The sequence below is a fragment of the Pelobates fuscus genome, chromosome 12 (genome assembly GCF_036172605.1).
Source record: "Pelobates fuscus isolate aPelFus1 chromosome 12, aPelFus1.pri, whole genome shotgun sequence".
Classification (NCBI taxonomy): domain Eukaryota; kingdom Metazoa; phylum Chordata; class Amphibia; order Anura; family Pelobatidae; genus Pelobates; species Pelobates fuscus.
The window spans coordinates 21338337-21410425 of NC_086328.1; the positions used below are offsets into that span (position 1 = coordinate 21338337).

General features: G+C 41.3%; 1 protein-coding gene across 1 annotated transcript; it reads right to left on the reverse strand.

Annotated features, from left to right (window-relative positions):
- Nucleotides 1–12411: 12411 nt before the first annotated feature.
- Nucleotides 12412–55625, reverse strand: SHCBP1 (SHC binding and spindle associated 1). Its single transcript, XM_063438513.1, has 13 exons — nucleotides 55399–55625; nucleotides 40135–40302; nucleotides 37583–37698; nucleotides 34980–35188; nucleotides 31712–31804; nucleotides 26878–27117; nucleotides 26183–26360; nucleotides 22841–22961; nucleotides 21001–21132; nucleotides 19719–19837; nucleotides 17577–17663; nucleotides 16408–16549; nucleotides 12412–13503 (listed from the first exon to the last, which is right to left on the reverse strand). The coding sequence occupies exons 1-13, from the start codon at nucleotides 55493–55495 to the stop codon at nucleotides 13073–13075; spliced, it is 2133 nt and encodes a 710-aa protein (XP_063294583.1). The 5' UTR covers nucleotides 55496–55625; the 3' UTR covers nucleotides 12412–13072.
- Between the last annotated feature and the right edge of the window lie 16464 nt (nucleotides 55626–72089).

Here is a 72089-nt window from a genome sequence, read left to right on the forward strand (position 1 = left end):
CAGGTGACAGAGACAGTCAGACCACCTGCTGACCAGGTGACAGAGACAGTCAGACCACCTGTGGGCCAGGTGACAGAGACAGTCAGACCACCTGTGGGCCAGGTGACAGTCAGACATCATAGGGGGTCACAAGAGATGTGGCGGTGAGAACAACATTTATGGCCCACTCAAGGAAATTATAGACTTTAAAGGCAGCTCGTTGACCATCTTTTGTGACCTCCCATTTGCGGTGCTGACCGAAAGGAGACAGTTGGCACCGGTTGCCAGGATGCTGCGGGATGGCTGAATCAAGTACCGCTGGGGAGCAGAGGGTCTCTAGTAGTTCCTCATAATGTCACAACATTCACCTTGTCCTTCTCCGGGCATCTGGGGACATTTCTGCAGAAAGTGAGGCTGCCAGCCATGCCGTCAGTGACGATTACGGTCCAGTGGGCCAAACTACCAGAGACACTAGGAGCTGAGAAGTCAAGTCAGCACCTACCATAGCTCCTGTTATAACCTGCATATGGAGGACTCCCATGTACTATGTAGCCGGCTCCAGTCATATATATATATATATATAGGCGTCTTACTTCATAGTACTGCGGCAGACTGGTGTCACATAAATGTATTCATTTTATTTCTTTTGTTTGTTACATTACGTTATATTTATTTAACTCTCATACAATAATAATGCTGTATACTCTGTGTACAAACTCCAATAAAACACAAAAAAATATATATCTATATATTTTATGTGAATGGCTTATTGAGCAACACTTTATTTAGTGTTCAAAAAATGCCGCCCCTTTAAAATATACAATCAGCTTGGCAATCTCTGCTTAGAATTTACGCCTTCGCCTGCACCAACTGGTTAACTAAAGCTCTTTTGTGTTGGACGTAATCGCCTGTCGGCAAGCTAACAGGCTAATTCCACTGCAAATCTCAACGCTAATCATGCTCACAGCCAGAGTTTACATGCACCATTATACATTTAAGCACTGGTAGCCATCACTGGCAGCGTTCCCACCATGCAAACTGAGAGGAAAAAAATGGCGCACAGAAGGGCATTGTCATGCGAAAATGACATGCTCCTTAATAATCCGTACGTGCACATTACCATTACAAGGCTCTGCTTCTAAAAGTAGCCCATTCCCGGTGCCTGAAATTAATCACACACTGAAACTCGCACAAAGAGCTTGATGCACACGCGTTTCCCACTGAACAGAAGTGTTAAAGCACTTGAAACGACGCTGTGTTTGGCTCTGGCGCTCTTCCCCAGACAAGACTTTCTGTTCAGAAAATATAACCTCCCCCCAGCTGCGCTTCTTTACTACAAATTCTGAACAAATAGGAAAATATTTTACTGGCAGATCCTCAAAAAAGCATTAATTTGTTTACACACAAAAATAAGCTTTGTGAATTTGTACAGCTCTCGTAAAAACAAATTTACTAGTCCGTATTAGTCATTATTCAACTCATCCCTTAATTCAGTGATCTGGAGAAACCCAGGGAGAGACCGCAGCCGTTTTATACTATGTGTGCAGATTAATTTTGGTCTTATAGTAGTAAGACATCCCTTGGATAATGAAACGAATATAGTTAATCAGTAGGGATGCTACAAATCACCTGCACTACGAAGATTCAGAATTAATAGACGAGTCGCAAGGAGTGAAATGAGAATTAGGGATTATAAAACATGCTTACTAAATGGCATGCAAGGGGAGGTGAGGCAGGAGGGTAAATCAGAAAGCCACGTGTGAAAATGAGTACACAGCCAAAACAAGGAGGGCAAAGCTTTTTGCAACATACAAAAAAATACTTCAGGTACGTGAGGTAAGGGTCTGAATATTTATGTCAATGTGAGATTACAGTTTCTTTATCTGTGCAATATATTTGTAATGGTGCCAAAAATCTTTTTTTGCTTTGCTTTATGGGGTTCTTAGTTTAGGTTAATGTGGAAAAAAATGAATGGGTCTGAACACGCTCTGTATTGTATAATGGTTTCCAGGACTGACCAAGTTAATTATTTGGGTGGCGTGCGAGGGAGAAGATGTCTGCAGGGGATATAAGGACAAAATGTAGCTATATGCCTGTAGAAAATATGCCTTTTCCAAGCCATTGCTGACCAGCTCGATCTCCGACTGGTATTGCCTACTGTGGTGGAGCTCCCTGTACCCCAGCTGGGTACCTCTGCCAAGGACCGCTTCCTAGCGGGAACAGGGGAAAATCTCAGTGCTTCTGCCCCAGTCGCTGTGGCTTGACTGGGGTACTCCTGAAGCCTCTCCGCCCTGGATCATGATAGGGGACTAGCTCTATTCCCTCCCATGGACTGGACGACACACAGTCCTGGGAGCTGGAGCAAGGTGCTAAGCAGTGATTAGCCCCTTCCCCTCCCAGTAACTAGACGACACATAGTTCTGAGAGTATAACTGAACTGATTTTAATGGGACATGGCACAGCCAAGTTATACACAGGCCACCAGCAGGGGGTCTCCATACAATTACACAAAACTTTCACCAATGGGAATACAGAACAGGTCACAGAGAAAGAACTACAAAGCAACAAAGTGATTCCTTACACTACTTACCACCTCCCACCTGTGCCAACACACCATGACAACAAAAGGTTATCTTGGTTGGACACACTGTCCCTTCAGAGCAATCTCTGGTTACATCATCACAGCCCTTTGCTGTAGTAGATAGATTTGCTGGCTCCCACAGCAGGTAGTCACTCACAGTGAAGCATTTAGCAGTCGCAAAAAAATGGCGCTGCAAGTTTGTGGCTTGGGCCAAACAAAACAGGCAATCTATTACATATATCCCCCCATAGATCCACGACGGGCATGCAATAAGTCTGTTGGACCCCCCTGAGTCCACAAACCAAGTCTTTGGGGGTCCAATGTGACTGGACAAGTGGGTGCAAGACAGTCCCTGGTTTCTTTGTGTGTGTGGGCAAAGCGGTAGCCATTCTCCCCTCCCAATTCCTCTCTGACAGGGCAGAATCATAGAAATATAGAATGTGACGGCAGATAAGAACCATTCGGCCCATCTAATCTGCCCAATTTTTTAAAATACTTTCATTAGTCCCTGGCCTTATCTTATAGTTTGGATAGCCTCTACCACTTCAGCTGGAAGGCTATTCCATGCATCCACTACCCTCTCAGTAAAGTAATACTTCCTGATATTATTTTTAAACCTTTGTCCCTCTAATTTAAGACTATGTCCTCTTGTTGTGGTAGTTTTTCTTCTTTTAAATATCATTCCAAGGGAAAACACAAGGAGACCCCACAAACAATACGTTGTTAAATAGCCCTGATCTGAGCGCCCAAGTTCTCCAAATAGCGCTCAGATCCTTGTAGTGTAGTTAGGTCCTCTATCCAGCTACATATATAATAACTTCCAAACGGTGTCCCAGACCTGGACCATAGTCGGTGGGCAGGAGGCCGGCTTCTACACTCTTCCAGGAGTCTGTGGCAAACATACGTGGGAAGGAGCGTTTGTCGCACATACTGACTGATTGCATTGTACTCTGTGCGTAGAGCTGACACCATGTTATTCTAAACTCCCATCATCTCTATTGTGCTCTAAATGTAAACAGCACATTACAGACACTATAAAACACATCATCTTCCTTTAGCGTGAGTTCTCCCTGTGAAAGTCCATTTTGTAGCGTATGTCATCAGCTGAAAGTTTATTTGATTCCAGTCTGCTGTGCGTCCGATAACTGATGTGTCACACTGGCTAAAAAAAACAACTCCTGCTGCATTAGATTGTCCAAACAGTTCCCCTTATTGAAAATGTGTCGCTGCGTGTAGAAGCCATCGTGTAGCTGCCTTTTTTTCTTTTTCTAACAGGCTACCCTCCCTGTACATGTACATGCTGAGACAGAAAACAATACAAACTATGGCAACACAACGACATATTAAAGAACCACACTGATGTAGACAAAAGCACTGTGCATGATGCGATCCAATACTGTAGAAACAAAATGTTATCATTAAATCGCCCGATAAGAGTCAGTTTCATTGTACTGTAAAATCTAAGATAATACATCCAGTCAGATGTGCGAGGATCAGGGAAAATCGCTTTGCCGGAACAATTGCTATTTATGAATATAAGTATAAGGTTTCAATACACTTGTGGAGAACAAAGAGAAGAGAATTGATCTCATTTGGGAATATTTACATGTCGCTTGTTCGAAGCGATGAGTAAATCCATATCACAAAGCATTGTATCAATTCTGGTGTTTTTTGTAAAATAAATAAATTATAAGAAACCATAAACATTCTCAGATCATATATACTCCCAGAATGCCATGCTTATTGTGTTAGGGGGCATAGTCAGAGAGTATGTTTGTTGAACAATTAAAATAATTATTTATTAAAGTGACACTATAGTCACCAAAACAACTTTAGCTTAATGAAGCAGTTTTGTTGTATAGATCATGCCCCTGCAGTCTCACTGCTCAATTCTGTGCCATTAAGAAGTAATACCACTTTGTTTATACAGCCCTAGGCACACCTCCCTGCATGTGACATGCACAGCCTTCCTAAAGACTTTCTGTAAAGAGTCATCTAATGTTTACACTTCCTTTATTGCAAATTATGTTTAATTTAAATTTGATTATCTCCTGCTCTGTTAGTAGCTTGCTACTCCCTCCAGGAGTCTCCTGTGTGTAATTAAAGTTTAATTTAAAGAGCAGGAGATAAATCCTTTAAAGTAAGTTACATTGCATTGAAAATGAAAATCTTTATTTTGTCATACAAGCTGTGAAATAAATACAAATGATTTAACTCCTAAATGGCAGTGAATTGAGCAGTGAGACTGTAGGGGAATTATCTATGCACCATAACTGCTTCATTAAGCTAAAGTTGTTTAGGTGACTATAGTGTCCCTTTAAATATTGATCTTGCACATCACTATATATCTTTATATTTATGTGCGGTCAGGAGTACACAGACATTTTGGGGCATCACCCCTTCAAAATAACAAGTAGGTCGAAATGCCTATGTTTGTAAACAGGTGCTAATATTTTCCCATCAAATGGCTAATAAATTCGATCTGGTATTTGTTTTTCTTCAGTTCAGAAATATGGAATAAGTGGAATTCTGATACTTTAAGTGTCCAGTTTTGCAAAGTACTCTCGTATAAATCTAGGGACTAGTTAGCTGTATGTGCTATTTTTCTTGAAGATGCTGGAATGAGCAGTGCACACCAAAGTCTGGTACGTAAGCAACAACACACTTCTACAGAGCCATAACGTATAGCTTGAGTGCTGGCTAATCTCAGCCATCAATCAACATAGCCGCAATCTAATTTATCATATTTAGAAACCCTTAGAATTAAACGTCCACATTTAAACATATAGAGACATTTTTTTTATGTGATAAGAAAGATTTAATATCAACGAAGCACTCATGCTTCATTCTGTATGGCAATCTGTGATTGATGGGTGCTTATGTCATAGATCTTCATAGTATTTTATTTAAATCATATCTGTTTTGTTGTATAAATGAATTGATTATCTAGCGCCCCTGCAGGGGAGGCCAGACTCTGGGGTGAAGGCTGATCACCTGCTGGATCTCTAGGGAGCAGTGCGATGTTAAAGAATGCACCAAATTTGGAACACACACGTTAGAAGTCCTAGCTTGTTCATGTCTACTGCTCTAGAACCGTGGAATCACTGTATTTAGTCTGAGAGAGCCTGATCAATGGAATTACCATTCCCTGTCTCCTCATTTTCCTCTTAGTTAAATTTTTGGCTGATTATTAATGTCTTTGTGGGTTATGCCCAGCGTTGATGAAGAATAGAACAGATCCTTTAATTTCTTTTATTTTAAAGTTTTATTATCAGTTCAGCTCATTTTCCAAGGTAACTATTTTATCCTAGATTTGGAATTGTCTTTGGTTGATTATTTAGTGAAGAAAGCCATGTAAGATTTATAAAACGATGTCCATTGCTAATGCATGAACGCCTTGAATCACAGTTTAATAAAAGGTGTAGTTTGCCCCTCCACCACTCCGAGGGCTAGAAAGGGTGTAAGTCATTAAAGACCAACACCAGCTAGCACAAATCTGTTGGACTGGAAGTAATGTTTTCTGACGCGTTGGCTCCCGCCTGCTCCTGGCTCCTCTCGTACTGTTTCATAATAGTTAATTATCACTTTTGACAAGATACATAGAGTGCATATTATTTAATTTCACTTAACAAGGACATATTTTTCTTCCTGTTGAGTTGGCAGAAGAAATGAAAATGTGTAGCCATAGATACAGTTATCGATGTGAATTATATTCAAGGCCAAAAAAAACACACACACACACACATATATATATATATATATATATACACAAAGATGGATTGTTCCCATGGTATCAAAATACTAATTAAACCAACACTGATTTCTTTAATATAAATGTATATATTTTTGGTCATGAATGCTCTAGAAGATGATGCAAACTTGCAGCAGATTACCAGATTTTACATTTAATTGTTTTGTTTTTTTTGTGCATTGAATAGAATCTAGTTTTTAGAGAATGCTACTTGCTTGCTTATTATACATACACACATTGTTTTAGGAAATTATGTTAAAGAATGTAAATATATATTAATATGTTAAAGAAATAAAATAGCCACATTTTAAGTATGATACATACACAGTTTTTAAAGCTTTACTAGAGTAGATTTAATTCTGTAATCATTTTTCTCTCCTCCCCATCAAAAGCTCCTTTTGAGGTACTTGGGCAGTACATTGGGTGCCTCCATTTTGGACAGACGGCTGTATTGCTCTGTGCAGTGGATGGCCTACCAGGTTTATTCTCAGACTTTCTGTATTGTATTTAGTCTCTTGGCCTACCATCGAGCTTTATGTTATCTGCAGTCCCATGCCTTGGAGGGAAAAATGTGTTTAAAGCAAGAATGACAAACTTGCGGCCTGCTGGCGGCACACAATGGATATATTTGCAGCCCATCTGCTCTGGGGCCACTGTGTGTTGTGGCTGTGACCAGCATATTTCCTGTCTGATTCTTTTCTTCATGGCCGATCGCGTGCTCCCGCTGGCCAGCCACTACTCTTCCCTCCTGCTTGGAGTGCCGGAGGAGCATCTGGCCTGCTTGAGCAGAGAAGAGCAGGGCTGGAACTGTAAGATGGGCGGCAAATCTTAAGGTAGGGGAAGAGGTGATTGGGGGTCCTTCCTGTGTAGTGTGCTAGATTGGGGATAGGGGCAGTGTATTCATTTGAGGGAGGAGGCACTGTATTAATTTGGGGGAGGGAGGCAGTGTATTAGAGTGGTGGAAGGGGGAGGCAGTGTATTAGAGTGGTGAGGGGGTGGGAATTGTGTTGAATTGGGGGAGGGCAATATATTAATTTGAGGGAGGAAGGGGGCAGTGCATTAGAATGGGGGGAGGGGCAGTGTATCATATTGGGTTTGCATGGAGACGCTGATTGGCCGCATAGCTTTTTGCCACACATGCACAATAGCCTCCCTATGCTTTCCTATGGGAAATCATTGGATTGGCTGAGATCATCAAGTTTTATGATCTCAGCCAAAGTGAAGAACACACTCATAGGACTTAAAAATCAACAAGATAACGTCACTTGGTTTTTACAGCTGTGCAACAGCATACATTCACCATTTCAGTCCCATTACCAAACATTTTTTAATATGTCAAGGTAGTTGGACTGAAACATGCACATCTTCCGAAAATAAATTTGCTCTTTTGTTTACTTTGAAGCCCTACGAGCGTGAGGTCGTCCAGTGTCGGGCAACATTTTTATACTGTACATTTCTAAATAAACCTATGTTTCTATGAAAACTGAAGTTTTGTTTTTTTGTGGCTTACATCAACTTAAACCTTGTTTATTTGGCCCATGTTAGTCTTTTAGTTTGACATGCTTGGTTTAACCCCTTAAGGACACATGACATGTGTGACATGTCATGATTCCCTTTTATTCTAGAAGTTTGGTCCTTAAGGGGTTAAAGGGACCCTGTAATTGCTTTAACATATCGAAGCAGTTATATTGACTGGAGTCCCCTCGCAAGATCCTACCATTTAGTTTTAAACAGTTCAAAAGCAGTTTCTTAATAACTGCAACAATTACAATTGCAGTGTTAAGGGGACAGGAGCACTACTCCCAGACCACTTTAATGAGATGAAGTGGTCTGGGTTCCTATAGTGTTCCATTAACAATAGTGTATCTCTTCACAGAATGGTTTTATATTTTGGCACTCCCACCAGATGAGTCCAGCCCCTGGCCCAATGGCAGCACCAGCAGAGCCCCAAGAAAGAAAAGTCCAAGACTTTCAGCCTTTGTGGCATTTGACACCACAGTGTCGGGAACTTGTGTGCAGACTCCTGTGTCTTACTTGACAAATAGCAGTGATACACAAGGTCCCAAATCTGCCACTGCCTTACTGATGCACATTTGTCTGCAATGGTTTGAAAAAATATTTTGGAGCCCAGCAGAGCTCTCTGATAAACTTGATTCTGGAGGTTAATGATTCCCGTTATTGTGTTACTAAGACATTCAGAATGTTATTATCCATTGTTTGTTTATGTGCCAACTCCAGTCTGTGGATGTTGCCCAGTAATGGTGTGATGCATTGTTGGCGATCCTGTTTTAGAGCAACAGTACGGGTTTCCTGAACTAATGGTGTATCAGAGAATAGGGCTTTTTTGAGCCTCCAATGAGATGAGGTGTGTGGACGGATACAAGGTGCTGTCAGTGTGGTGGTGAAGGAAGTGTGATCTCACCATGTCATCAGGCTCACATGAACCTGATGCATTTTGTGTACATGGTAATATTGTAGGAAAACGTAGTCAGGTTTAGTGTATGTTGCATGCTGGATAAAATAGTATGTGTAGTCTTGGTTCTCGGGGTGTGTTGCTCTGAAGCAGTCCACAAGTCTGTGTTTGTGTTAGTTTTTCTTAATCATCTGATGTATATGGGGGAGTAGAGATTTTGCCTGACAAGTGTATTTTTGGGTCCAAAGCCACATTAATGTTTCCATCCATTTAGTAAAATTATTGTCCTGCTGTTTGCTTGGGAGATAAATTTTTGTGTAGGAGTATTGCTACCCCTTTTAAATTGCCACTCTGATTATTACTGAGGAAGACCTGTGTGCATTTGTGGTTTGTGAGTCTGGGTGCCTGCCATTCTCTGGATATTGACAACCTGGGCACCTTGTCTTGAAAGTCCCACAACGCCCATGACTACTTTTCTGGAGTGTTGATCCCCATAGCATTTATGGATGTCAAGGACACAGGTTTAGTTGTGAACACCATAATTACCCTACCTTCCCAGTTGGGTGCTTTGGTGTTTATCGGTGAAGAATAGGGTGGGTAGTAGATGTGTATGAAACACCAGGGTAATAAAAAAATTAAAATTAGAAAGAAAACTAATTTGAACTATTTACAAGTCATCCTGCTGAAGACCAGACGTATAGTTAAGGAGGATACCAGCTGCCCACCTGATCCTATCTCCCTTAATGAAGGAGCCCTGGCATCACGTAGAGAGTGATTGTAAATGGTTTTGTGACGCAAGCAGAAATTAAGAATGAACCGTAATGTATCCCAATAACAAGGGGAAAACACACTAATCCAGTAAATCTATGTTGGTCCCTCCATATTATTCATGGCGTTCCAGTCAAGTCATGAGAGTAGCCCTGATGCAGGTGCCTTGGCTCCAGTGTATTGTAAGACTTGTGATGATTGGGTGGACGGGATGCCAAGTAAGCTTTCGAAGGGAAGTGCCTTCGCTCCACTTGTCGCCATTCCTTTTGGCTTTGTGTTGAGCATCTGTCAGTAGCCAGTCCTGGGCTGTTGTCAGATTGCCCTGTGGAGCCTTAGTTGAGTCAGATGCAAAAAGGTTTGGGTGCCCCTTTAGCATGCGTCACTGACAAAGAAGCAGGCTGGCCAGGATGCCAAGCTCAGCTCTCGTTATTTATTTAATGTTTGCAGTGTTTAACTAACTACATGCCACTGAACATACAAAATTCTTCAGCAAGGGGATTTGGAGTGTCCCATTAAGAGTAACCTATAGAACTTTCCATTCTCTACATGCACTGACAAAGAAATATGTAACATTCACAAACTCTGACAGTTACACCATCATAGGAGCGATCACGCGTGTGCAGTTTGTCCTCTTGTGCAAAATATAGATCAATGCAGCACTTAATTTTTTTTTATATGTTTGAAAAGGAAGACTTTTGAGCATTTTTTTTTTCTTTTTAACACAATGTTCATTTCAACACTGATTTCCTTTATTTTGAGTAAATGACCAACTAATACCTCATTATTAGCGGAGAGGTTACAATAATCACAGCTGCCTTGTTACTCAAATAAGATCTGTATAAAGCAATACGGTGCACACTTATCTCCAATAAGATGGTTTATTACAACAGCAATCCATCCAGATCTGAAACAATGGCCTCCCAAATTCATCATATTCCCTTCAGCCCAGAGAACAGATTGCAGCATCTATTTTCTAAGCACTTAATTAAAATTATAAATCAAAATTGGATGCTGCCCGGCTTTTCCTGGTGAGGCTGGAAAGTGCAAATGCAAGATAAGTGGTCATCAGATTGTGTCCCTGACACTTGCTAATCAGGAGTGTATTTTGCCTGTTTGAATTAGTAGCAATGAGAGGAACGCTGCAAAACGCGGCTGACTTGCCTCTTCTTAATAACAGTCAGTATTCCATTATTCTTTAGGACAATCGGCCATCATGTCTGATCGCCTTGAAGATTCAGATGTGACAAGGCCAGCACTCTAGATTTTATTAAGTACACATGACTTTTCACAGAATAATTTACTTGCACCTGTAATGCTTTATGTCCCTAATAAAATCAATGGTAGATTTCTAACTTTTAAAGAGTATAATTTATTGTGCGCTATAATTGAATTCGCTTTTTAAAATTTAGTGTAGAAATTTGGCAGTGCCCATTGCATGAAAAGGACAATACACAGTGAGTCATAAGACTTACAAATTTAATAAGGTGTCAAAGTAAATTATCCCCCCCCCTTTCTTTCATAGAGAAGAGGAAGATCTCTCTATAGCTTCAGCCAGACACATTACCGACTAGTGGTGTCCCCCGTGGGAACAATAACGTATTCTAACATAATTAAATGAGGGGGGGGGGAGACGAAATGTATCAGGTTCCATCATTACAATTTGAGTTTCAAGGCCAGGTGTAGCTCATTAAAAGAGAATATTACATGGTACATCTAAAATAGGTACTGAATAATATTGAAAAAAAACAAACAAAAAAAAAACAGGTCTTCATTTACCATTTATGAAAATTAGAGGGGTCTAAACAAAAGTGACATGACCTTGCTTTCACTCTATTGCTGGTTTAACTATGAAATTCAGATTTTATTCTATGGTATTGGGATTGTTTCTCTGGCAGAATGTAATACTGAATAGTGTAACAGGGAGGTCTTCTGAGAGTTTCACTGCCGTTTAAGTCTTTCTTTATTTATATTGTTACGAGAGGTTTAAGCTAGAAATATTTGCATATATTTGCCTGTCTCACTGTTAGTTGAATGTGCTGCTGGAGGTTAGTCCTTGTGGTGAATAAAGTATTATAGGTATTCTTGCACATTTAACCCCTTAAGGACACACAACATGTGTGACATGCCATGATTCCCTTTTATTCCAGAAGTTTGGTCCTTAAGAGGTTAAAAAATGTTATACTGTATTTTGGGGGATAGTGACTGGGTTTATGGACCTTAATCACTTAGACCTATGAGCCAAAAGCATCCGTGCAATTGCTTATTTCCAAGAAGAAGAAGCAGAGTTGATATCTGCCTGTTTAGTAGCTAGAGGACAAGACCGTTCCCTGAAGAATCATGGTGGGCCTCTGTTACTAGTGGAGATGGGATTTATAATTTAGTAGGACAGGTCTGGATCCCAAGATGGGGACCAGTCTAACTCAGTCCTTTTACAGATCACAACTAATCTAACCCCTGAAACATTTAGATATTCTATTCGATAGCCATCATTGTACTGAACAGACTAGTATTGAATAGAAAAACTCTGCACGGCTCATTCTACACCTAGAATCTGTTTAGAGGAAACATGATCAGAATCATTAATGCATACAGGTAGATCATGAACAGGCTGTATACAATAAGCAACTATTCCTGCAGCAATTCAAATGTTTCTACAAATCACTTACTCTACAGTCTTATGTCTAATAGTCCCTACAAAAATTATCTTTCCCATAGCCGGTAAGATGAGGGAAGATTGAAAAAACATTGCCATTAAGGCAGTCCATGCATAGGTATTTATTAAAATTACTTAACTGAAGAACAATCCCCATACACACACTGACTTAGTACAAAAAACAAAGGGCACAGGAGGAAAAAAAGAAATTACAAAGTGGATCAACATAGCAATCATAGAATCACTTTAATTTCAATATTGTGAGCATTTAAACCTGTTTAGAGAATGAAACATGTTTACTTATTATACATACACACATTGCTTTAAGACATTGTGTTAAAAAAATATGTGGAGCTTTGGAAGTGCAATATAAAGTGCATGTTGTACAAACCTGTTTTAACGGTTTGCAGAGAAATTATATAACTTTAAAGAACTGCATTCCGATCTAATTCTATCTAAAACGGACTCCAGCAAACTCGCACTGTGAATCCCAACCCACCATATGTTATAAATGTTATCCCACACCATTACATTCAGCACAAAACTTGTATTGACTGTTATGGAATCTTTAAGACTAGATTTCAAAAACACATAATTTGCAGATTTTGGTTATTTCTCTGTGAATAACAGCTCACTAAGTGTGCTACAGTAATGTACAAAAATGAAAAAAAAAAAGTTTCTCTTCAAATATGCATTTTAGCCCACTCAGAATCAGCCCCGACAGTCCCCTAAAGGAAAGTTACTCTGAGTAGTATACAAAGTTATTGCCCGTCAGCACCCAAACATAAAACAAATTCTCTAAACTTTTATCGTCCATGTCCTGCTTCATGTACACGTGCAATTTGTAGCATTAAAGTGAACACAGCAGACCTGAATGTTAAAAGCTGCATGTCCTTCAGCAATTTATAATTCAGGGGGGGGTTATCTTCAAAACAGGAAGGTTCCAAAGCTGCCCTTCCCATTGCGTTTAAAGTGGTTCCCCACTATGGACATAAACATCTCTTGTGATACGAGTATATCTTCAGCTGCTTCTGTGATCCCTAGAGTGCTCAACCGCTTCTTGTTTGCTTTTTTCCTTCTTGAATACGCAATCAGTTCATTTGCAATAGTGTCGTTGCCTTCGGTTTCCTCGTTAATTATGGTGGGATGAGGATTAAATGTGTCCCTTGATTTGCAGTCATTACCTACAGTTTCCTCATTTGTGACTACATCAGTGTCTTCAATTTCCCTGCTCTCTACGGTGGGATTATTTTCCAATTCCTCGCTCTTGATGGCATCACAAACTTTGAATTCTTCATTTACTGGGCACGTTGACTCTGGGATAATCGGGTCATCTTCTCTTATGTTCTCATCCAGACCTACAGCACAATAATAAAAAACACATTCAAAAACAGTCTTCACTGTAGACAATGAGGGAAATACCACAATATAAGCATTTGGGCTCGTTAGTCTAATGTCTAAAACTGTTTTTTCCCATTGTAATGTCAGGATATTTATATCGGCAGACATTTTGTGCTATGATAGAAATTAAAAAAGTGTATATTGCCTGAATCACTCTGAACAGAGCAGACTCCATTTTGTTATATTCAAGCTAACAAAAGACAAAGATTTCTATCCTTTCTGTAATGCCAACTACTGAGCTGGGAGCTTAGGAATTTTGTATATACAAACCAAGTGATAAGAAAGGAGAACGGGGGATGGATTCTCTGTCTAGATGCTAATGGAATAGAAATAATTCTAAACCCAGACACTTGTGACAGAGAAGATTAAATTTAATTTTACTTTCGGTCCCATTGTAAGTTTAAGGTGAAACTTCGTTTACGAACTGTCAGTTTTAGAAATTACAGCAGAAATTGCAGACACAAAGACTGAAGAAACTCTTTGAACTGACAAGTAACCTTAAAATTATGGCAGCCATATAGATAACAAAATAACGTCAGAATAGCCACCAGGAAAACTTAACTCTTTCCTGGATAGGAATGTTTAGTGGGACGAGACTGCCCTCTATAGACCAAATACTTAAATTACTATCTGGAAGGTAACCACACCTCCAGTTTTCTATTGGTCTATCACCTAGTGACGAACAGAGAATTTTTCCCTTTAAAAAGTTAAGACAAAGGGAAGAGAGGGGCGAAGTCAAAGAGTTGGAGTTTGGGTTTCAGATTCGGCCATGCAGAGAAATCCATGACAGATATCCACTCCAGGGCACTTCTTACACACCAATGACACATCCATTCAGTTCCTGAGACTACCTACTCATCTGATGAGAATGTCTACTCTACTGGTAATTATACTGGTTTCATTTAATTAATCTAAATGTATTAAAATATTTCTAATAGCATGATATATGACTGGATAAATCACGATCAGATTTCGATATTTAGAAATCCTAGTTACTAAAGAATATATAGTTATGGCATCCCATTCTGCAAGTGGGAAAAGAATAATTATTTATTAATGTGGTTACAATCACATGTTAGCATATTGTGTTATTTATCCAGGTGTATTGATTTGCTCTAAATTAAGACAAGATATATTTTTAGGCAAGTTAAAATTCAGCTTATAGAATTTGGTAGATTTCTCTTATTGGATGGTTCCAGGAAATGACTAATGAGCTGGTTTAAATGTTATGTTATTTAAAATTACATGATAATAGATCTTATATGTCCAGAAAGATCTAACCAGCATTGAAAGGGTTATTCAGTTAACTGCTAGCTAAAGTTTTATGGCCTTATGCTGCAAGCTGTGTGAAAGAAAGCTTTTCTGTGTGTGTAAGTTTCACTTTCGTTCTCTGTGAAGCCAGTCATAAATCTTGTCTTGACAGCTAATGTTGTAGATTCTATACTGTGTCAGTCATTGGAATGTATTGCCATTTGTATTGCATACTCATGTTATACTGAATATTCACTGATTATTATCACGCATGTTACATATTATTTAAATTGTCACAATAAATTGTATCTATTTTTATAACAAATTGATTTTATTTATATGGAATACATTTCACTTACACGATAACGATCTTTGGGATCTGAGAATTGAAATAGTGGGCAATTCTCAACTGTTTACTATTATTATCTCATAAATATCCCCACAGTAACAAGATGCATTTCATGGGAGATCATGCTCTAAAGTCTAGATAAAATGTAATATTTATCACTACAATAGTCTGACATATAGCTTATTTTACTATTTATTCATATACTTTCAAGCATTCTAGAAGCTGAAAAATCACCACGGGCAATAAGATTTTGGGAAAAAACAACCATGCAACATTAAATAGTATGACAAGATACGAATGCTTTACTAATAAATATTTTAACTGCATAGTCACCTTATACAATACAGCAGAAAACAAGTGTGCTTCATACAATTTAAAAAAAAAAAAAAAAAAAAAAAAATAGAAATAGTAATCCAATCTGAAAAGTAAAGGGAGTATTTTTTAGAACATTCCTTTACTGTACTTTAAAGCATCACTCCACATCCATAAAAAAAAACATATGAGCTTAGTGTACTCAAGTGGGATTGCCTGCCTACAAACCTCTTCTCAGACCTCAGATGGCTCCCTGACAGCCTCAGGGGGAAAAGAGGAGAGGGCTTTGCAATCACTTTTAAGCTATACCCTCAGATACATACATGAAGAAAAAAAAATTTATGTTTGTTGGTGGTATCTGTCGGTTTTGGTTTTTTTGGGTGGGTGGTTATTTGCAATGAGGGATTTGCACTCAAGATACAAAACTACCTGGTAGTATCTCCCCCAGGGAGCCGTACCCGTACTGCTAACTCACGCCTGCAGGACATTTTGCAGGCAGCTCCTACCCCTATTAGACTTAGTCTTTAATTGTTTAAGAAGTCCCTCAAAACACGTGTTCAGAAATGCTTATGGCCTCCCAGAGTATCTTATCTAGACTTACCCAAGTCTCTCCTAAAGAGCCATACTCCACTCTTACCTCCAGCTCTGCTACTTTTCCACCTTGTTTTGTGGCGGTCACCCTTGCTGCCCTGTTGTGTATTTTTACCCCACCTCATCTAGACTGCAAGCTCGTTTCAGCAGGGTCCTCATCTACCTATTGTTCCTGTGTTACTGTGTAATGATCCCATGTATTGTAAATTTCCCCCCCTTTCATAATATTGTAAAGCACTGCAGAATTAGTTGGCGCTATATAAATACCGATAATAGTTTTCCCCACACTATGACAATGAAGGAAAGACTGTGTGGGTTGAAGAGCAGAGTGTTAGTAAGGAGTACAAGTTCTGCTTACCTCCAACATTCTGTGATTCCAGGCTGTCTTTATCCAAGATAGGGCCTGGCTTAACTAAGACAACTGCATAGCCTTCATTATTGTGAATATTGTTATTCTCCATGATTATTTTAGGGATGTCATAAACAATGTCAATAAAGTCCTACAGAACAGGAAATAAAGATCACTTGTTAAACGGAGCATAAAAAATAAATAAATACACTTCACAGAAACATGCTTCCCTATTGCATGTGTCTACCCATACTGCACTCCCCAGAGACCAGAATAAGGGATTCTTGTTTCACTGAGCTACAGCCTGGATGTAAGCCAAACTTAAAGAAGATAATGTGAAGGGATTAAAGCTTTAAAAAGACACTATAGGCATCAAGACAACTTTAGCTTAATTAAGCAGGTTGTGTGTATAGATCATGTCACTGCTCAATTCTCTGCCATTTGGGAGGTAAATCACTTTTGTTCCTGTCCATGCAGCCTTAACCACAGCTCCCCTGGCTGTGACTGACACAGCCTGAATAAAAATATAAAGAAGAGCTTTATTTCCAATCAAATGTCAACTGGCTTTTTTTTTTTTTTTTAAATCTCTTGCTCTGTGTATTGAACTTAGACTGTGGAATAAAGAAAGTGTAAAGATTAGATCTCTCTTTACAGGAAGTGTTTAGGAAGGTTGTGCAAGTCACATTCAGGGAGGTGTAACTACTAGGGCTGGATAAACAAAGATTTAACTCCTAAATAACAGAGAATTAAGCAGTGAGACTGCAGGGGAATCATCTATACATGAAAACTGCTTCAATAAGCTAACGTTTTGTTGCCTGTAGTATCCCTTTAAAGAGTGTCTGCTTTGTTTTTTTGTGTTTATTTTAAGCATTTTTTATACAATGCACAAAGATAAAGAAAACAAAACCAAAAAACACAAAATGGTCATTACCTCCCTGTAGAGCCCGTTAAGGTAATAATGGTTATGTAAAGAAGCGTTTCTCAACATGGAGCAGTCATGATAGAAAGCAAGAACAGTTATATAAATTGTTTTACAATTAGAAATATTAACCCCTGAATTGTTCTTTGGCAAAACCATATTATGAAGCCAGTCCTTTAACGAGACAGACCATATATAATATAGGTACCTAGAGAAGGAGCAAGGCCCAAGGACACCAGCAGGAAATTCAAGTGCTTACCTTGATCAGTATCCCATCTCGGCAGTGATGGATCCCATTCCCAATCAAAGTGCAAACACTACCAGGGAAGATCTCCAATCCAGCTCCCTGAAAAAAAAAAAAAAAAAAAAAAGTGTGAACACATGCTTAGAAGGAAGAAAGGTAAGAATGATCGATTATTAACACCACTAGTACAGCAATATAGTGTGATATGCCAGCAAATATGTTTTGTTCTGTCTGCATGAATAAAAAAAGAATTGTAATATTACATGAAGCATGATAGAACATGTACAGCAACAACATTTCTTTGGAGTAGCTTATTCGACCGGTTAGATATTATGCGGAGTATTAAATTAAATAGCTCGCCGCTGATTGCTTTTCTCCATATGAACCAGCCAATTTTAGAATTGGCCAACAGATTCCTACCAATTCATTGTTTAATATCCGCAAAAATAGTAACCGATGGGAAAATGAAGTCCTAAGCAAGACATGCATGGAAAGCAGTAGAAAATCAACTGATTTTTCAAATTAAAATGCAGAAAGCCTCCTGAGGGATGTATTTGAATTCATACAAGAAAATATACAAATTTTGGGACGGTGTGTTAAACTGGAGGTGAGAACGGATTTTAGAAATCAAATTACGCATTAAATCTATTTGAAAACAATAAATGGTTCCTTCCATGAGATATTGACTTGGCCTCCCTGTGTCTTGATAGCACAGCTCCTCTCTCACATTTTTTCCGATCCCTCTTTGTTTTTTTATTATATATCAGTGAAATAAGGATCAGGTTTAGTTTTTTTCCTGAAAATAACTGAAGGGATATGCTTAACCTCTGTGTAATCGCTTTGCCATGCAGCACAGTGAATGAACTTGCTGCTGGTACAAACCATTACTATAACACATCAGGTATGTTAGAATAAAAGTGAAGTTCTTAAATCATGGATACTTATCTCTCTGGTCCCCTTGGATCCCATATATCAATTCTTCTCTCTGACTAGCTCACCCTGAGCAGGTGCCACACTATAACCTTTTATCATTTACTGTTACAGCCGTGTCTGCGATTGCTTAGATGATGTGTGTTATGTGCATGTCTACACTCAGTGTATGCATTTCAGTAACTGACTTATTTAGCTTATTGCTACAGATATAAACTCCCTATTTTATGTATAATTTATTGTATGTATAGTTTAATTTATGTAGGACTGTTTACATGTTATTGATCTTTTATTTATCTTGCTTCTTATGTAAATATGTGTTGCTAACATGTCATTCAGTGCCCGTTGAGCCCAATGGCACTCATTGATCACTAATGATGCCATCAGATGACCAGCTAGAATGCTCCTTTGTAAATCATCATCATCACTGTACTATGCTTAAAATAAAATAATACAATCCACAGACTCCAATCTATTCTGTTTTAAAGTATCTCTGTGTCACTCTATGCAGTGCAATACAAGTAAATGAAACCCCCGTGCACTGTCTCAATGGCTTTCACAGCTCAAATCACAAGAAAAAGCACCAGAGACTATGCTTAACATAGCTAGACATTATTTAAAAACAATAAGCTGGTGGCGCATACACCAGAAAGGGCAACATTAAAGCAAACGGGAGAGACAAAAACATAAGGCATGAATGACGGGAGAGGGGTGTTAATATTTTAAGCTGTGGGGAAATGTATGTATTTATTTATTTTTTTACACACACACACACACACTATATGGCAATGACAGCTAATAAATGTGAGATTGCCAGAGTATGAACCTCTTATTTAATATGGCAATGCAGAGAGAAGGACTGAGCACAGAGACAGGTAAGTGTCAAACCATTTGTAAACAGACAACTTCCTGTGGGACGCTCTAGTGGTTATGGTGTTTAGCGTGTGTTCCTTTCAGGATGATTAAGGGGGAGGGGTCGTCTCACACTGTCATGGCGGCTTACACAGACTATTTCCAGCAAATTTGTGAAACCACGAGGGTGTGATATACCTAGATTTGAATATCAACATTATTTTAGCAACTGAATAGAAAATGTTGATTTTTTTTTTTTGCAAAAATTGTGATAACATTAATACATGGTGATTTATATATAAAATAATATCCCCATTTCTCTCTGACATTCCTGAAGACACTAAATGCACCCTCTCCCGATTCTCGTGGCTTTACCTTCGCTCCAAACAAGTCGCAATATTTCATCAGCAACTCTGCAGACTTCTTCACGGTGACCCCGGCGGTCTCACACTGCAGCACGCAGTTATCAAGTTCCACCTTTCCGCTATGGACAGCTTAATTAACACGGGGAAAATCGAGAGTCAGTTTGGTATGAACCACACTAGTAGGAGTAACAATGTTATATAAATCACGCATGAAAATATATGTATCTATATCACAAATGGTTTCTTCTAGGTACAGGAAGGGATTGTCAAACACAGACTTTGCCATATTGTTGTCCAAACCTTTGCAAATCTCTCTCATCGGGGAGGCAAGCAGCATTACACAATACTTAACTATTAATCTCAATGAGATTGTGAGCTACAAAGAGGATTATTCCCCCCCACCCCATGTACATAAAAAAGCAAAGGGTTAAGCTATTGAGAGCAAAAAAACAAAAAGAAAAAAAACAAACCATTAAAGACATCTTGCATTAGAATATTAATTAACACCATAGCCAGAGCAATGAAATTGTGATGCTCTTTCCAACCTAGCTGTCTTCAGCTTCTGATCATCAGGACCTGTGTTAATTAGATGCGGGGCTTAGAACAATGACTAGTTTACACTCTTTATCTGCAGAAGAAATTATTATGATAGTGACAGACGCTGAAATGGAGTTTAAGAAAGATATTTAATGATTTGCAGCACAAAGTTAATTTTCATTTATACAATCGCGAGGGATCGATCCAGCATCATTAAAAGAAATACAAAAAACGCTGAAAAGAAATAAATGACTAAATTTTAACAATCTGTTCCCCTCTTCAAAAGCTGAACAAACAGGCAGCCGTGACAGTCTGTGTCTGCATAGTCCAAGAGTTATTTTAGCTATTCACATAATATTTATAAGAAAATAATGGATCCTGCACCAGAAAAGCTTTGGATAAAACATGTTATTAACTACACTATATTTACAAAGCATGTTTTAGGTTTCCTGTAAAAAGAAATAAATATTTTTTTAGGAATGGGGGTGACGTGTCAGTGTTCATTTAAAGGACACTCACGGCACCAATACTACTTGAATGTATTTGCTTGACGCTCTGTGTCCTCGTGAGGACGCCCAGTGTCGTTTCATGGAGTCAAATGTCGTAAAACTACAGGAAGCGCCGCTCGTATCTGATAGACAGCCACAAAGGGCAGTCTTACCCCTGCCTAAAACTGCAGAGTTTTACATTGCAGGGTTAAGGAAACAGGTACACTTCAATGAGATCATGCACAATACACACTAAAAACTACTCACTGATAATCCCTTCCACCCCCTCGTGCTGCACAAACTTCACGTTTGAGATTTTGACATGGGCTCCTGTGCAATCCACAAAACTGTCTCCTTTGCCCATTTTCTCGATAACGATATCATCAGGCAAACCGTACCCTGCAGAAAGATAAAAACATGGCTTTACGGCTCCGGTGACACCTTGTGCAGACCAGACACAAGATACATTTCCAAGCTGGCCTGTAATTACATCAAACACTGGGCAGTTGTGTAAATATTAACCTGTTTGAATGGTGTAGATTTGGAACATCATGAAGAGTATTCTGCCTGCTGTTCAGTTAGTGTGGAGGGGCTGCTGTGTGGATTTCTAACTATCCAAGGATACATGACAGATGGCTTATTTGTATAAAGTGGGATCCACACGATAGATGGTATAGAATGAATGTCTTAGACATTAAAGGGTTCCAAAAAATCAAACAAAAAACTATTGTTTTTGTTTGGGTAACCCTTGCTGTGCTGTCCACTAAATAAAATAAAATCAGGTTGAAACTTGGTTCTGTTCCCGGATGTCAGGGAGGACCATGAAGTGGTCATGTTGCTTTAAGACGATATGTTAAGTTACTGATAAATGGGTTGGGTATAAAAGGTTAATAGGTCCGGGGGTTCCCAACCAATTCCTCAAAACACACCAACAGAGCAGTCTTATTTAAATATCAAGGAATTCCGAGATACTAAAACCAGCACGGTTAGTGTGTCTTGACAACTGAGTTAAGAAACATGGTTATGAGGATAGATAAAGAGTAGATGTAGTGTACAACCAATCACACATAGTACATATTAAAATATTACATCTGATAATCAATAGAATAGAGCCGAATTTTATCAATTAGATCTGATAATCAATAATTCCATATTGTCAGATACCAATAAATAAGTTCGATACGACATTTCGCATTGCTGAGGCAGAGTGCATCTGTGAGCCGCCGCCAGTAGGAGAATTTGAAAAGTAAAGCCTTTGCCTTTCTTGTATGGCTGTTTCACACCTGCTGACTGAGCTGGAGAGAAGGAGGGAGGGGGGTCCATCTGAAGATGACAGCCTGTATTTGCTGGATAATATACAGCCAAGCAGTAGGAAACTTAAAATTCAGATTTCCACTCAGCAGGCCTATATAGTACCCAGAAATCTCACATGTGTAAGTGCATAATATAGCTTTAGCAGTTTTCAGAACAGCTGGCGGCTGCATCCAAAAAATGAAACTCTGAATAGTGAATAAGCTTGGGGGTTTTGCAAGCTGGAAAAAGTCTTCAAGACAGTCAGCACCGGGGAAACAATATGTTTGCTCTTATCATCCTTTGCATTTGTATTCTGGAAATAATGGATTTCTCTGCACGTTAAATTCAGAGTTTATAGTATGGACAAAAAGACATAACAAGCCCCCAATTCAAATCGAAGCAGTTTATAGTCGAAAAAACACCAAATTTCAGCAAACTAAATCCAAATGTCAAAATTAAGGCTAAAATACCCGAGTTGCGAACATAGAACAGAATGGAGAAGATTTCTGAATTAGCGATTTTAGCCTTAATTTCACCATGATGATTTAATTTGCTAAAGTTTAGTGAATAACGCTTAAACGGTTAAAGTAACACCTCAAGGAGCCAAGCTCACTGTAGTGATTATGGTTTGTGGAAAAGAAGCAGGGAAGATAAGGAGCAGCACCTGGTGGTCCCCAAACAAGTCAAACCATTCTAAAATCTGCTGCACTACTTACAAAGGGGTGCCTGGGGTACTCCCAGCACCATAATATTATAATGAATCGCCAAGTATAGCCTGTATCAGTGTATAAAGCAGGTGTCTGCAAACCCTTACCTTCCAGCTCGATAGAGTCGGCAATATTGATCAGACCATACACAACGTAACGCCCAGGACAGACAATGATAAGATCTCCTTCATAACAAGCGTTCACAGCTTCAACTGGATCACTATGAAACTGATGGGGGAAAAAAATAAATAAAAATAATTTAATAACATACATACCAGGCAGCACATGCCCAAGATAACCATCATTATAACTATTAGAATAAAGAAAGACATTACAAAAGGTGGTTGCAAAATTCAGAAAAGCAAAGAACGCTCCCATGCAAATGATACAACTTTAAGAGTTACCAGGTCATTTTATGTAAAGGGACACTCCACTGACCAAATCCACAGAAAAAAATACAATCACTATTTAGTAGAAATACTACAGTGAAAATATATCAGCTTTTAATTATGCATTTTTCATTGGGTGTACATCTAAAAACAGCTAGCAAGAGCTCGTTTGCAGCCTTTGCAAGTTCTCCCCTTCTTTCTCCAGCCCAAACTTACATTGACTGTCCCAATCAGAGACTTTGCAAAGCAGGTGCTCATGGAAAATACTGCCTATTGAGTTTAGCACCACTGACCTAAACAAGCCAGGAAGTAACAGGACCCGTTGTGCACTTGACAGCTGGAGGGATATTTAGTTAGAAAAGTGTAACTTTCTACAGTAATCTGCAGTTTTTGTAAAATTAAGAAAATAGGACACTCTTCAAAGTACATCAGCAAGCTAAAATGTGTTAGAGGTCTAGAATGTAGTTTTAAGGTTACCAAAAAGGTACATGGTATGCTTCAGGAGAGTCAAAATACAGCATTGAGGAACGTTTTACAGGCATCATATGATCAACTGCTGACTTGGCAACCCTAATCAGACACCAGAAGAACCGTATTTGACGTGTGGTGCTCCGATTAGCTGAAAAAGGCAAACCGTTTCTACATTGCATCCAATATATTTCATGTAGCAGGGGTAAGCCACAAGTTAACAGTGTTTACAGGAAACATTCATTCCCCTGTATGAAGCCAGTGGGGGTTTAGGAACAACTTTGTGAGGATTTGTGAGAATTTGAGAGAATTTACACGCAGTTTCAAAAGAAGAAAATAAACAATATCCTATAGGCATCAAAAAGAAATAAAAGGCTTAGACACTATTAGATGTAATGTTGCTGAGCCTCAGTAACAGATTCTTGGCTTCCGACAGGGGTTTGGAGAGCTTTGGACTTTTCATGCCCAGTCCTACCAGGTCAGGATAAGACTGAATTATAAGGACACAGGGATATTATCAAGCACTTCGATATTGGGATAAGAGGATTGGAAAGACGTAGAAATCAATGTTATTTAGAGATTTTAAAAATACATTTTAAAAAAAATCAGGGGTAAGGGACACAAACTTTCCCTTTAGTTTGTATATAAATAGATACTATAGTCACCCAGACCACTTCAATTCAGTGAAGTGGTCTATGTGCAGTGTCCATGTTATTTTAACTCTGCAATGTAAGACATAGCAGTTCTGTTCTGTGGGCTTTTAAAGAGCATCTGTCACATCTAATCTGACTTGGTGTCACTTTAATGAGGATTATATTGTACCTATACATATTCCTGTAGGAGTCCTGTGGGATTCCCGGCTATGCTGAAATTAGTGCAGCTTCAAATTCCGCATCTCCTATTATGTACCTGCCAAAGTTGTTATTTTGGAAGGAAAATGTGCCTGTTTAATGCAAAGTACTATACACGTGAAACAGCACTCCCTCTGAACCCATTTACTCACATAATGTTTGCTACCCACAAGCTGTGAAAGAATCATGGGACATTATTTATAAAATATTTTACCAGGATCTCTCTCGTTTTCAAGTATGTCCTGAGACATCATCTTCAACCATATCTGGGAGGCGGTTAGACAACATTACTCAAACAAAACAAGAGCCACGGATTGCACATTTATTCACAACCCAATCAATTAAAGTCTGTATTTTTTACTTTAAAAACTTTTTTTTGTGTACAATGTACAAAACAATATACAAAGAAACCAAGCTAAAAATGGCGCAGTAATTTCTAAGTGACTAAAAGATATTAAAACAAATAATAGCAGCACCTTATAAGTGTAAAAGCTCAAAAAACACTAAAATACAAATAGTTAAAACATAAAGTGCGCTGTGTCTTTAAATGGCTATGCCTTCACAAAATTGTGCAAAACAACAAATGTTGTGACTTGTATATATATTATTATTATACAACAATTTGTGGTAAAAAAAGTGTTAATTTTGTGAAATAATGTAGATTTACAAACCCAAATTGGTAGAAGTAAATGATGCTCTACATATAAAAAGGAGACAAAACATATAGTATAATACTGTAAAAACACATGAGAATATTTAAAAATGTGGTATAACACTCACAAACACAGAGCAGGTAAAGAGACTGCTCAGGCTGTAATAGCTTGTACACTGTTAAACAGTGTCTCCAGGGAGTAGACCTCTGGAATCCAATAGGTTAAAAACGATGGGGCGGTCGTCTCAGTGTAAAATAAATTTTATTGCATAAAAATAATCTGCAGCCTTCAATACACAACTTCTCTAGGCTGGATTATACTCGCTTTGACTCCACTCCGAACGGACATCCAGATACCGGTTCTCTGGATGTTGTAAGCAATGTCCCTCGGTCTTTCAAGCGTCCAGTCCTCCTTGCGTGCTGCGTGCTAGCGTGATGAGGAAGCCCGAGGAAGCCTTTACGGCGAAACGCGTCATCACGCTAGCACGCAAGGAGGACTGGACGCTTGAAAGACCGAGGGACATTGCTTACAACATCCAGAGAACCGGTATCTGGATGTCCATTTGCCCGTTCGGAGTGGAGTCAAAGCGAGTATAATCCAGCCTAGAGAAGTTGTGTATTGAAGGCTGCAGATTATTTTTATGCAATAAAATTTCTTTTACACTGAGACGACCGCCCCATCGTTTTTAACCTATTGGATTCCAGAGGTCTACTCCCTGGAGACACTGTTTAACAGTGTACAAGCGATTACAGTATTATACTAGTATTATACTATATGTTTTGTCTCCTTTTTATATGTAGAGCATCATTTACTTCTACCAATTTGGGTTTGTAAATCTACATTCTTTCACAAAATTAACACTTTTTTTACCACAAATTGTTGTTTAATAATAATATATATACACAAGTCACAACATTTGTTGTTTTGCACATTTTTGCACTTAAGCACTTTTGTGAGAGTGTTGTATTTTGCACAATTTTGTGAAGGCATAGCCATTTAAAGACACAGCGCACTTTATGTTTTAACTACAATGTACAAAAGCAACAAATAATGATGAACACAAAATCGATTTGTACACATTTTCTGACCTGGAGCTCGATATTTTGGCTGCCGGCCTCAGGTTGAAGTCTATCCTCTGTCAGACACTGTAACGTGCTCACGGACATAGTCGTTGATACCACGTGGATCACCCTTCCTCCACCTGGACGGGGGCCTTTGGATTGGACATTGTAAGAAGCTGAGTTTCGCTGGTAACAGAAGAGATATCTGAAAATACATTTAGTGTATCAGAGCATTACCGGTTTAATTCCATCCCAAGAATTATATGCAATACAGAATTAGGCAGCAAATGTGGAATCCGTGTAAGATCATCCAGCAGTCAATACCACCTCTGGGGGAATTCTAGCTAAATAGCAAGTTGTGATAAAGAGTATAGAATTGTAAATATGTTAGTCGAGAATAGACGTTATTAGTTTAATTTTTCAGTTGACGTATTTTAGGATATAGTTTTGGTTATAAAATATCCAGTGAATACTCCCATAAACTGGATATAGTAAATACAATAATGAAAGTGTAAATTTCAAAAATAACTTTTGTCAGTCTCATAGTGGGTGGAAGTACGGGTACAACCCCAATATTGAGTAGAGTATCAATATATCTGACAGCATGCTGCCTGTGATGGATTCCATGGCAAGAACACAAGGTAAGCATATGAAATCTAAAATGGAGATCAAGAGGTTTATACAGTATGTTCTACGATACGAATTACAGAGCAATATAATACCTCAGGAGAGGATTTTCAATGAGTTTTAGTTTCCTTTTTAGGTTTTCCATCTTTTCATCCATTTTCATTCCTTCCACCATGGAGACATTATCCAGCTCAGAGTCAGAATCGGAATCCTTGTTGGACAACGTGTTCCGGAGATTGTTAAACTGCATGTAAACCTCTTCGCATTCAGACAGGATCTTGCGATATTCGGAAACAAGACCCGATGGGATGCGATCTTCCAGAACATCATAATGACTGCAAACCAAGAAACACCAACGAAGATATTAGCCTCAGGCAATGTGGGGAAGAGCATCGCCTTTCAAGCATGTCATCAGATTAGGAGAAAAAAAATAAAAAAAATAAAAAAATCACACAAACACGTTTTTCATCCACAGTCTAATGCACATTTTCCCTACACGACTTTCTTAAAAAAAAAAAAAAGGTTCAGCAAATTGCTTTGTAAGTTTCCTACATTCAATTGTACCAAGGAACAGAACAGACAATACTGCGCAAGTGATAAATACGAAATGAGATAATGCAAGTGTTGTGTTCAAAAAGACTACTGGTTACGTCTCTTTAAAAGAAAGATCTCACATTGTAGGGTAGAACCATTCTGTCAGTACACTGACGAAACACCTGGTGAAAACACAGAGAGTTCTCTAAAGCATTTATTCACCTCCAACCATTAATCTTTCAGGCTATTAATTATAGAATAACGTTATCAAAAGAGTTATGGTAAATGTGTGGAAAAGATTCGGAAAATCAAAAGGATAGAAAATAGGTCTAAAGCTAAATAGATTCTGCAATATCGTAGCAAATAAAAATAAACAGTTGTATATCTACATCCATAAATCACTCTTCATTAGTATTATTTGCAATGTACCCGTGACTTGGCATAGGGGAAGATCAGTTTAATATCTGCTAGAATGGTTGAAAGCTACAGAAACCATGAAGAATTTTAATTTTGTTCTATTGTAAACACACACAAACACAAAAAACAAATACAAAAAAGACAACCAAAAAAAAAACAAAAAACACCACACTTGTCATGCAGTCTAGGGGGCTCTGAAAACATGTCACGCATAAGATTCTTTTCAGGCTTTACAAGAATGTTATGTTTTCCATCCTTTTGTCATAAAAATAAAAACGGTTTATGGATAAAATGTGTAAATTGAGACAAAGACGAAAAACAGAGTGTGATAAAACTAGTCTCTAAAAATGTAATAAATCAAAATGAGAAAGTGAAGAGATGGTACAGTAGTTTTTCAACCCCTGGTCGTTATGATGAAAGTTTGGTTCTCAAGCAAGTATGCTGATCAAGCCAATTCTATGGAACTATGCCTTCCATCAGAATTTACCAAGACTCTAGTATCAATTAAGCAAGCCAGTCCTCTATCTATACCTCATCTCATGTCACCCAGCTAGCACACAATTCCCCTCCTATTCTACAGTCGCAATAAAGGACATTATTTATAGAAATATTCATTCAATGCAGCTTGCATATCTGGCAAGCTGTTACATCAAGCGCGAGAGTGTTCATGTGTTTGAGCACATTCTTTAGCATGTCTTAGCTATATGTCAAGATTAGTCAACATTTACTTGTAAATTTGGGTCACTATAGCAGAGCACAGATCGAAAATATAATTCCCATTGGAAAGTCTGACCTGTTATCACTTGCCCCCAATGTGAGCAAGTATACTGAACTAGCCTTGTCCCACCACCCCTTCTCATCATAATACTCCCCTCCTCCTCCCAAATTGATACCCAACAATGAATTAGCCAATGTCACAGCTCCCGGGTGCTGTGCTGGCGTGGCTGCACAAAAACTAGGCAGTCATGCCGACAGAGATATTTCTGACTTACCTTGGTCGTGGCAGGCAGCTGCCCGGTTTCCCTCCATTCCGGTCCCCAGCAGGTGCGACGTTCTTAGGAACGCTGGCGGCTGCGGTTCGGATTTTTATAGTAAAAATACCTTTGCCCACATCAAAGATGGCGCCAACGTGCGTGCGACGTCACGGACATACAGGCACGTTTTGGGGTCAGAGGTCAGACAATTACAGCCTTAGGAGGGTTATTTAAACCCCAAATTACCTTTTTGTCAGTGCCCTGTCGTGGTTTCCCATAGCTGGTTTTCCGAGAGTGTGTTTCTGATTGCGTTTTTTCTGGTATTTGACTTTGGCTTCGTTTTGACTTCTCTGATTTCTGTAATCCTTGACTTCTGGCTTTCCTCATCTTTGTGTCTCATTCTGTGTTACCTACCTCGGCAAGTATTGGTACTATTCTCAGGTACGTTAAGTCCGGCCATTCTAAGGTCCGGTTAGACGTTATCCTTAGTCCTAGGTGTTATACTATTTTGCGTGCTGGATCAACTATATCCCTGACATCTATACAATTATTGCAAAATTCTGGGCTATTTTCTGCTATATTGATAATGGGGGCTGAAATAAAGCTAAACAATGTAAAAGCATCTTGATTTCAGTATAAAGGAAAAACCCATAAATAAAAAAAGGTCAATATATAAAAAAAAAAAAAAAAAAGAAAAAAAAAAAAAACACTTAACAAAAACCATTGTATTAATAAGTACAAATCCAGCATAATAGCATCATTGCTTCTGTGAAAGATACGAGCATCATGTTTGGGAGGAAAAGACAATCTGCCAATTCCTTTCATTTGTTTCTGCTCACAAACACTGACAATTTACCATCATCTATTAGGATTCACGAAAAATCATCTCCTCTAACGTGGGGGTGTGGAAGCAATTTAACTAAACATTGTGACAAGAAAAGTTAGCTTTGATGTAAACGATCCCTCCTTCCGTCCGCTGGGCCATCTGTCGGACCGTGCACGTGTCTACATGATAAATGCCTTTTGTCGTTTGTAAATATGAAATGTGCAGCCTGGAATCATTTCAGATGGGAGCTCAGAAGGAGTGGACTAGAACTGTCAAATCAGGTATAGGTGGAAATAAACCCCTCATTATCTAAACCTGTTTGTGGAGCAGAAAATCCATGCATGCTCCTGGCATTTGAGAGAGAAAAAGACGCAGAGGGAAAAGTTAAAACAAATGAAAAATCCATCTTACTCTCCTCGCTCCAGCCTTAGAGAGAACCTGGGCTGATGCCAACAACATGCAAGGTGGGTTAGGAGAATGTTGCATGGGTTATAGCTCTGCGATTTGGGAAGTGAATAAAAGGATTGCAGCTGTGGTATGACCTGGCAGCTAGACTACATATCCCATATGCTTCTGCTGGACAGATAGTTTATCGGATAAGAAAACAAAAATAAATAAGTTTATTTGTAGACCAGAATGAGAGGTTCCTGCTTGATGGACACTGATCCTGATCTCACAGGGTTCCACCTAGTAGGGATCCGTACAAGTACAGCAATGCAATTTACAAATGGAAGTTTTATATTTTTGTTTGCATATTTGTATGGTTGTATGGGGATTCTTCCAGCAAATTCTGTATGAATCTCCCCACTGCCCTCCACCCCCTCCAAGCGTTAGAAGGTTTGGTCTAGGGACAAATATAGACACTCCAAGAAATGTGACCCTCTGTCATATACAGACCTGAAAGCCATACAGAGTATAGGAGAAGTCTCGTTATAAGGCTGCCCTGGAGACTGTACCAAAATGTTCTATATAGCCTGGTGAGCCAGAGTATAGGAGATGGTCACGTTACAAGGCTGTCCTAGTGACCATACCAAATATGTTCTATACAGACAAGAGTCAGAGTATATGAAATGGTCTGTACCAATACATTCTATATAGACAGAGTACAGTTCAGAGGCAAGGGTATCCTAGTGGCCATAACAGGTCATATAGAGACCTGAGAACCACACAAAGTAACGCAGATGGGTTTTGGTTTCCTGTGCTTCCAGCGGACGCTGTAGTCTGGGCTCACTTTAAACAGGTAACAGTTTACAACACTGCGGAACAGATTACAGCTTTATAAAGAAAGAATAAAATGGCTCCCCTCCGTGCAGCAGCTGCCTTTGTTTTAGCAATGGTGCGTATCATTTATCAGTGAATCACGTAATCTCTAAGCTGCCAGTGCTATTCGGGGACACACCAGGAGGATTAATGAAACATCTAAACAGGAAAAAGCAGGATGTACTTTTTGGGTGGGGGGGTTTACATCATAAATGGTAGGCTACGTGAACTAAAATATCACAGATAATAAAAGGAGGAGGAAAAACACATTCTGCATTACACATATAATCGGCATTAATAAAAGTGCTCTATCCAAACATCTCGCACAGAGGTAGGAGTATGTTATACAGCTTCTGCAATACATGCACACAAGATCCTGTAGGTTAGCCAAATGTAGATGGGACCTATAACGGCAATCCACTGCAGAAAAAGACATTTACAGACAGGGACCATTGAAACAATGAGAATCAGAGTGTCAGATCACAAAACTGAAATATTAAACTGTATCCGTGTTAAAAAATAAATTTAAATGTCACGTCTAGGCAGAAAAAACAGGATATGGTGTAGTCATAATTGGGATTACAAGAGGCAGAAACATCTTTTAAAAGGGAAAGTGGAATATACTACAGCACACAATACCTGTAAAATGTAAAGACTAAAACATGCAATGAACTTTTAAAGCAAGGATATCCAGACAGGGATGGTTTAATTGGCCTGATCTTTTAAAGTAATAGAGCTTTAGTTTGCTCTTATGTTGTTAAGCAGCGCCACCTAGTGGATATGCATCACTATACAGCTGGCACATCTGTAGAAAAATCAGCACAATGCGTATAGTGTACACAATACACTGCATGCCATGGCCACATTTATTGTAAGCAGCAATGGAGGAATTAAAAGAAAATTTACTGATCAACTTACAAGCGTAAGCGAGGTTCACAACAGCGCACAAAATAATCCATGTGATCTTCTTCCTCCTCATCCCACGGCCGCCAAACGTGCTGGTAAAAGAATCTGCAGAATAAAAGGAACATGGAGTCATCCACTGATTTCCAAATGCACAAGGAATACAATATAAATATAAAAAAGCATCATCATTTAGAATACGAAAAAAAAACAAAACAAAAAAAAAACATAAAAACACATACAAATTTCAAAAATAAATTCTGTTGTGTGTTCCTTCGGGCCTCGAAACCCAGTTTCTCTGAAATCTCACAGCCCATCTTGATGAAGTCGCTACATGTGTTTTATCAAAGTAAGACCTCCTAATGGAGCAGAGCTATGACCGTGTGTATTATGGCGGCCCTAACAGCTTGTTACTGAGTTGCAGTGGGCTGGAATCAGAGCCGTTATGATCTACTTTGTAGTTTCAGGCCCCAGTACACGCATTATCACTCACCCACATCTCAGGGTTTTATGAACAATCTACTCCATGGGCACTAAAAGGTTTTAAACAATCCTTTTGTCAGGAGAGAATAAAACACCTTTGTAGCATGGACAATATCAGTGAAATGCCTGCACAGCCCTGTATGTTGACGCTTGTCAGCAGAGAGAAAAAGTGTAAAGGAGCAATTTCATCAGCTCTGCTTAACACTTCTTATTAAAAATATGTAATAGTCCAAATTAACAAATCGGAGCCCTAGCTTTTCTTACTAAAACAGCACTTCAGGAGTAGTTTTATTTTATTTTTTAAATAAATAAGTTAAAGATATTTTAATTTTTTTTCACATTTTTAAGAATCTTCTTTGCAGTAAGACCTAAACACCAAAGAAGATAAATTATGATTACAGGTTTTTTTTTTTTTTTTTTATAAACACTCTGAAGTTCTCTCCATTTCCTTCTAGAGAAGGGATACGTGTAATATCTCGCAATACATTGCTTGTGCAACCAACAAGGAATAACTGACACTGTAAAATTTAGGAGACCTCCAAAGGCAAAATCACTCACAGTTTTTTCAGTCTGGCACGGTAAAGCGGATTATTTTACGGTTTGACATTGAATATTGCGTGACAATTTGCAGCATTCCCCCAACTCACAGAATTTTATGAGATTGAGGACTTTCTACTCTAATATAGTAGACAAAAAAAAACAAAAAAAAACCTAAGTCCCTAGAGAGGACTACAGTCCCCAAAATAATAATAGTTATCAGCACTTAAAGGGACACTATAGTCACCAGAACAACTACAGCTTAATGTAGATGTTCTGGTAAGTATAATCAGTCGCTGCAGGCATTTTCATGTAAACACAGTCTTATCAGAAAAAAGGCAGGGTTTACATTGCCCCCTAGCAACACCTCCAACGGCCACTCGTCTGCTGGTAACTGTAAAAGCTTCCTGGGGCAGTCGTGAATAGTGTGCAGCACTGTTGTTCAGTGTCTCCACGCTATGCATGGAGACACTGAATTTTCATCAGAGATGAATTGTTAGACCCCGCAACCGTTCTGCCTCCGTGCAGATTTCAGCCAATCCAATGCTTTCCTTGTGGAAAAGCATTGGATTGGTTAAAAATCATAAATATGATTATGTCATCAAGGAGGCAGGGCCAGCATTGAGACCTGCGCGATGCTGGAAATAAGGTAAGTTTTATTACCTTTTAAGGGGGCCAACGGGGCAAGCCACCTAAATGGTGGCTTTAATACTATAAGGTCAGGAATACATGTTTGTATTCCTGACACTACAGTGTTCCTTTAAAGGTTAACATATAGTGGTTTGATCACGGTCAAACCCCCTTTTGCTTTGTAAAATAACATTAAATAAATAAAGTTTATTCACCACCATTCCAGTGTCAGGATTCCTCAACTGCAGCCTCCAGGTTCTCCTCCTGTGAGGTCAGCATTTAAGTAATCACCGGTAATCTCCATTGACTAAAGTCACCAAGGCCACTTGATCTCAATGAAGTGGCCCTGTAGTTTTAACCCTGCAATGTAAAACATTACAGTTTGTAAGAAACTGCAATGATCCTATAGCAGGGTTAAATCCTCCTCTAGTGGCGGTCATACTGGAGTAAAACGGTCATGTGAAGACCCCATAGGAAAGTATTGCCCCCTAGCAACACCTCCAACGGCCACTCCTCTGCTGGTAACTGTAAAAGCTTCCTGGGGCAGTCGTGAATAGTGTGCAGCACTGTTGTTCAGTGTCTCCACGCTATGCATGGAGACACTGAATTTTCATCAGAGATGCATTGTTAGACCCCGCAACCGTTCTGCCTCCGTGCAGATTTCAGCCAATCCAATGCTTTCCTTATGGAAAAGCATTGGATTGGTTAAAAATCATAAATATTATTATGTCATCAAGGAGGCAGGGCCAGCATTGAGACCTGCGCGATGCTGGAAATAAGGCAAGTTTTATTACCTTTTAAGGGGGCTAACGGGGCAAGCCACCTAAATGGTGGCTTTAATACGATAAGGTCAGGAATACATGTTTGTATTCCTGACACTACAGTGTTCCTTTAAAGGTTAACATATAGTGGTTTGATCACGGTCAAACCCCCTGTTGCTTTGTAAAATAACATTAAATAAAGTTTATTCACCACCATTCCAGTGTCAAGATTCCTCACCTGCAACCTACAGGTTCTCCTCCTGTGAGGTCAGCATTTAAGCAGACATCACCGGTAATCTAGATTGCAATGTTTTTCACGGCAAGGGTCACTAAAGTCACCCAGGCCACTTGATCTCAATGAAGTGGCCCTGTAGTTGTAACCCTGCAATGTAAAACATTACAGTTTGTAAGAAACTGCAATGATCCTATAGCAGGGTTAAATCCTCCTCTAGTGGCGGTCATACTGGAGTAAAACGGTCATGTGAAGACCCCATAGGAAAGTATTGATACAATGTTTGCAGTGCATGCATACAAGGTCCCCAACGCTCCTTATGAAGTTGTGGGAGGTGGCGAGATAAGTAACACCAAGGGAGCAGCTTTTCTGGAAAAAGGTAAGTAATTTATTTACATTTTCTTCCCCACAAACAGGGAGTGGGCTATAAAGACAGGAACATTATAGAATTTACCTTCTGGACTCGTTTGAAATGTAATGTATAGGAGATGGATTGAGTGCTTTATAGCACGCCACAAACCTACTAGGTTGACGATAGCACCATGGTATAAGGAAACTTATCAGATTCTGACATGATTGCTTTCTAAATGCAGGTCCTTGTTTGAGATGGTAAACCTCAGGGATGAACAAAACTGCTCACCGGACGTGCTCAACAACGAGTGCGGTCTGATCAAACTCCCCTGAATCATCAAACACCACGTGGAGTTCCTGCAGCGGGACCTTCTGCTCTTTCACCTCCAGAAGGTTCAGGATACCCTCGCGTGTCAGGTCACGGACACGTGATTCACACAGGAACGGCTCACATAGTACCACCGCGGCTTTAAGGTCCACATATTGGATGTCAGTCGCCTATAATCAATAAGGCAATTAGGGAACAGCAGATAGCGTCCAACCTACCAACTAAAACCTCTAGAAATGAAATGCACATTTAAAAAGGAAAAATGTAATAAATACATTTCAATCAACTCAATGGGATAGTGATCCAAATCTAACATGTTACGAGGATGTAATTCTAAGCCGACATTGATAAACCAGGATTGTAAAGTGAAAGTGCAAAAGCAAAGAGAGAATATTATTTTTAATAAAGACAAACCACAGAACTGGTGAACAGGCACAATGTGATTTGTTTTAAACTTGGCACAGTGACATCAGTCCTAACTAACCTGGGAGTTGATTATATAGAGAACACATGGCTCAGTAACAGATCATGCTCCTATGGCACATACAACCTTCCTGCAACTTTGCACTTAAACCCATCTCCTTCCCATCACGAGCCCTGCCTCAATTAGCTAAGAAAGCCTAGAAATTAGAAATGTGATTAACCATTGCACAAAGACAGGAGGGCCATCGCTTGGAATAAAACAGGCACTCCGAGCTTTCAGCAGAATGAAGTAGCAAATTCTCTGCTAAAAATGACACCGAAAATTCCAAAGACTAATCTTCCTGAAAAATAATAATAATAAAATAATAATAGTTTATATTTATAAGACTTGCAAACATTTCTGATTTTTAGTTAGTCTGTGTATTAGTTTTATAGCTTACGATGTGCTCCACAACACAGGGACAGCAGACTGGCTCAGCAATTTATCAGGACAGTGATTGCCCTAAAGGAGGTTTGTAGAAAGTCTTGCCAGTACTAGTTGTGCAATGCAGCTGTCAATAGCCTTAGGGAAATTCTAATAAAATACTAAAAAAAGAAGCACTGCTAGTAATTAAGATGTATTAAAGTGTAGTAGCTGTTAAAAGTATAGAATTTACAGCCGTAGCAGAGTATTGCTGTAAGAAGTTGATTAAATTCCCTACAGTCAAGTGGCTAAAGTCCGTCTAGTCCGTTTTAGATTGTGTTATCTGGACACAGAGACAGTCTCACTTTGTTTGATTGTTACTGTTAAAGGAGCACTATAGCGTCAGGAACACAAACATGTATTCCAGACCCTATAGAGTTAAAACAACCAAATAGCCCCCCCGGCTACCCCGCTAAATATAGTAAAATCTTACTTGTATTCAAGTCTGCTTTGCCTTGGTTTGCCTGTGAACTGCCACTGTCTGCTGACATCATCAGAAGTGGTGGTCTGAGCCAATCACAATGCTTCCCCATAGGATTGGCTGAGACTCTCTAGGAGGCAGATCAGGGGCAGAGCCAGCACAAGCCAAACACAGCCCTAGCCAATCAGCATCTCCTCATAGAGATTAATTGAATCAATGCACCTCTATGAGGAAAGTTCAGTGTCTGCATGCAGAGGGTAGAGACACTGAATGACAGTGGTGCTTACTCTGTAGCACTGCCCATGGAAGCACTTCAAGCAGCCATCTGAGGAGTGGCCATCAGAGTTCTCACTAGGTTGTAATGTAAACACTGCATTTTCTCTGAAAAGACAGTGTTTACAGCAAAAAGCCTGAAGGGAATGATTCTACTCACCAGAACAAATTCAATAAGCTGTAGTTGCTCTGGTGACTTTAGTGTCCCTTTAAATGTAAACTTTCACATGTCTAAGTTTGTGGTTTTCTAGGATAAATATATTATAAAACACCATGGCTATACATGTTTGTATCCAACAGCTAGAAGACTTTATAGCCGCTAAATGAACCAGGCAGAAGGTGCTGACTGTAGTGTTGCCAATTGTGCGTTTACCTTTTTACCAAATACAGATTAAGAAACATCTATCTACACACATATACATTTAAAAAAGTGTTTAAAGTTTTACAAGGTTACTTAAAGTCCGCTCTCTTAGCAAACAAATATTCAGTTCCACCATATGACCAATGTCCTACTGTAGCGGTGGGCTTTCACACAATATGGTCATAATGGTGGAACTTATAGTTGTTTTTTCTGTGCCATGTTGGCAAGCAGACTTGTGCAGTACTTTAGGAACTGGCTAACTGTATCCATCCCTTTTTGAAAGCCAAGTGTAATATTGTACTTACCCTACGATATTATACCCATGGGCCATTTCTTGTGACATGTTGCAAAACAAACTGTCACGATTGCTGGAAATACCTACAAAGTTACCCACTTAGCGAGCCGATTAATGCCCATCTGCTAGTCTTACGAGTAGCTCACCTGACATACTCCTGGACAGAGATCACCGCTTGCATTTCCAGTAGCCATATTGTAGGAGGCAAATGCAATTCTCCTGTAATTTTCCTATCCAATCTATATATTAAACTAGGAATATTTACACAGCCACCTGAAATCAACTAATGTCATGCACGTTATCTGGAGTCCGTCCCTTTAAAACATACCTGCACCAGAACATCAAAGATATCCGTGTGCCAAACGGCCTTCCAGCCCTCGGGCTCTATTGCTTTCTCCACATATTCTGCAATGAAATCCTTCACTTCTGAGGGCTTAGCGTCCCCTGCAAGGGAAGAACGTGTTTTTAACAGGCAAAACTTAATCTAAAAGCAGAATATTAAAAGAAAATGTGTATATATCCCCCAGGCTCTGTTTATAGAGGCATTTCACATGGCAAATGTAGAACATAATATTTGTATGAGCTCTCCAGATAAAAGATGGTTTAACTAAGGGCCACCCCTCAAAAACAGGGCATATCCTAGGGGAGTCGTATAACAAACCAGAACAAATAGAGAAAAGGGAGAGAACATAAAGAATGGCAGATAAAAGATAGAAGGATTATCAGAAGAGGAGTGGAAGATCTTATTCTGTGATGTGAAGATCCTTGGATACTATGACAATAAGTAGCCCAAAAGCAGATCATAGAAGCATAAGGGCACTATGTTATACCAAAGGTAAAAGAACCAATTATTGATTTTTTTAAAGGCTGTGCATTCTCCTACAAAAAGAAACAAATATTTATTGCACTCTTAAAGGGGCACTATAGTATCAGGAACACAAATTCCTGACACTAAAGTTCTAAAACCACTGTTTAGCTGGTCATCGCGTTAAAGTGATTTACTCACCTTTTCCTAGCACTGGCCCTGCACCCAATCCACCTCCTTGGCTTGGCTGGAAGGCTACTGCGCTTGCGCAGCAAAACACTACTTTGCGCCAAGCTGCATCTCCTTATAGACATACATTGATTCAATGCAGCTCTATGGGGACGTTTAGCGCCTCCTTGCAGAGCGTGGAGACGCTGAACGTCAGTGCCCCAGGAAGCACCTCTAGTGGCCATTTGAGGAGTGGTCAATAGGAGTTACTAGGCAGTAATGCAAACACTGCCTTTTCTCTGAAAAGTCAGAGTTTACATTAAAAAGTCTGTAGGGACAGGCTATAGATACCAAAACAACTACAATAAACTAATTGTTTTGGTGACTGTAGCAGGGCTTAACAAAATTTGCTGAATGGCGCTGAATGTTCTCTATGGGAAAAAAATGGATTGGCTGAGATCATCAAGATTGATGATTGTAGTCATGGAGGCTTGGCCAGCTGCAGCGAGACCACCACAGCGTGGGGGGGAAAAGGGGAGTAAAAACCCCTCACCCATAGGGACAGGTCACCTAAACACACACTGACACACCCTGACTGACTCACTCACTGACACACACTCACATTCACTGCAATAACAACAGACATTAAGGTGACCACCCAGAGTCCCTAATTGGAGATTGAGTGGTTCGGCTTTACCTGGGGTCCAGTGGGGCTTCAGTATGCTCCCTGCTCTGCTCCATAGTGCACTGTTTAGTGATGCCTGGGCCAGAATGACGTCACATTCCGGCTCCCGGCATCACTGGAGGACACGCGAGAGAGAGAGCAGTACAGGGAGGTTACAGCTCCCTCGCGCGCCTGCCCATCTGCCTCAATCCTCCGGGAGCCTCCCGTCCGTGCGCACAGCCCACACTCTCCCTAAGCAGGATGAAAGCCCACGCTCTCCATCAGCTGGCCAACAGGCTCTCCCTTTAGCTGCCCGACCGCACGCCCATGCTCTTCATGAGCCGGCCGCCTGCCTCTACTCATAGGCAGCCGACCACCACAGGGGCTGAATGAGCCAACAAATCCCATGAAAGTAACAAACCCGTTTTAGAAAATTCTGACCAGGTGCTGCTTCCCACCTCCACTACAGCCAACCAGCCAACTCTACAAGGCTTACAGAAGCTCACAGGCAGGAGCTTAGGGTCACGGTTGACTGTAATGGAGGGGAAAAAAAATAAAAAAAATCAGCACCTGGTGAACCCAGGTTAGAAGTTAAGCTATTCTAAAAATGGTTTGACTTCTTGAAAGAGGAGTTGGTGAGACACCAGGGTATCCCTGGTACCATAATATCATGCCAGGATCCTGAAAACAGTACACATTTTTACCCAGTGACAGGGACTATTCCATTTCCCTGGTCACTTGAAATAAAGGACTTGATGTTTATTATACAGATCAGTCTAAACTTCATATCATGAATCACTGCCATTTGTGGTATTACTCACGATCTACATTATGGAACATTTCAATGACCAAAAAAAAAAATTTCATCCTGTATGTTTTCCTCCCTAATTTGTATACAATATCTATGCTCTTGAAAGGAACAAGTAAAAGAGATAGATATATATATATGAAATAAATACATTTAAAAAAAAAAAAAAAGAAGAAGGGGGCTGCAGCTATTTGCACTCTGTATGTGATCGTTATCACCCCTAATAAAATGAGTAATAGGAGTGGTGTTGTGAATGCTTATTTAGGAATACATGAGTGACTTTTTTAGAAAAGGGACCATAACAACTTTATCTAAATGAAGTTATGGTGCAAGGTCGTTTCAGGCACCAGCTTACTTGAAAGGGTTAAGGCCAACGGCCAAACTGTTCCAGAACCATTATTAAAGATTGAATATTTACATTAACATCATGCATACCAAGCAAGTAATCCTTGTAAGCCTCAAACCGTTCATAGAACAGGAGATTGTTCGTCTGAAAGAGGTCTGGAAACAGCATGTTCCCTGTGGATACAAAGTGCGGTATGGTTTTCCCGAGTCTCTTGTAGCTCCCATAGTCACTGGCACTGTCCTCGTCTTGGAACAAAACTAGAGAAAAAGAGAGCAAAATGTTTCAGTTACATAAAGCGACTCTGGCCATCTCCCTGGGTGGTCTGATCGGACCTCGGTTATTCTACTTCCATCAATATTAGGACTTCACTAATTGAGCGTCATTTAAACCTTTCAGCAGAAACCTTACAGGATCTACAGCTCTCCACCAAGAACAAACATAGGAAACCCTGGAACAATAACGAGCCTCTTACTGAACACAATATGGGGAAAACAGTTACACTACGCCTACATTTACATCACCTCTCTGGTTGTTTTCCTTCATCACCTCGAGCAGATTACACTTCAAGTGGAAGAAAGGTTTCTAATTTAATATCAATGTGTGTGTTAATGCTATTGTATCCATCATTCAATCCACCTTATTATGCAGTGCTATTTCTTATCATACCTAAACAAACATTTTGAAATTCACTTTAGAAGCAGCGGGTGACCAACATGAATTGAAAGTCGCTGCTTTTGAGGTAATTCAACAACAGACCGAAAACAAACAATTTCATCCAATCTGTGTTTTATCATACAGGCCTTTAAAGCCTTCGGTAGTATTCCCTTCTCATCACCCCAACCTTCTGAGATTTGATTCCTTCCACCAAGAGGGGTAAACTAATCTAAACATTTCTATGACACACATTAATTGCTCATTTATCCCTAAACAAAACTCTGATTATTTAAACTGATTATTTAGCTTAAGAAATCACTGCATGTTCCCCTACATAGTGATTAAACTAATCTATACATTGTACTAACCAGATTTCCACCCTATGCATGGATTTCAAATAATTTCTATATATTTTGGTAAAGAGTATAAATAAAATGTCAGCTGTGTGCACAGAATTTTGGGATGCTGTTCATATAATGGGATACAGCTGGTCCTTAGATTTCCAAATGCTAACTTTGAAGAGAAGTGGCAGTCTGTAAACATATACAATCAAATGCATAGATTAAAGTACACTGCTCAAAAAAATAAAGGGAACACTTAAACAACACAATGTAACTCCAAGTCAATCACACTTCTGTGAAATCAAACTGTCCACTTAGGAAGCAACACTGAGTGAATCAATTTCACATGCTGTTGTGCAAATGGGATAGACAACAGGTGGAAATTATAGGCAATTAGCAAGACACCCACAATAAAGGAGTGGTTCTGCAGGTGGTGACCACAGACCACTTCTCAGTTCCTATGCTTCCTGTCTGATGTTTTGGTCACTTTTGAATGCTGGCGGTGCTTTCACTCTAGTGGTAGCATGAGACTGAGTCTACAACCCACACAAGTGGCTCAGGTAGTGCAGCTCATCCAGGATGGCACATCAATGCAAGCTGTGGCAAGAAGGTTTGCTGTGTCTGTCAGCGTAGTGTCCAGAGCATGGAGGTGCTATCAGGAGACAGGCCAGTACATCAGGAGATGTGGAGGAGGCCGTAGGAGGGCAACAACCCAGCAGCAGGACCGCTACCTCCGCCTTTGTGCAAGGAGGAACAGGAGGAGCACTGCCAAAGCCCTGCAAAATGATCTCCAGCAGGCCACAAATGTGCATGTGTCTGCTCAAACAGTCAGAAACAGACTCCATGAGGGTGGTATGAGCGCCCGACGTCCACAGGTGGGGGTTGTGCTTACAGCCCAACACCGTGCAGGACGTTTGGCATTTGCCAGAGAACACCAAGATTGGCAAATTCGCCACTGGGCCCTGTGCTCTTCACAGATGAAAGCAGGTTCACACTGAGCACATGTGACAGACGTGACAGTCTGGAGACGCCGTGGAGAACGTTCTGCTGCCTGCAACATCCTCCAGCATGACCGGTTTAGCAGTAGGTCAATAATGGTGTGGGGTGGCATTTCTTTGGGGGGCCGCACAGCCCTCCATGTGCTCGCCAGAGGTTGCCTACCTGGCATTAGGTACCGAGATGAGATCATCAGACCCCTTGAGAGACCATATGCTGGTGCGGTTGGCCCTGGGTTCATCCTAACGCAAGACAATCATGTGGCTGGAGTGTGTCAGCAGTTCCTTCAAGACGAAGGCATTGATGTTATGGACTGGCCTGCCCGTTCCCCAGACCTGAATCCAATTGAGCACATCATGTCTCGCTCCATCCACCAACGTCACGTTGCACCACAGACTGTCCAGGAGTTGGCAGATGCTTTAGTCCAGGTCTGGGAGGAGATCCCACAGGAGACCATCCGCCACCTCATCAGGAGCATGCACAGGCGTTGTAGGGAGGTCATACAGGCACATGGAGGCCACACACACTACTGAGCCTCATTTTGACTTGTTTTAAGGACATTACATCAAAAGTTGTATCAGCCTGTAGTGTGTTTTTCCACTTTAACCCCTTAACACCGCAGCCAAATGTACAAGTTGTGAACAGAACAAAACGTAAACAAAACCTGGCATTTGCGCTATATGTCTGTCCAACCGTAATTCACCTCTTTCATTTGAAATGCATCCCCCCTTATTATATATCATTTTATTCAGGGGAAACAGGGCTTTCATTTAACATCAAATATTTAGGTATTAAACATAATTTAATATAAAAAATATATAAAAAAAAATGGGAGAAAAACATATTTTTTTAATTTTTTTTCGTTTTATGTGACATTTTAACTGTGGATGTCAAAATACTGTTTGCTTTTACTGCAATACAATACACATATTTGTATTCAGCGATGTCTCACGTGTAAAACAGTACCCCCTATGTACAGGTTTTATGGTGTTTTGGGAAGTTACAGGGTCAAATATAGCGTGTTACATTTGAAATTGAAATTCGCCAGATTGGTTACGTTGCCTTTGAGACTGTATAGTAGCCCAGAAATTAAATTTACACCCATAATGGCATACCATTTGCAATAGTAGACAACCCAAGGTATTGCAAATGGGGTATGTCCAGTCTTTTTTAGTAGCCATTTGGTCACAAACACTGGCCAAAGTTAGCGTTTGTTTGTGTGTGAAAAATGCAAAAAACGCCAATTTTGGCCAGTGTTTGTGACTAAGTGGCTACTAAAAAAGTCTGGACAAACCCCATTTGCAATACCTTGGGTTGTCTACTATTGCAAATGGTATGCCATCATAGGGGTAATTTTCATTCTTGGGCTACCATAGGGTCACAAAGGCAACGTAAGCAATCTGGCGAATTTTAATGTGAAAAAAATGAAACACAAGCCTTATATTTGACGCTGTAACTTTTGAAAACACCATAAAACCTGTACATGTGGGGTACTGTTGTACTCGGGAGACTTCGCTCAACACAAATATTTTTATTTCAAAACAGTAAAAAGTATTGCAGCAATAATATCGTCCGTGTAAGTGCTGTTTGTGCGTGAAAAATGCAGAAAACGTCACTTTTACTGGCGATATCATCATTGTAATACATTTTACTGTTTTGAAACACTAATTTGTGTTCAGCAAAGTCTCCCGAGTAAACCAGTACCCCCCATGTACAGGTTTTATGGTGTCTTGGAAAGTTATAGGGTTAAATATAGTGCTAGCAAATTAAATTCCCTATACTTTTGGCATGGGTTGTCAGGCAGGTCCCGCTAATTGTAATTAATTAGGATACCTAATTATGTAAAATTATTACATAAATATATGTGTAGAATTAATATATGTATATATATATATATATATATATATATATATACATATGTATATATAATTTTTTAAATATTTTTATTTATATATGTAGTAAGGCCATTTGGCCTGTATTTGTGGGAGGGGCTTAAGTTAACTCAACCCCCTATATAAGCTACACCCCTTACCTGACTCCTTACCGATCAAGGTCAGCGTCTGAATGCACTTCCGGTTCATCCAGTCGCCATTTTGGATTCTTCTGTGTTCCCACGAGGTCTTCCACGCTGAAACTGTGTCCTGGAACCCAGCAACAGGTTTCCGTCCGACCAGCTTCTAAATCTCCTGTTCATCACCGCAGATTACATCCCAGGCACTCGCATACCGTAAGTTGACCTACCCGTTCCGCCAGGCTACAGTCCCACGGCGTCGGTAACGGGCCAGGTCCACACTTTACGGCGGGAAATGTTTTACAACCCCATCCCCGGTCCGGGCATACAACTGTTAAGAAATGCGTCCTTCAGACATAGACTACTGCAGCATACCTGCCCTCACACGTATCTGTTCCATTTCGGGCTCACAGCATACACTGGGGTATTAAGTACTGTTGCCACATATCGGTTAAAACTACATTTGTCACCACGGCACCACGGGCAGTCACATATACTAACCTCGTCCTGGCAAAATCCGTTGCCCGACCGGGCAGTATCAAAACGCCAGGTTACATTATATATACATACACATGTCCAACTGTTACTATTACCACACATGGCAGTCTGTTTTACAACAGACGGGGGCCGCCATTAGTAGCCTCACCGATAGAAGTAGCTTGTCACTGACCTATTTTAATACAGCTATGTTATACCAAAACTTAAGGCACATAGATTTTTCCCCCATACCTGGTTGGATAGCATACCAGGCCAGCACTCGGTCACACCGATATAAGTCACTCACACGCCGGAACTACATTCCCCACAAATGCTCCCACAAACCGCCAATCACAGGCCCCCTTGCATTTACATTAAAGTCGCACGCCGGAACACGCAATTACAGGCACCATTACCATAACACGTTGATTTAATTCTTACACTAAAACTCATACTAAAAGTCATTCCACGCCGGAACTACATTTCCCATAATCCCTCCATACAGACGCCCAATCACATCCCCCCCCTGGTTATTTTCAAATTAAAATTATAAAATTACGCTGACAGTACAATCATAGCGCAAATCACGTGATTCCCTTGATCCAACCACATTTTAAAATTTCGTGGGCTATACATAACACAGCTTCATATTGGTTATCATTTAACTTCTCTTTCAATTCATTTTTTCACGTTACAATTGCACCGCTGATTAAATCACTGCCACACTTTTACCACTTCACAATCGTTCTGTAAAATCAATACATGCTGTACATAACCACAGCGCCACCTACAGGTTATTTTACAGTACAGCATCTTATTCACATGATGATTATTACTCACAGACATTCATATACACATCCTGACACTAAAGTATTTTACATACGTCAGGAAACAATCTCTCAAACATTCCACATACGGGCACGCCTTAGGGCACGATTGTTCGTCATACCATTGGAATAAATATTGATGATTGGGTTTACATTAAAAAATAAATGGTTTATGCGTTGTATTTATTTTCATACGGTCTCCATCTATTCAGTTGCAGGTATCTACTGCCACCTAAACGGATTGTCTAGAAATCTTTAACTAGACCACCAGGTACGTACACCTGCTCACAGATTATCCAAATACTACCCCCATAAATAGATAAAGTACTGGCAGATAGGGTCATAGGGGCCAATAACGTTGTATCTCCCTCTTTGCATTATGCTTCGGTTTAGCGGTCCCGCGAGGCCAACACCCCGCCTCATACTCGGAGGCATACATCCCTCGAGCCACACGTGAGCTAGCCGCCTCGCATGTTTTATAGAGAGGGCCTCACCAGTCACTCCCTTCCCCTTTTTCTGGAATTATGTCACTGAGAGGCCATCAATTGGCCACCACGATCAGTGGCCACTTAAAAAACTCCATCGCGCCAACGCATAGATAGAGCCTCTCAAGCCACTTGGCACTAGCAGGGCCTCACCAGCCACCAACTGAGGAATAATCGTTTCGCCTCACGGCATAGCTAGCAAGCCAGTACTAAAACACCTGGTTCAAATAATAATAATTTCACTTATTTTTAGTTAATCATGTCTCATGCCAGTGGTGAAGGGCTGTCGCTCCCTAGTTCCCCAGCTATGGGCGAGACACCTTCTCACAGGGGAGATATGACCAGTCCAGCGTCAATCAGATCCTGGACTATACCACGCATCACCACCGAGTTAAGGAGACGGCAAATTCCCTACCCTGCTACGGCAAGGAAAGCGGAATTATTTCGACTCCTTAACACAACAACGAATAACACGGAAGCAGGGGAAGGCCCCAGCACCACCAGATCGGGAGACATCCAGGCTATGCTGACCTCACTCATGAGCTCCATGGGCAAGGTCAACGACAGACTGGCTAACCTCGAGGCGGTGACCACAGCCCTTACCACGGCAGGCCTTCCCGACACCGCTCAAACGACACCAGTCGTAACAGTGACCACGGGAAACGGTAACACTTCAGATACCCATGACGTTGATCCCGCACACACTATCCCAGCCCACATCAAGAAAGACATCCTGGAGGGCAAAGATGTCAACTTAGCATCCTTACTAATTGCCTCCCAGGATGTGGTAGAAAACAAAACCTACATGTATGATGAGGTATCGGTGGTGGTCAGATCTAAAGACTCCAGGTTGAACAGTAAACTGACCATCCCGGAATTTGTATTAGCATTTGGTATTTTCAGAGATGTTATGTGTGAAGTGTACCCTACTAGAAGAGAAGAATTCGACCGTTACATGCACAAGCTGGTGGACCTTGGTAACAAATACGGCGGGTCAGCCTTTTACGATTATCACAGGTCATTTTCCACCAAAGTGGCTGGCGCGTTTTCCCAGTATGGTACCCGTATCAATTGGAGCAGGCTAGACACAGAAATCTTCTGCAGACACTTTGCAGGGCTCAAGACACCGGCTTGTGTATCATGTTCTTCTACGACACACACCACAAATTTTTGTTCCAGCACTGCAGACGACCACAGCCAAGCTCCCAACACTGGCTACGCCGGAAAGACAGGAAGGAACGCCAGAGACAAGCTGGGCCGTCCTATAATTTTCTTCGGAAAATCACAAATTTGCAATAACTTTAATGGTGGCACATGTAGTTTCAGTGCATGTAGATTGTTGCACATTTGTTCTCAATGTTTCAGGGCACATGCCAAATCCATGTGCCCTAATAAAATGTATCCTAAACCCTACCTAACGTCTGTTAACATTGATGTTCTAGCAGCACTACTAGCCAACCACCCATCCAGACACCTGGTAGATTTTCTTGTTACAGGATTCAACGAAGGGTTCCACACAGGCATCCTACACATGCCCACTGGCCAACTAGAATGCCCAAATTTACAGTCGGCAAACCAGAACCCAACAGCAGTAGATACCCTAATAGCCCAAGAATTGGCAGAAGGGTTCGTGTTCGGTCCATTCTTAACCCCACCATTTACATCATGGCGTACAAACCCCATCGGGATTGTCACGGGTAAAACTTCCCTCAAGCAAAGACTCATTATTGATCTTTCAGCCCCTCATACCTCCCCTACCCCAAGTCTCAACTCCCTCATTCCCTCCGAGGAATTTTCCCTTCAATACGCCACCATCGATCACGCCATTACAGCCATCACACAGAATGGGGTTGGAGCTTGGTTAAGTAAAACAGACATTACGAATGCCTTCAAACTACTACCAATCCACCCTACACTCTGGCACCTACATGGTATTAAATGGGCAGACAAGTACTATTTCTTCTCCCGCTTAACCTTTGGGTCAAAAAGCAGCCCAAAGATTTTTGACACTTTCGCTGAAACCCTTTGCTGGTTACTTCTGAACATCTCAAGATGCCCCATGGTCATCCATTACCTCGACGACTTCCTAATGATAGAAGGGAACGAACTTCCGCCCAGCAGCCTCAAAGAAGCCCTTAATCTATTTCACCACTTGGGTGTCCCGGTATCCCTCAAGAAAACCGAAGGTCCTGACACCATCATAACATTTCTGGGGATACAACTGGATTCGGCATCCATGCAAGCAAGCTTACCACCCGACAAAGTCGACAACATCATCAATAGCATAAACCACTACATTTTTCTGGGTACATGCAACCGTAAGGAACTCCAGTCCCTTATAGGTTCATTAAACTTCGCCATGCGCATCATCCCTCAAGGAAGGGCCTTCATATCCAGACTACTTTGTCTTTTTCCCCACTTTCAACACGAGAACCACAGACTGTCCATGGACCCACAAGCCACAGCAGACCTACAGATGTGGAGGAGGTTCTTGACCAGCTGGAACGGTAAAAGTCTGTTCCTCCCCGCCTTATCAGAGACGTCACCAACCGTATGGTCAGACGCAGCATCTAACAAAGGTTTTTCAGCCATCTTCGGTACCAAATGGCTTTGGGGCGCATGGCCAGAAGAAGTCCGTAACGTTGAAGGGTTTTTCACAACCTCAGCCCTCTTTGAGATCTACCCTATCGTGGCAGCTGCGGTGGCATGGGGACATCAATGGTCAGGCTTGTCTGTTCGCTGTCACTCAGATAACCAAGCCACATGTCACATAATAAACAAAGGCCGTTCATCATCCCTTACAATTATGAGGTTTCTTAGAAGGCTCACGTGGTTGGCAGCATGTCACAACTTCTACTTGGTTTGCTTTCATGTACCGGGTATTAGTAATGTAGCAGCTGACAGCCTGTCTCGTTTTAAATTTCAGGACTTTCGTCAAGCACACCCGTCAGCAGCTCAAGCAGCCACAGTAGCACCCCCGTTCTCACAACTAACCATGGACTAGACATTATAATGGAGCATAGCAGGGATCTAGCCACATTAGCACTATCACACAACACTCAAGCGACATACAACAGAGCCTTTACACTGTATAATAGATTTCTGGCAGATCACAACATATCACAACCTTTTGTCATGTCATCTGTCATAGCTTTCGCTTCCTTTTGCCACCTCAAATTACACTTATCATATAACACAATTAAACTATATCTTACCGGCATACAACACCACATACTAACCATAAAACCTAACACACAGAGCTTCATGTCATCATACCAGGTAAAAATTATACTCAGAGGTATACAGAAATCCGTACCTCCACGACCACCACAACGCTTACCCATTGACATAGAACTTTTCCAGTCATTATCCGACCTATTAGATTCCAGACCTTTCCACACTACCGCAAACACAGTCATTAAAACAGCCATGTATACAGCCTTCTACGGATTCCTCAGGCCAAGGGAGTTCACCACTGTCACAACTGACCAAAAAGACAGGTGCCTGCTACACAAACACCTTATAAAACATGGCGACCACTACATACTCTCTTTACCCCAATCAAAGACAAGCCAACATGCGACCCCAGTAGAAATCACATATTACCCTACCCTAAACAAATGGTGTCCAGTAGCAGCCTTAGACTCCTATCTTCTCAACACCACAGCACTACCCTCACAACCATTATTCCAACTACAACACACAGTACTCACCACCACGGCATTCATAAGATATATACGATCCCTGCTAACAATGCTGGGTCTCAAACCTTCCCACTACTCTGGTCACTCATTTCGCATAGGAGCAGCCTCCACCGCATCCAGCGCAAACGTACCAGTACACGTCATCAAGGCATTGGGGCGTTGGAAATCATCTGCCTATACTACATATATCCCCAAGCCAACACAAGAATTAAGAAATGCTTTTAAAGCCATATCTGGATAAATTGTATATATTGTTGACTGTAATAAATCTTTTGTTATTCATTTTTGCCCTCTTTATTTACAGGCCTACCGTATCGTCGGTATCGGCACACCACAACCGACTTGCTCTTTTATACTATTCCCATTTCTTACTGAAGTCTCACTTCTTATACAAGTACTTTGCCCCTTACACAAGTAGTAAGGCCATTTGGCCTGTATTTGTGGGAGGGGCTTAAGTTAACTCAACCCCCTATATAAGCTACACCCCTTACCTGACTCCTTACCGATCAAGGTCAGCGTCTGAATGCCCCTCCCACCCACTCCTCATTTCAACACTTTTCTCTTTCTTTTCTTTCCATTTTTCCTTTACTCCCATACTACTTGGTGGGCCCTCTTTATTTACAGGACTACCGTATCGTCGGTATCGGCACACCACAACCGACTTGCTCTTTTATACTATTCCCATTTCTTACTGAAGTCTCACTTCTTATACAAGTACTTTGCCCCTTACACAAATAGGTATATATAGTGATATATAAGTATATATTTATGTATATAGATATATATATTATGATATATATTATTTTGTTCTATGTGTATTTTGATATAAATATATATATTATTATCACAATACAGTTAGAACGAAATATTTTATTTAACTGTAATTTTTTTAATTTATTTTTTGAACGAATATTTTATTTTTTTTACAGGACAGGGGGCAGAGACAGTGTCAGCCAGTGATTTCACATCACTGGCTGACACACAGGATCAGTGATCACAGTGACTGCCTGTCACTGTGATCACCTCCTGCAGATTGGGTAATTGACCACAGGGGGGAGTGCCTGGGTGGTACAAGCACTCCCCCCTTCCAATCTGCAGGGGGATCATTGTGCCAGTTACATGTGTCAGCCAATAGGCTGACACATGTAACACTGATCGCAGTGACAGGCTGTCACTGCGATCAGAGTGCTTTGAGATCGCAGTGACAGCCTGTCACTGCGATCAGACTTAGCAGATCGCGGTCACCAACCCCAGGGGGACTGCCTGGGGGGCCAGGTAAGTCCCCCGACCGCGATCTGCACAAGGGGAAAGCCGCCGGCCGCATGTGTCAGCCAATTTGAAATCGGCTGACACATGCTGAATACTGGTCGCAGTGACAGCCTGTCACTGCGATCAGAGACTGCAGATCGCGGTCACCGGCCACAGGGGGGGTTGCCCGGGGGGCCAGGCATCCCCCCCGACCGCGATCTGCAGCGGGAGAATACCGCCGGCCACGTGGGCGGCAATAAAAGCGAGGACGTACTATTACGCCCGCCGGCGTTTAGAGCCGGTTTCTGCGTGGCGTAATAGTACGTCCTCCGGGCTTAAAGGGTTAAATTTTGAGTGCGACTCCAAATCCAGACCTTCATGGGTTGAAAAATTTGATTTCCATTTTTTTTTTTTTTTTTGTGTGATTTTGTTGTCAGCACGTTCAACTATGTAAAGAACAAAGTATTTCAGAAGAATATTTAATTCATTCAGATCTAGGATGTTATTTTTGTGTTCCCTTTATTTTTTTGAGCAGTGTACATACCTGCTTGAATGTAAATCTTTAATCCATAGGATTCACAAAAAGCTTACTTTAAAAGGGTAACGTTCTCTTTTGGAATTTTATCATAATCAAATAAACCCACTAAAAAGTTAGCTATTGGCTGTGCGAAAAAGGTGTTAATTATCTGTAGATTAATTTTTAAATTGGCATATTCTGCCAGCTAACACAGAGCACAGCATGCAAATTAGTGAACTCTTGCCGAGGCGTACAGAGTCATGTGTGCACACTGTCTGGCCGGAGAAAAATGCTGGCCGTACTTGTGCGCGTATGAAGTTTTCCATTAGATGCCCAAGTCATTATGGGATACAAAATCACCCAGAGCATGGAAATACAGCAGAGGGAAGTGGTTTTTAACTTGGCCTTGCTGCTATATTCATCTCTGCAACGGCATTTTCTTGGGTATGGGAGCCATCACTTCTCTGAAAATAACAGCTCTTCTTTATGGACACTAAAATGTATGATTTTATTTTAATTAGTTACTTTTTTTTTATTATTCTTTGTTTTTGCAGTGCATAGGGTAACAAACCATCTCTCAGAGATTGCATTGAAGAAGAAGAAAAAAAACATAGTAAGGCAAGAGTCACATGAAAGGTCGTGGACTGCACTTTTTTTTTGTTTAAGTAGAAAAGACTGCAAGAGCACCATTCTATGAGAAGATAAAACATGGGTAGCCCTGTGTAGCTCTATACATAGTGCACTAAAAACAGGTATTTGCATCAAACAGTAAGCAAAGGGAAAGCTACAATAAGGCTGCAGGACTCTATGTAGGGTGTGCCAGCCCTTCAGCCAATTCCGAGAGCTGGTGAGGCCCAGATTACGCAGTTTTCAACAGCATCAAATAGTTTTCGCTGACCGAGACTGTGTGCCAGACAGTCCAGTGTAATTTTAATTACGGCAGCAAGCGATGCTCGTTGTCACAGCACCTCAGCCCTGCACCTCCTGTAGTCCGATGTGCAGATGCTTGATTCAGGCAGGCTTTGCAGGGAGCGGAGAGATTTTTTTTTTTCTCCACAGGTGGAACGGGTTGCTCTGGAGGGCCGCGGCCCGGCTAGATGACGTGGCGGTAAGTCTCCGGTCACAGAGCTTCGCCCAAAATCGATAGCAACTGCGGTCAAATGCCAGGAGGAACAGATCCGCGCGTGGGAGTGAGCATGGTATGGTGTCCATGATTGCTGGCCCCAGCGGGACGGTCATTTTGGTAGCTAGGCCTCTACTTTTCACCAGGTAGTTTGAGCTTCTGTCGGGCTGGTCACTTCGATACCCCAGTGGAGACCGGAATATCCCCAACTGGTCCAAAGAGGGGGGAACAGGGCTTAGGATTAGTAGGCTCCAGATCAAGGACGAGGATCGGCCGCCTCCCCGCCCTCGACTGTAGCTGCAGGCCTCAGAGGAGCTTTACATGGGCTGTGTCCGCAGGATTCAGGCTGAGATGACCCCTTAATTAGTTCCTCTTGACAACTAATCAGGGAATGGCTGATTTTAATGAAGAATTAACAATTACCTGCTAAGTCACGGTTTTCTGAGGGAGAGAGTACAAGCAAAAAAAAAAAAAAGAATCATGTAAACACAAAAAATAATGTCTAACCATTATTGTTGATGGTATGCATTGTTTTTGTTACTGTGCAAAACAATAAAAATCAGGTGTCATCGCAATGAGTAGATGGCAAGGACTAGTCTATAAATCACATAGCAACATGAAAACCAACAGCCACCAACGAATATAAATATAAATGGCAATCTTACATCGCCCAAAAGAAAGGTGACAGGGCCTGTGCACCAATTCCACTGCATTAAGATGAAGTGGTTTTAGTGCTTAGAGTTGCCCTTTTAAAGGAGCACTCAAAGTACAATAACCCCATACAATGTGCTAGAAGCTCGAGCTGTCCTGTAGCTGTACTCTAAGTGTCCAGCAGCGCCTGCCGGACCCCAAGAAAAAAAAAAAAAAAAAAAAAACGTTCTAAAACAGGTTGACTGCATACAAAAGGGGGGATTTTCCGAGGTACGCCTGGCACCAGAGCAGTTACAGCGCCTTGTAGTGGTTATACAGCTTGGAGTGTTCCTTTAAAACAATATCTATAGTACTCGTTTGGAAACTCATGGCTCAAGTGCTATTACCAGTAGAGTAGTCCAAAACAACTATTTCCTTTAACATTTTTCTCTGCAGGGAGCCCAACTCAAGCTTTAAGAATCCCTAACAGCTAAAAAAAAAAAAAAAAAATGTTTTTACTTTGCATTTGATAACAAGTGACAACAGTACTTCAGAACCGAAGCAACCGGAATATATGAAATGTAACGTACAAAGTGACAGTGCCGTGACAGCCACAAGGTATCCCTCCAATGCAAGATCTCAAATTTGCAGGACAGAAGGACAGTGTCCAAATGGCTTTGTCCGACCAGTGGCATAACTCTGCTTCAGCGCCAACCGGGGTCTCCATGTTTCAGGACAGACGCCAAAAGAGTCAAACTGAGAATTTAGTTTCCGTGAAATGCAGATTAACCCCTTAAGGACACATGACATGTGTGACATGTCATGATTCCCTTTTATTCCAGAAGTTTGGTCCTTAAGGGGTTAATGTGTCCAAATGCTCCGTCTGTGCCTTCTCCGGAGGCAGTTGCGATGCTTGTATCTCATTTTCACATTTATTAAAATGTAAGTTTCATGACTTCTTAACTGTATCATGTCTGAACACCTTGTCAAGGCTCTGGCCATCATATACAGACTTTACCTCTTTTCCAGTCACTAATATGCTGCATCTGCAACGTTGTATAACTTTTCTTGTAAAATCTCTCCTTCGCCCTCTTCCTTCCAATCTCCTTTCCTCTCTGATCCTTAATATTCAGGGAAGCTCAAGGGGTTGTTATCTAACACTTTATTTACGGTTTTACTCATCTCTTTGTGCTACAAAAACATTTCACTTTTCACATATATGCAACGGTCTTTCCATAGCCTTATGTGTTCTTTAAGACTTGGTATTATTTATTGCTTGACCCTATTGTCAATGGTATGTATTGCAACTCATTCCATTAAAAAAAAAAAAGATACACTGCAGGTGGCCCCCATTTTATGCTCAGCTGGTCCTTTCCCTATATGTAGCCCCCCGGTTACAGTCAGCTGCTCCTCTCCCTATAGGTAGCCCCCCGGTTACAGTCAGCTGCTCCTCCCCTGTAGGTAGCCCCCCGGTTACAGTCAGCTGCTCCTCTCCCTATAGGTAGCCCCCCGGTTACAGTCAGCTGCTCCTCTCCCTATAGGTAGCCCCCCGGTTACAGTCAGCTGCTCCTCTCCCTATAGGTAGCCCCCCGGTTACAGTCAGCTGCTCCTCTCCCTATAGGTAGCCCCCCGGTTACAGTCAGCTGCTCCTCTCCCTATAGGTAGCCCCCCGGTTACAGTCAGCTGCTCCTCTCCCTATAGGTAGCAACCCGGTTACAGTCAGCTCCTCCTCTCCCTATAGGTAGCCCCCCGGTTACAGTCAGCTCCTCCTTTCCCTATAGGTAGCCCCCCGGTTACAGTCAGCTCCTCCTTTCCCTATAGGTAGCCCCCCGGTTACAGTCAGCTGCTCCTCTCCCTATAGGGAACCCCCAGTTACAGTCAGCTGGTCCTCTCCCTATAGGTTGCCCTGGTTACAGTCAGCTGGTCCTCTCCCTATAGGTTGCCCTGGTTACAGTCAGCTGGTCCTCTCCCTATAGGTAGCCCCCCGGTTACAGCCAGCTGGTCCTCTCCCTATAGGTAGCCCCCTGGTTACAGCCAGCTGGTCCTCTCCCTATAGGTAGCCCCCTGGTTACAGCCAGCTGGTCCTCTCCCTATAGGTAGCCCCCGGTTACAGTCAGCTGGTCCTCTCCCTATAGTTAGCCCCCTGGTTAGTCAGCTGGTCCTCTCCCTATAGGTAGCCCCCTGGTTACAGCCTGCTGGTCCTCTCCCTATAGGTAGCCCCCTGGTTACAGCCAGCTGGTCCTCTCCCTATAGGCAGCCCCTGGTTGCCTGGTGAATGCTATTCTCTGGTTAGGGAGTGCTAGGTATCCATGGTTAGTTAGTTATCTGGTTGTCACTTACCCTGCCGCACATCCAGTCTGCCCTCGGGGCTCTGATCACTGGGAGCAGGAAGATCAGCCTTCACCCTGCCCACAGCCACCTCCTCCATATCTGCCATCCGCCCAGCACACACAGCCAGCCCGGTCACTGACAGCCACTCCCAGCACACACAGCCAACCCGGTCACCGAGAGCCACTCCCAGCCCGGTCACTCGCCTGGCCTCCCAGCATTCAATGCGCGCTCGGAGCGCTGACCCTCCCACTAACATTCAAATCTAGCGGGCACTGCTCTACCCTCTGACGTCATCACAGCCCAGCTCTCTGACTGGATAACAGCTCATACCATAGAGTCCGGAGAGCCCTGGAAACTAGTTTGCCCCATCTAGTGGCAGGAGTGTCAATGACAGGCTCTCCAATAAACCTTAGTTTATATATACAGTATAGCTCTTCCAGTTTATAAATACATTTTACAAGTGATAAAAAAAATCCATTAAATATTCATACACTGCTGAGAACCTGCACTGCCACAATCTCTGTCCCAGAATCACCATAGTCCCCTTAAATCAGCTCTATCAGCCTCCAGTAATCCATTAATATACACAGCTAGGTTTACTGAGTGCTAACAACAGACACAGTGTTATTTAAATCAGTTAGGCTCAGATTAAAGATTAGTGATGTGAGTCCCCAGCATGTGCACATAGACCTACTGCTACATTAACGCTTTTAGTGATGCATGCATACATTTCAAAATGAAATAAATAAGTAAAGGGACACTATAGACTCCCGGATCACTTCAACACATTGAAATGTTCTGGGTGCAGTATCCCTGTCTCCCTTAGCCTTGCAATGTTTATATTGTAGGGTTAGGACAGTCTTTAGTGTCTACCAGACAGCCACTAGAGACACGTCCTGCTGTTTCACAGCGTTTGATTCAGTGAAATGACACTGGACAGCCTCACACTGTGCATGAGGACATCCTGCATCTTCAAATCCCCCATAGGGAAGCACTGATTCAATGCGCTCAACGCGCATGCACTATCCCCTCTGACATTGCTGACGATGAAGGAGGCAGAGACAGAGCCAGCGCCAGGACCCTTGGTGCTTGAATAAGGTAAGTGAGAAAAGGGTGTGTTTAACCCTTTGTCTGATTGGGGAGTGAGTGGGGCTTGTTATTCCTAATACCTTTAAAAATAATGCGGGGTCCATTAGACCAGGCAGGGGCCAATAGAATGGCCTTACTATTGCCACCAGTGCTGACTGCTGGAAAAGAATAACTAAATAATGGGACTTTGAGAATAATTATCTCCTGGGGATGCCAAGGGGATGCCCAGATTCTTGCCCAGATTCTTGACCCCTGACATTTCAAAAATCGTCCTTGTCCTGACAGTTCAAAAAGGCAAAAATGCCCAGTTATCTGACCTTAATTGGACACTATAGGCACCCAGACCAGGAAGTTGTCTGCGTGCAGTGTCCATGTCCCCTTAGCCCTACAGCTGCAAACATTGCAGTTTTAGAGAAACCTCTTTAAGAAAACCTCTAGTTTGACTCTGTGAAACGACACTGGACATCTTTAATCTCTGCATGAGGACATCCAGCATCTTCTAAAAGCCCATAGGAAAGCACTGAGTCAATGCTTTCCTATGGGGAAGGCCTAATGTGCGTGCAACGCTCATTGCGCACGTGCATTAGGTCCCCCCATCGGCTGACATCGGTGGAGGAGGAACATGACCCAGCGCCAAGGGACTTCGGAACTGGATTCAGATAAGGGTGGGGCCAGAGTTATCCTTTAGTGTAAGGAATATATCCTTTCATCAGAAAGACTTAACGCCTCAGTATATTCATAGGGGCAGGGCCAGGGGTACATGAAAGAAGACTCACTGTTAGAACACTAACCTGTCAACCAATCACAGTGTGCTGATTGAATATTCAAGATGGCAGATGTGTATATAAAGATCTCTCTTGCCTTGAATGCTCAGTCTGAATAAAGACCGCTAGCCAGTCAGGTAGGAGGCTGAAGACTGGATATATTATTATTTTTTTGCCTGGTGGGTCCAGCCTAATATATCCCAGCAGAGCCATTGTAACAATATAATCAATATTATTCACTTTCCTGTCAGTTTTTTTAATGCTGTGGTTGATCAGTGTATATCAGTGTATATATATGTGGTAGACGCTGCATTCCCACAACAGCCTATATCACTCTCCCTTTCTTCCCTCAATACACACCCACACAAGCCCCTGTCTCATCCCAACTCACACAACAATCTCTATGGCTCCCAAACAACCACCCATCTAGTTACATTCGTCTTAATATTAATCATACCACAAACTGGTCACATCTAGTCAAATACCCACAAAATCACATATACCAAACTAGTCGCACTTACCCTTCCAATTATACCCCCCCCCCCCCCCCCCCAAATAAGTCCCATTCACCCATCTAAGCATATACACCAAACTGTTTGCATATATGTTTATATGAAGATATGGGGGGTAACTGCGGGAGCTGGGTTTGGTGCAGTAAGGAGGGTAAATTCAGCAGTCACATTTCTCATGCCATTATCTTATAATATTCTGATATTCTGATGATAAGATACCTCCTTACCTTGAAATTATAATAGTAATAAAGTATTTTATTTGGAATCTGGTGTTGCAATGGATTGTCTGTACTGTTAATACTGGCGCTGCAGTCAGCATTCAGTGTGGGTTAGTAAGGTATGGTACTCTCTACCTGAGTTACCTGTGCTCAAGCAGGGATTCTAAATATGACATACTAGATAGAAAACACATGTTTTGTGCACTAATAATTAACCAAGTATATGGACTATGTATACAATACTAACATTATTCTGGCTAATATTCCAAATTGGCTATTTTATGTCTAAAATCTGCAATTCACAGCTTAGTGAATACACCGCTATGAGCTTATGTCAACAGCACAGTTTAACATATGATCTTTATATTTAATGCATTCTGACAATGCAATTTCTATGAAATAAATTTTTTTTTTCTTATTTTACCACTAGGTGTCTCCCTAATCTCATAATATTTTTGGTTCTCTTACTTTCCCTAACTGCTTGAAAATGTAAACAGAATTTGTAAAAAAAAAAAAAAAATTTATCTGCAGCAGCAGGGCAACTGTCAGAACACTACATTAATTTATTTTATAGCTGATGAAACTGTGGAATGTTCAACTAAAAATAACCTAAATCCAAAAGACTAGCATTCTCTGTTTTATATGTATAACTAATACAAATATGCTTATGTCAAAGAGAGCAAGTATGCCATTAGAATTCTACCGCCACACAGGTCCATAAGTGGTTCTGTATGTCACTTCTTGGGATGGTTCGATAACTACCCGGGTTTCCGTGTGGTCCTCCTCGTCTCCACAATACTGCTAATCTGCAAATTCCTATTTCACTTTAGCCATATTTAGTTGCCTGTAGTGGTTATGGTGCTTAGGGTGCCACTTAATACCCCTGTTGTTATTCGTGCCTCTTTGTAATTTTTTAACTAGTGGCCCCTGCTGGCAAAGCTAAGGTTAATACTTCATGGGCAAAGGCATTAAATATATTCATTGGAGGGTGTGGCCAAGCGACTGAACTGAATGGCCGCATGGTCTCAGAGCTCCGGGACACGGCTAGAAATTTTGCCATCCTACCGCAGCAAAGCCCGACCGAGATAACCGACGAGGCAGGAGTGAGACGACGAGGCAGGAGTGAGGCGTAGCTGACTACGCCGGGGCCTATTCAGACCTGTCCGACGACCAGTCCCTAGACGAAGAGGTGGACGCAACGCTCGCGAGACCACCACCAACCGTAAAAACGTTCAGCCCAGACAAGGAACTGGTAACAACGGCGGTGCTTAAGGACCTGCTGGCGGGCTTACAACAAACTATATTGGCAGATATGGTGAACCTGCGTACAGACCTGTGGGGCCTGACGGGCCGGCTGGGTACAGTAGAAGCTACTGCAGGGGAACATGCACAGCAAACAGCCTCAATGCAACAAACCATACTGGGGCTGAAAAAGCAAAATTAAACCTATGACACCAGATTTGCAACCTAGAAGATATGAGACGTAAGAATAACTTGAAAATTAGGGGGGGTCCCGGAAACCGTACATACGGAGGAAATACCTCACATGCTGAGACGCCTTGCAGCAGCGCTGTTACCCCCAAGACAGGCTAAATCCCTGTCCCTAGAAGACTGCTTCTGCATCCCAAAAGCACCCAAGGCTCCAGCAGCAGCCCCAAGGGACTTAATAGTCCACATACACAGCGGGCGGGACAAAGCAACAATGCTCGCAGCCCTCAAGAATCAAGACCCTTACAACTTGCTGTTGTGGCACCATGTTTGTTAAAATGCGCACTTCAAAAATAAAGAATACAATTTTTTATTTTTTTTAAATACAAAATATATATATATATATATATATATATATATATATATACACATTTTAAACAAGCACAGCGGGCCTGCCTATATAAAAATACACAGCAACTGAGGCCAGTACACACACAAACACACATACACACACATTGTAATTAGAACTCTGTATGCATATCTCCACAACATTACTCACCTTTCATACCAAGTAAGACTTTATTTAAACATTTTCTCTGTTTTCTTTCTTCAAAATGGCTGGCTAAATGTGAGACATAAATGACTGTGCTTAGAGCCGTTATGGTATAAAGATGGCAAAAAAATTGCACTTGTTTTTGTAAATATGTATTTGCGAAGGAGAGGTTTTTCCCCGAAACAGTAATTTTTTGAATGTTGAAAATTATGTTCCCAGTTGCTGGATAAAGTGCTATGATTTCCAATTTTTTTTTTTTCACTGTAGGTATTGTAAAATATTTGTCTAGTTGCGCTTTAAAAACTTAAATAACACGAAGCAACTAAGATCGGCTGCTGTTTACTAAAATAGGAGACCCGCCACCTACTAATACTGGATCAATTTGCCAGTAATTAGCTATGTACAAATTATCAAAGTAAGCTGCACTAAAATGTATCAATTAAAAAATAATTTGAAAATGCCAGACACAAATGCTTCACTCAGACTGTGTACAATATAACAATAGTAGCAGTATGAAACAATTATAAGCAATAACTGTAAAAAGACAGATTATTGAACGGCAGTCAAATATGTGTTAATAAAGTCTGCCTTTTAACCCCTTCAGGACGGAGTCAATAGTACACGTTCTGATCAAAACAAAACGTAAACAAAAACTGGAATTTGCGCTATATGTCTGTTCACCCGTAGTTCCCCTCTTTCATATTAAATGCACCCACACTTATTATATATCATTTTGTTCAGGAGAAACAGGGCTTTCATTTCATATAAAATATTTGTATATGAAACAATTTATTATGAATAAAATTAAAAAAAACTGTGAGAAATTTTAATTTTTTTTTTAAATTTGTAGTTCCGTCTCACATTTTAGCTGTAAATGTCATAATACTGTTAGGTTTTACGGCAACAAAATGCACATATTTGTAATCAGCGATGTCTCACGAGTACAACAGTACCCCCCATTAACAGGTTTTATGGTGTTTTGGAAAGTTACAGGGTCAAATATAGAACGTTCCATTTTCAAATTGAAATTTGCCAGATTAGTAATGTTACCTTTGAGACGGTGTGGTAGCCCAGGAATGAGAATTACCCCCATAATGGCATACCATTTGAAAAAGTAGACAACCCAAGGTATTGAACGTGGGGTATGTTTAGTTTTTTTTAGTAGCCACTTAGTCACAAACACTGGCCAAAGTTAGCGTTCATATTTGTTTTTGTGTGAAAAAAGCAAAAAACTAATATTTGGCCAGTGTTTGTGACTAAGTGGCTACTAAAAATGACTGGACATACCCCATTTGCAATACCTTGGGTTGTCTACTTTTGCAAATGGTATGCCATCATGGGGGTAATTCTTATTCCTGGGCTACCATACGGTCTCAAAGGCAACATAACTAATCTGGCAAATTTCAATGTCAAAAAAATGAAATGCAAGCCTTATATGTGACTCTCTAACTTTCCAAAACACCATAAAACCTGTACATGTGGGGTACTGTTATTCTCGGGAGATTTCACTAAACACAAATATTAGTGTTTTAAAACAGTAAAACATATTACAACAATAATATAGTCCATAAAAGTGCTGTTTGTTTGTAAAAATTGCAAAAAACGTCACTTTTACTTAAAATATCATCGTTGTAATACAATTTACCAGTTTTAAACACTAATATTTGAGTTCAGCGAAGTCTCCCGAGTAAAACAGTACCCCCTATGTACAGGTTTTATGGTGTCTTGGAGAGTTACAGGGTCTAATATAGTGCTTGCAAATTAAATTCTCTGCACTTTCTCCCTGTGTTGTCAGGCATGTCAATCAAATTTTAATTAATCAAATGACATAATTATGTTAAAAAATTACTTAAATATACATGTAGAATTTTAATATATATGCATTTATAGGTATATAAATTCTACGTGTATACTAATGTAATCTTTTATGTAAATATATGTATTTATCTCTATATATATATCTCTAGATATATATAGAATGTCATTCTAAGTGTATTCTGTTTCCAATATATATATATTAATAACAAAATACAGTTAGAATGAAATTACATCTGAATATATAATTTATTTTATATTTTGTTTCAATATTTTATTTATTTATTTAATTATTTTATTTATTTATTATTGTAATTATGCGTATATATATATAATATATATATGTAGATCTATTATATATATAATATATATACATATTATATATATGTAACGTCATTCTAAGTGTATTTTAATATTAATATATATATACTAATATTAATATTAAAATACATTACGTATGACGTTACATATATATAATATGTATATATATTATATATATAATATATATACATATTATATATATATAAAAAGGCATTTAATTTATTTTATAACATTTTAATATTTTTTTTTTACACTACCTACCAGCAGGGGGACTGCCCTGCTGGCAGATCCATAGCCAGCTATAGGGGGCCATGTGATCGCTCTTTGAGAGCGATCACATGGCCCCCGGGGGCCTCATTTGCCGGAGGGGGGCTGCCTGGGCTCTCAGACAGCCCCCCAGAAGAGGATCGCGGCGGAGGTGAGTACACCTCTGCTCCTGGGGCTGCAAGCCGTTACGGCGTTCTATGCCGCCGCAACAGCTTTAAAGCCCTTTAAAGCCGCCACGGCATAGAACGCCGTAATGTGATGTAATTCCAGTAAAATACAAGTTTAGCAGGCTAAGATTGCCACAAGGCATATGTATGTATATGTGTTTGTAGTATCAGCTAGTTAATTACACGTAGCTAAGATACTGTCATCACTGTACTGACCAGGTGCAGGAATGTAAGAACTGGAATTACGCGTCCCTCTCCTTTGTATCAGATGAGCCACGTGGTTAGACCGGATGGATGAGTTTAGACTCTATTCATTAAATAGGTTAAGGGTATGTGTGGGTGTAGTTAATTGTGGGAGGAGCTACAGTGCTATATAAGGAATGTACTCTATGTATTCAGTACTCAGACTTTGCTGTATTTTGGTGACGCTAGTCCCTCTGAGTCCCGATCGGTGATCCAATAAAGAATCTCTTCCTTCCTGAAGAAACCTGTGTCCATCTCTCTGTGCTTGGCTTCCGTCAGTTTCTCCGGTATCATTTGGTGCATTGGCCGGGAAGCTCATCGTTCAACGGTAGCTGAGAGGCAGAGGCGTGAGACGGTCTATCTTTGCCCACGTTCTCTACGGCTGCACCCCTGAACTTCTGCGTGGACCTCCCTTCGTCTCGGCGCCACTGGTCTGTTGTCCAGGAGATCATCGGCCTCTACGTGAGAAGTGCTGGGGTGTCCCCGTCGATGAGTGTGAACTCAGGTTCAGGAACGAGGAGGTAAGATAACTGCTGTTTTAGACGGCAGGACCCGCTAGGGGTATACCGATTGTGCGGTAGGCCCAAAGGGGTTTTTGAATCTGTATCTGCCCCCTCTGTCGGAGGGAAGGAGCGAAGGCGCACCGCTCGATCGAACGCTCTTTAGTCAGACCGTTTGATTTGGTTAGTCAGGCGGGGTCCTGGTGTAAATAGCCCTAGCCGGACACCGGTGTCTTGTCTAGACTAGCGTTCTAGGGTGTATATTACGTTCGCTAGGTCGGAGGGACCGGGAGACTAAGCGGCGCCTGTGTAAATTCGGTTCGCTAGTTCTCATCCTATCTGGGCTAAGTGGGAAGGCGTGTAAATTTGGAACCCACTAGACTTTTGATAGTACGACTAAGAGGCGCCTGTGTAAATTCGGTTCTCTAGCTCGTTGTATAGTGCGACTAAGAGGCGTCTGTGTAAATTCGGTTCTCTAGCTCGCTATGTATATGTGGTGATTGGGCAGTGTGGCTAACCAAAACGGGTGTATATAGTTTTAGGTAGTCCATTCAAGGTACTGGCCAATAGTTTAGTTGGGAATTGTAAATGTGTTAACGATTGTTTTAGTAAAGTGTATATCTTGTTAGATAGCGCGAGCTCAGCCGTCTAGCGAGAGTGTTAATAGTGTGTTGCTGTATTATAGTGCACGGTACCATAACCCTGTATATTTACTGACATTATATAATAAGTACTAATCATTGTCGTCCATTGCATGTTTTAACACCATAACCACTAATAATTGTATTGTGACCTTAACTTGTGCTTTGACCTATGCTAACCGTACTGTAACCGCTATTTGTAAAAGACGATGTTACTGGGGTGTGTTATAGACGGGTAATTCGTATATAGAGAATTATAGCGTGGGTGACTGTGTAGTTACGCCAAAGGGCATAATATTGATTATATAGTGACTGGTGTAGCAGCTGTGTGTGTACGGGAATTCCCTGAGTGTTTATTGTTATTGTGTACGTTTCACTTGGTAACCGTACCACGTGGTGCTGTTGCCAGAGGAAACGGGTGTGACTGTTGAATAGTACGCGTGTATAGTAATCGTTGTCGACGACGTTCCACTGTTAAATATGGGTGCGTCGCAGTCAACGATTCCGGATCCCTTAGGATGTATGGTTAAGAATTTTAAAAAGGGATTCAAAGTTTGTGATTTTGGGGTTAAGATGTCCCCTGTACGTTTGGTCACTTTGTGCACTAGGGAGTGGCCTACTTTGGTTGCGGCATGGCCGCCACGTGGCAGTTTGGATCCAACTCTGGTACAGCGCTTACACGTGGCTGTATCAGGTAGGCCTGAACTTTACGGCCAGTTTCCTTATATTGACTGTTGGAGACAGGCCGTAAATGACTCGCCAAAATGGCTCCGGACATGCCACGAGGAACAGTGTCGCCTCATGGTAGCTAGGACTTGTTCGTCCACTAGGGCTGGTGTTAGGCCCATTTTGGACACGCCCCCTGAGTCCGAGATCCCTTTGCCGCCCCCTTACTTTCCGGTAAGAGGAAGTGACGCAAATACAGGAAGTCCTGTAACCCTTCCCTCATTACCCTCATCCACTTCCGCTTCCTCCTCCAGTACAGGATCCACCCCCCCTCGTACTAAATCTCCCCTTCCGGAACCAGAACCCACCCCCATTAGAAACGAATATCCTGATTTGGCGCCACTTCAGACTTCCGGTCAAGCTTCATCTAGCTCGGCCCGAAGTGTTCTATTCACTACCTTTTCCCAAAACCAACCTCCCACATCCCCATACCCTATATCTCCCCGACCGGAACCCATGACTGACGCTTCCCTACGTAGCCCCATCCAAACCCGACAGTTGACTGGTGCCCAACAATTAAAGCACTATCAGATGCCTCTTCGCTTAAATCCCGGGTCAGCTTATATCGATGCCGCAGGTCAAATGGCACACGCTGACCCTGTCTTCGTATATGTCCCTTTCACCACTACCGACCTTTTAAACTGGAAGACCCATAATTCCTCGTATACTGAGAAACCACAAGCCATGACTGATCTGTTCACCTCAATAGTACAGACACATAATCCGACATGGGCTGATTTCCAGCAGTTACTAATGACTTTATTTAACAATGAGGAAAGGACAAGAATAAATCAAGCAGCCATTAAAGCATTAGAGGATAGAGCCCGTGCTTTGAACCAAGCTAATCCAGCAGCATGGGCCGCAACACATTATCCCAACACTGATCCCGATTGGAACGTAAATGGTGCTGATATGGTTCAACTCAGAGCCTATAGAGACGCTATAATTGCTGGCATGAAAGCCGGAGGAAAGAAAGCCATTAACATGTCGAAGACAGTTGAGGTGATCCAGAAAAGCGATGAAGCGCCCAGTGTCTTTTATGACCGATTATTGGAGGCGTACCGCTTGTACACCCCCTTTAATCCGGAAGACGCAGACAATTCCCGAATGGTTAACTCCGCCTTTGTCAGCCAAGCTTACGGAGATATTAAGCGCAAGCTACAAAAGTTAGAAGGGTTTGCAGGTATGTCAATCTCCCAACTAATGGAGGTAGCTAATAAGGTCTATATGAATAGGGAAACAGAAAGCAAGAAAGAGGAGGAGCGCAAGATGCGTAAAAAGGCTGATATGCTAGCGGTAGCGATCGCAGGCGTAGATAAACGGGGCCCAGATAGAGGCAATAATAGATGGAGTAGGGAGCCTTTGAGTAGGGATCAGTGTGCGTATTGCAAGGAAGAAGGGCATTGGAGGAACGAATGTCCGCAAAGAGAGCAGTACGAGAGAGACCAACCCAGGGCAGGCTACGGAAACTTTAGAGGCAGAGCGAGAGGTAGAGGAGGCCCCGGAGGGAGTAATGGGTATAGAGGGAGTAATGGGAACAGAGGAAGTGTGAGGGAAGACAGGTATATTCCAGCAGCGCAAAGGTCTCGCGATAGAGAAGGTAGGGACTTTGTAGGATTGGCTGACACGGTTATGGAGGACTATTGATACCGACCGGGCTCCATCCCCCTTGGTCGAGCGGAGCCTATGGTCGATGTATCAATAGGGGGGAAAAGGAGTGCGTTCATGATCGACACTGGTGCTGAACATTCAGTGGTGACTAATCTAGTTGCTCCTCCATCTGGAAGGACTATTACTGTGATAGGAGCAACTGGAAGAAGTGCTGAAAAACCGGTTCTTAAAAGTCGACTCTGTACATTGGGAGGCCACGTAGTAAAACACCAATTCCTTTATATGCCTGAATGTCCAGTCCAATTGCTGGGACGTGATATGCTATCCAAATTACAAGCGCAGATTACGTTCCTACCAGATGGAACAACATCTTTAAAGTTTAATGGACCTTCAGGTATTATGACTTTATCCGTACCAAAGGAAGAAGAGTGGCGACTTTATACAGTGTTGACTAGCCAAAACCCTAGGAGTGATGAGACATTGTTTAACATACCAGGAGTTTGGGCAGAGAACAACCCACCAGGACTGGCCCGCAATATTCCACCAATAAAAATTGAACTGAAACATGGGGTTTATCCAGTGAGCCTAAGACAATATCACATTCCGCAGAAGGCTAAGAAGAACATCCAATCCTATCTGGATAAGTTCATACGGTATGGTATCCTAAAATTCTGTACTTCCCCCTGGAACACCCCATTGCTGCCTGTTCAAAAGCCCGGCACAGATGAGTATCGACCTGTGCAGGACTTAAGAGCAGTCAATGATGCGGTTGTTAGTATACATCCAGTTGTACCCAATCCATATAACCTGCTTGCTTTAATTCCGGGCGGGGCTACTTACTTCACAGTTTTAGACCTCAAAGATGCCTTCTTTTGCCTCCGAATTGCCGCAGAAAGTCAATGTATTTTTGCTTTCCAATGGGAGAACGCTGTAACGGGCTCAAAACGCCAAATGACTTGGACAAGACTGCCCCAAGGGTTTAAAAATTCACCTACCCTATTTGGTTCAGCCCTAAGTCAAGATCTATTGGATTTCGAGTCCATCCCAGGAGAGTGTGTATTGTTACAATATGTAGATGACTTGTTGATAGCAGCAGTTACAAAAGAAATCTGTCAGCAAGCAACGCACGATCTACTACACATTCTCTGGAAGGCAGGATACAAGGTGTCTAGAAAGAAGGCTCAGTTGTGTTTGCCAACTGTCAAGTATCTAGGATTCCATATCTCTGAAGGTCAAAGAATTATGGGGCCAGAGAGAAAAGAAGCTGTCTGCCAAATACCAATACCCAAGAATAGAAGACAAGTGCGAGAATTCTTGGGGGCAGCAGGCTTCTGTAGGATATGGATTCCCAGCTATGCGATACTAGCAAAACCTCTGTACGCAGCTATCAAAGGTACAGAGCACGACCCCTTCTTATGGACCCAAGAACAGCAAACGGCATTTGAAGATGTGAAGAAGGCTTTGATGAGTGCCCCAGCATTAGGTCTACCTGATCACACACGACCATTCTACCTGTATGTACACGAGCAAAGAAGAATGGCTGTGGGAGTATTGACACAGTACTTGGGATCATGGCAAAGACCTGTTGCCTACATGTCTAAGCAACTGGATGCAGTGGCCAGCGGACTTCCACCTTGTCTAAGAGCCGTAGCTGCAGCCGCCCTGCTAGTAGCTGAAGCCGATAAACTCACTCTGGGTCAAGAACTTTATGTACGAGTCCCACATGCAGTACAGACGTTGTTGGATTACAAAGGAAATCATTGGTTTAGTAACAGCCGTATGACCAAGTATCAAGCAATGTTGTGTGAAAACCCAAGAGTGCATTTAGAGACTGTAAACACCTTAAATCCAGCTACCCTTTTGCCACAACCTACTGAAAGTCAACATGATTGTTTGGAAGTAATGGATGAAGTATTCTCAAGTAGACCAGATCTTCGTGATTTTCCCATCCAGAACCCCGATGTTCAATATTACACCGACGGCAGTAGTTATGTGAAAGAAGGGATCCGCTATGCAGGATATGCAGTGACAACAATAGACAAGGTGATAGAAGCTCGGCCACTGGCGAAAGGAACATCAGCACAAAAGGCAGAATTAATAGCACTAACACGAGCGTTACAATTGGCTGAAGGTTTAAGAGTAAATATCTATACGGACTCTAAGTATGCGTTTTTAACCACTCATGCCCACGGAGCTTTGTATAAAGAAAGAGGACTACTGAATTCAGAAGGCAAAGAAATCAAGTACGCAGCTGAAATCCTACAACTATTGGAAGCAGTGTGGGAGCCGAAAGAAGTCGGTATCATACATTGTCGAGCGCATCTGAGAGGAGATGGTGATGTAACCAAGGGAAATCGGATGGCAGATAGTGCAGCTAAGCGTGCTGCTGAATCAGGAAGACAGGAGTATGTGGGGCATATAGCTGCTCTTATACCAACTCCACTGTCCCAATGGACTCCAGTTTATACAGCTCAAGAAGAGGAGTGGTTAAAGACTGAACCGGGAAAGTATCTGGAGAACAAGTGGTATCAGCTAGAAGATGGAAGAATAGTTATACCAGCATCGCTAGCGGTAGAAATTGTCCAAAATTATCACAACGGGACACATTCTGGGAGAGACAGTACTGAAGAATCTCTTAGAAAACATTTCTACATACCAAGATTGTCCAACTTGACTCAGGCCATTGTACGTAGATGTGTAACGTGTGCTAAAAATAATGCAAGACAAGGACCAGTAAAGCCACCAGGAGTTCAGTTTATGGGGGGACTCCCCATGTCCGATCTACAAATAGACTTTACAGTGATGCCTAAATCGGGTGGACATCGTTACCTGCTGGTAATTGTGTGCACCTATTCAGGCTGGGTAGAAGCATGTCCTACTCGTACAGAGAAAGCAGGAGAAGTTGTGAGATTCCTGCTACGAGAAATAATACCCCGATATGGACTACCCTGTTCTATAGGATCGGACAATGGTCCAGCTTTTGTTCACCAGTGCCTACAACAACTGACTCATATGCTTGGTATAAAGTGGAGGCTTCATACTGCATATAGACCCCAGAGTTCTGGTAAGGTAGAGAGAATGAATAGAACTATAAAGAACCAGTTGGCTAAAATGTGTCAGGAAACCCAACTTAAGTGGAACGTTCTCTTACCCATAGCTTTATTGCGAATCCGCAGTACCCCTACCAGAAGGATGGGCCTCTCTCCTTTTGAAATCATGTATGGGCGACCACCTCCCGTACTTGGTAACTTAAGGGGGGACTTGAGTCAGTTGGGAGAAGGAATTACTCGGCAGCAGGTTGTAGAGTTGGGTAAGACTATGGAGGAGGTACAGAAATGGGTACAAGATAGATTACCTGTGAATATTTATCCCCCTGTTCATAGTTATCATCCAGGAGATCAAGTGTGGATTAAAGAGTGGAATAATGTACCGTTAGGGCCCAAGTGGAGAGGTCCTTATGTTGTTCTTTTGTCTACCCCTACAGCAATAAAAGTAGCAGAAGTGACTCCGTGGATACATCACTCCAGGGTTAAACCAGCAGCAGTCGATTCTTGGCAAGTTACAGCAGATCCAGAGAATCCCTGCAAGATCCGGTTGAAACGCACTACTCAGTCGGAGTAACGAGGAATTATTGTGGATTACAAATTTTATTGTTACAGGTGTGAGTGAGAAGGCCATAATAAAGCCTGTCCGCTTACCAACACATAGTGTATAAGCCAGGAAAGTCTCGAAGGGACACCTGTGAAGACGAGCAGAACTCCATTCCCTGCAGCCCTCACATCCTGGAAGCTGAGGTTCCATCGCACGGACGAAGACTGAGGATGACGGCGAAAGATGTGCTTTTGATAGTGTTTATTTATATGTGTTTTTATATTCAGGAAGGTAGAGGTACCGACACTCCTAGCTGTGAGGTATGCATTAAGACTACGAGAACAGGTAACCATATTTCCCAAACCCTAATTTGGCATTCACAATACGAATGTAAAGGAGAGGTATCAAGATGTAGATACCTAAATATAGACTATAGTGTGTGCTATTTAGGAGTAGGAGAACCTAAGTGCTTCAGTCCGGAGTATCAGCCTCGTACAATTTGGTTGACTCTCAGGAATGGAGATCCTCAGGGGACCCTAATTAATAAAACGGTGTTAGAATCCGTACATTCTTCGGGTGTTCTGCTATTTGATGCGTGTAAAGCGATATCGAGTGGTAGAAAGCCGTGGAATGTATGTGGGGATCTTAGATGGGAGAGGACGTATGGGTCTAATGATAAATATATTTGTCCCAGTAGTAAAAATAAATATGTGAGTCCTAGATGCCCAAATAGAGATTATAACTTTTGTCCATATTGGTCTTGTGTGGGGTGGGCAACTTGGGGACAGACAGTAGACAAAGACATGATAGTGACTAAGTTGCCGACTAGCCCTTATTGTAAGTCTATGGAATGCAACCCAGTCCATATACTCATTAATAACCCCGACAAGTTCTTAGATAAGTATGGAAATTTATTTGGGTTTCAAATATACGGGACGGGTTTAGATCCTGGGACATTATTGTTTATAGGAATAGAGACTGATACGGTATCCTCCCAGACTCATCAAGTATACCATTCCTTTTACGAAGAGATGAGTATAGATAATAAGATCCCCCATAATGCTAAAAACCTGTTCATCGATTTAGCTGAAAGTATTGCCGGTAGTCTTAATGTTACCAACTGCTATGTGTGTGGAGGTACTAACATGGGAGACCAATGGCCTTGGGAAGCAAAGGAGGTAATGTCCGGTTCTGAGGCAGTTGACCAATTAATATCTACACAAGCCGATTATCATATGAGTGTTAGAGGTAAATCTGAGTGGAGATTAAAGACCTCCATCATAGGTTATGTTTGCATAGCAAGGAAAGGAATAATGTATAATACTTCTGTAGGAGAATTAACTTGTCTAGGGCAAAAAGCTTATGATGATGATACTAAAAATACAACTTGGTGGTCGGCTTCAAATGTCTCAGAACCATCTAACCCGTTTGCTAGATATGCCAGTTTAAAGGATGTGTGGTTTGATTTATCCATCACATCTACCTGGAGAGCCCCAGCAAATTTGTACTGGATCTGTGGTAAGAAAGCCTATTCGGAGTTGCCACAGGACTGGGAAGGGGCATGTGTGTTAGGTATGCTCAAACCATCCTTCTTCTTGTTACCGATTGAAACAGGTGAGACTTTAGGTGTTAAAGTGTATGATGTGAATCATAGGAAGAAAAGGGGACCCATAGAGATAGGCGCCTGGGAAGATGATGAATGGCCTCCCCAGCGTATTATAGATTACTATGGGCCAGCCACGTGGGCTGAGGATGGTACCTTTGGTTATAGAACCCCTATTTATATGCTCAACCGTATTATAAGATTACAGGCGGTGGTTGAGATTATCACAAATGAGACATCACAAGCGCTCAATCTTCTAGCGAAGCATAACACCAGGATGAGGACAGCAGTCTACCAAAATAGATTAGCCTTGGATTACCTTTTGGCAGTAGAGGGAGGTGTATGTGGGAAGTTTAACCTAAGTAATTGCTGTCTTCAAATAGATGACGAAGGGCAAGCAATAGCTGAGCTTACTAGCCATATGGTTAAACTAGCGCATGTGCCTACTCAGGTATGGAAAGGGTACAATCCAAGTAGTTGGTTTGGTAGCTGGTATGAGTGGTTTGGAGGGCTTAAGGCAGTGGTAGGTGGAGTCCTACTGATTTTACTGTTGTGTCTACTCCTACCGTGTCTTATACCCTTAGTAGTTAGGTCTGTGCAAAGCCTGATAGGAAGTATAGCAGAGAGGAAGGCTGCTGCACAGATAATGGC

Coding starts and splice junctions, on each gene's coding strand:
- SHCBP1 (XM_063438513.1), bottom strand. CDS start 55,495: ATGGCAGATATGGAGGAGGTGGCTGTGGGCAGGGTGAAGGCTGATCTT. Junction 26,361..26,877: donor ATTGAAAATCCTCTCCTGAG/GTATTATATTGC, acceptor ATGTATTTTCAG/ATATCTCTTCTGTTACCAGC. Junction 21,133..22,840: donor CGACTCTATCGAGCTGGAAG/GTAAGGGTTTGC, acceptor ATCTTTCTGCAG/GGTACGGTTTGCCTGATGAT.